Source organism: Rattus norvegicus, chromosome 2 (genome assembly GCF_021556685.1).
Source record: "Rattus norvegicus strain SHRSP/BbbUtx chromosome 2, alternate assembly SHRSP_T2T, whole genome shotgun sequence".
NCBI classification, from domain to species: domain Eukaryota; kingdom Metazoa; phylum Chordata; class Mammalia; order Rodentia; family Muridae; genus Rattus; species Rattus norvegicus.
In genome coordinates, this window is record NC_141535.1 from 113,107,891 (window position 1) to 113,160,000 (window position 52,110).

At 43.7% G+C, this 52,110-nt stretch overlaps 1 long non-coding RNA gene across 3 annotated transcripts; it reads right to left on the reverse strand.

Annotated features, from left to right (window-relative positions):
- Nucleotides 1-7,751: 7,751 nt before the first annotated feature.
- Nucleotides 7,752-26,492, reverse strand: LOC147996201 (uncharacterized). 3 transcript variants are annotated; one of them, XR_015671506.1, is made up of 4 exons: nt 26,342-26,492; nt 9,154-9,571; nt 8,855-9,010; nt 7,752-7,974 (listed from the first exon to the last, which is right to left on the reverse strand). It is a non-coding gene; the product is annotated as an uncharacterized LOC147996201 (long non-coding RNA). The 3 variants fall into 3 exon arrangements; XR_015671507.1 differs by having other exon boundaries at nt 7,752-8,112; XR_015671505.1 differs by having other exon boundaries at nt 7,752-8,139.
- Nucleotides 26,493-52,110: the final 25,618 nt, after the last annotated feature.

The following is a 52,110-nucleotide window of genomic DNA, read 5'->3' on the forward strand; positions in this document are numbered from 1 at the left end:
ACAGATAGGCCCAGTTGTGAGCCCCAGTGAGTGTGGCTGTCCCCAGAGGCCAGAGCTGCTAGGGACGTGCACTCTCCCTTCAGTGTGATGCTTCCCACACTGAGCAGTAACTAAAACCAATTTCTTTAAAGATCCCAATTTAAAGGTAGTTGTTTTACTTATTTGAGATTTTTAATTGCCAGTGACAAAGGACATTATCTGAAAAATGGCTGAATCTATTTTGCAATGAATTCTATGCAGTTAAATTCTTTTTCTCCCTTTTATTGAAAATAGATTTTTTTCCCATCACATAATGGATGTATCCTGATTACAGCTTCCCCTCCCTCTACTCCTCCAAGTTTCTCCCCACCTCCTTTGCCATCTGGATCCACCCACTTTCAGTCTCTCATTAGAAAAGAGCAGGATTCTAATGGTTAGTAATAAAATAAAGCAGGATAACATAAAAACCTGTGCATTTGTGCATTTGAATTGGACAAAACAAGCAGAAGGAAAGGACCCCAAGAGAAGGCATAAGGAACAGAGACCTGCTCATTAGCACACTCAGGAATCACAGTAACCTGGAAGCCATAATACATAAGCAGAGGACCTGGTGCAGACCTGTGCAGGCCCTGTGCATCTTGCTTCTCTCTCTGTGGGTTCATATGTGCGTAGATCATGTTGCCTTAGAGGGTCTTGTTTTCTAGTGCCCTCCATCTTCTCAGCTCTTACACTCTTTCTACCTTCTCTTCCGCAAGGTTCCCTGATCCCTGGGAAGAGGGCTTTCATGGAGATATCCCATTTGGATTGAGGGTTCTAATGGCCTCTAGTTCTCTGCATGGTGTCTAGCTCTGGGTTTCTCTCTTTGTTCTCATCTGCTGGAGGAGGAGGCTTCTCTGATGATGGCTGAGCAAGGCACTGATCTATGAGTGTAGTAGAATGTCATTAGGGATTGTTTTGTTGCTACATGTTGTTGTTGTTGTTGTTGTTCTTCTTCTTCTCCTTCTTCTTCTTCTTTGTCTTCTTCTTCATCTTCTTCTTCTTCATCTTCTTCTTTGTCTTCTCCTCCTTCTTCATCTTCATCTTCTTCATCTTCATCTTCTTCTTCTTCATCATCTTCTTCTTCTTCATCTTCTTCTTCATCATCTTCTTCTTCTTCATCTTCTTCTTCTTCATCTTCTTCTTTGTCTTCTCCTCCTTCTTCATCTTCTTCTTCTTCTTCTTCATCTTCTTCTTCATCTTCTTCTTCATCTTCTTCTTCTCCTCCTCCTCCTCCTCCTCCTCCTCCTCCTCCTCCTCCTCCTCCTCCTCCTCCTCCTCCTCCTCCTCCTTCTTCTTCTTCTTCTTCTTCTTCTTCTTCTTCTTCTTCTTCTTCTTCTTCTTCTTCTTCTTCCTTTAAACAGTAATATTTGGTTTTCCTCTAGGTCCCTGAGCTGTCTAGTCTCACATTCTTGGTTACCCAAGCAGTGTTGGGAATGGGATCCATTTCATGGAGTGGGTCTTAAGTCAAATCAGATATTAGTTGGTTATTCCTACAAGTCGTGTGGCACTATTGCCTCAGCATATCTTGCAGACTGGATGCTATTGTAGACCAAAGGGTTTGGCTTTGTCTTGATGTCTGCATGTCTCCTTTGGTGCTGTACAGGGTATCTTCCTATACCACAAGTATTAGTGTGAGGGAATGAAGGCTCTATGTAGGCACCAGCTCAATCTCTCCATGTTAAATGAATTGTGTACATGTTGTCTCGAGCCATGGGGGCTTGCCATCAGTTTCTGGAGAGAAACCTATTGTCTTGGTAGCAGCCTAGGTAGTTTGGGGATTCCCATGGGACCCTGTAGGCTTTGATTCTTTAAACCCTACTTTTAATAAGGGTTTCAAAATGTTTCAACCCCTACTAGCCCACCATCCAAATGCAGGGAAGAAAACTTGGTAACTAGGACAAGGGGCTATGGACCTGTTTAGAAGTAGTTCTTTAAGGCAATTCCAATCTCAGTTTATGAAGATATCAGCAGTCCAGTTCAGTAGCCATCAGGACACCAAACTTGAGTCAGCAGGGGCAGCATGATCCAGCCAAGCCTCCACTAAATCAGCACAAGTCAGTGGGAGTGACAGAGCCAGCCAGGATGCTAGGAAAATTTCTCTGCCATCTCTGTCAAGGAAGATCAGCAAAGACTCAAGACCAACGAAGCGTTGCAAAGCTAACTATGCAACTACCCTGTCACTGTCCATTGAGTCCTATTTATATGCAACTCCTCGAGAGTCTGCATCACATGACATATCCAGAAACTTCCACTTCAGGACCCATTTGGTCAATTGTTACTTAATTCCTCAATGATGATCCCATGATCTATTCATGTAGAGTCAGAAGTGAAGAGTTTCTAATATTTATGCATGCATGATATTATGCATGGTGAAACTAACTCAAAATGGCCAATTCAATGAGTTCAGGCACTAGACAGCCTTGGTAACATCTGAAAGCACAGAAATTAAGGATGAAGAGTGTGCATGATCCCCCACTAAGTTAGCATTGCGGTTCCTTATGGTACCCATAGAGCTCCTTCTTCAATATTCTATTTCTCTTTGTGAACATATAATGAAATTACTCCTTTTTCCTATTTCCCTTTGTGGTTAGCAGTATCTCAGTGATTTGCTCTTGATCCATGAGAGGGAAGAGATAATGAAGCTGTCTGAGTGGAAATTCTAAAAGTTAGTCTATATTTTGTCACTTCCTGTATGGTCGTGGTAGCCTGTGTTGATGTGGACGCTCTACCAGTCATGTTCCTGACCGATTATAGGATACAGAATGTGCTTCTCAAACTCTGGTAGATATATAAATGCTAGCGGAAAATAAACACTTATTATTTTAAACCCTGGGATCTTTTAAATGTTCTTTGTCTCCATGGCAACTTCTAGTGCTGGACTCCTCAGGTGAGCTGCCCTTGGGAGAATGAGCAGTCCTCCTGTAAGGTGAGCATGTGAGTAGTCTCACTACTGTGACTAGGTCTCTAGGAGTTCCCATGTCAGCTCCACTGTAGCTGTGTTTTCCTGCAAAAGTATAGACTGTCTTTTCTTGTATCACACCATAGCTAGATTTCCTCTGTCAACTGTGTTTCCTCTGTTTAAATGCAGGAAAAAGGAAGAGGTTACACGTGTGTAAGAATATAGATAAAAACCGGGTGTGTGGCAAAAGAAAAGACACTGGCAGTTTCATTTGGGGCTCATTTTTTGTCTAGTAAGCCCATCACTGGGATATGCCCCCACTTTCCTTTCACTTGGGAGGTCACTCATACTTTTATAACTATGCTCACTCATAACTCAGAGAGGTAAACAACAACTAATAAAAATTTAGATTTCTTTTCAATTCCTCAGCTATAGATTTTGAAGTGCAGTTTTATTTCTGTTAATTTGATAAGCTACCCTGACAAATAACAACTTAGGGGAGACGGAGTTTATTTAAGCTCACAGCCCCTGGATATAACCCATCACAATGAGGAAGCCAATGTAAGAACTTGAGGCGGCTAGTCTTGTGAGATCTACAATCAAGAGCTGAGGGGAATACATGCATGCTCAGCTTTATTTCTCCATGCTTGCGTAGTTCCGGACCTCCTGCCTAGGGAATAGTGCTACCCATAGTGGGCTGGGTCTTCCCACATTTGTTGACTTAATTAGGCATTTTCCTGCACAAACATGCCCATAGACCAATCAAGTGTAGAAAATCCCTCATTGAGACTCTCTTTCCTGGAGTTTCTAAGTTGTGTTAAGCTGACAACTAAGCACAAGACTCCTTAGGACCTGCACTTTGCACCGCTACTCCGGTGGCCCTCCCCACTCGAAGCATGTGCTACAGCATATATCTTTATAGTGCTATAGGTTAAAAAATATGGTTCCCAGCACCCATGTCTGATGATAAAATTGCTCCACTTTGTGTGTGAGTCTGAAGGTAGTATAGACTGATAGCTTAACTGTGCGTGTAAAAGAGAGAGTGTGCTTCAAAAGTTAAATTTGACTTTAAGATGCTTTTCTTCATTATTAAAAAGCAAACAAAAGAACAATACTGTGCCTCTTTTCTGTCTCGCGTTAAAGAAAACTCCAACCCTGGAGAGATGGCTTATAAGTTAAGGGTACTGGCTGCTCTTTCAGAGGACCCATGTTCGACTTCCACTGTCCACATGGTGGCTCACAGCTGTCTGCAATTCCAGTTCTAGAAGCTCTGCTACTCCCTTATGGCCTCCATGAGTACCATGCACACATGTTGTGCACATACATACATGCAGGCAAAGCACCCAAATTTTAAAAATAAGAATTTTTTAAAAATTAGATCGTGTATATAAAGCTATCCACATTCTTGGGCGTTTTACACCCATTTGCGCGAAGTGTAAAATACTTGTGACTGCATGAGGAAACGTGTTATATAGTGTTGAAGCACTGGATGGAGCGTGTATGTGTGGCCTTTCTCAATGTAAAATAAGAATGATGAAACCTGTCTAAAGTTCTGCTTTGTGCAATAGTATGGAGGGAACTGCAGAAAATGAATACATTGGTAATCTTCCCTCCCTTTCTAAAGAGAACTTTTAAATTGACAGTAACTGGGCCAAAGTGATATACCTGGATATTGTAAAGATGATAAAGTACATATTAAAATTATTTTTGATCTATTCACTTTATTATTTTATGTATATGAGTGATTTGCCTACATGTATGTCTACCTATGCCTGGTACCCATGGAGGTCAGAAGAGGGTATAGGACCCTCTCAAACTGGAGTTACCAATGGTTGTGAGCCACTGTGGGGATGCTGGGAATTAAACCCCAGACCTCTATAAGAGCAAGTGCTCTGAATCCCTGAAGTGCTGATGTCTTGAGAAGCCCACATCTCTGCTTTCTGGTGTGCCTTACTTTCTTCTCAAGTACTTCTTAGCCCTTGTGCTTAAAATCTATATTTAAAATGTCTTTTACTAAACCCCAATTCAGATACATATTGTCTCACCCTGAAATTCTTTTCTGCATCGAAGCTAGATCTGGATTTTTTGTTTGTTTACTTGTTTTTGTTTAGTTTTGATCTTGGTTATTTTGAGACAGGGTCTCACTATGTTAGCTTCAGCTGTCCTGGAACTCACTATGTACACCAGACCAGTCTGGCCTCAAATTCACAAAGATCCACCTGCCTCCGCCTCCCATGTGCTGGGGTTGAAGATGTGTGCCACCACGCCCAGCTTAAGGATCCTGCTTTACCCGAGTAGAGTTCTTAAACATTAAAGGAGTTCATGTTGGTCAAGGTGGTCCTGTGCTGTATAAGAGAGCAGGCTGGTGAGGAGTACTCTGCCCCTACCACTCCAATAGTTTAAATGCACATTGGTTTTATAATAAATCATCCCTTAGTGTTACTGAATGGTCGCCAGATGATAGGGAGGAAATCAGGATCACCTCTTGGAGTTTGTACTAGGATGGACTGTTGTTGTTGCTGCTGCTGCTGCTGCTGCTGTTGTTTTCAGCTTGACACAGGCCAGAGGCAGCTGAGAATGCTTCCATCACATTGGTCTGTAGGCAGGTGTGTGGGACATTTTCTTGATAAATGATGATGTGCTGTGGGTTACAGTCCATTGTGAGCAGCACCACCGTTGGTCAGGTGGTCCTCTGTTGTATAAGAAAGCAAGCTGAGCAAGCCCAGAGGAGAAAGCTGGTAAGCCACGCTCCTCCATGGTCTGTTTCTCCAGGTTCCTGTCCTGCTGCCTTGCATTGACTTTCCCAGATATTAACCAATAAACCCTTTCCTACCCTACCTGATTTTGATCATGGTACTTGGAGCAGCGTCAGCAAAGAAGCTGAGACAGGGTCCTCAGTCTCAATTTTTAAAAAGATGTACTCGTGTAAGGATGCTCAAGGGCAATTGTCTCCGAATTTAAAGGAAAACCCGTGAGGTAGGCAATGTGTAAGTCTGTACATCCCAACAGCTACCCGGAGAGTGAAGGAGAGAAGGAAGGTGCCCATGCTGTGTAAGCTGACGTGGAGCTCAGACACATGCTTGACCTCGGGTCTTCCGCAGGAACTCTTGACGGCTGAGCCAATCTCTTCATCTTTCTAACGTTCCTGAAATTCATACAATTTTTCGTTCTTTGTAGTTATTCCACAAGAACCACAGAACCTAAGACCTGGGAAGTAACATTGACATACTTTAATTACCTTTTATTTTCTGTGTATGAGTGTTTTGCCTGCATGGATGTATGTGTCCCATGCACGCCTATGCTGGGAGAAAACCAAACCCAGGTCCTCTGGAAGAATAGCCGGTGCTCTTAACTGCTGTCTCTTCAGCGTCCCACATGGACCCCTTAAAATGTTCTGCACTTAGGTCCTTCAGATCATCTGTTTCGCTATACAGAAAGAAATTAACTGCTTCAGACAATCAGGGCTGACACGTGTGTGTGGCCAAGGAGAGAAAACCATCAGTTTTGTTACCTACTGTCATGAAACAATAGGATGTTAGTCCCTTCACTATTATGAATTTGTATTTTGACTGTGTATTATGTGAATTATGTATTTGAACTTCTGCTGTCCTGTTTGTTTTAGTGTGTAGTGTCCCTCCACCTTTTCTCGGGCTGTATTCACCCTGGGTTGCTCTTCTGCCAGAGGCATAAGATAGAAATGAATGAAAATATAACTTAAAATAATTGGGACTTGATATATTGACACATATCGCTAAATTCCAGTAGGAGAGTAGCTCCGTGATATTTGCCTAGGAGTTCTGAAGCTCTGGATTCCACCCCAGCACCTCCAAGAATAGAATAAAAAATTATTAAGTCATATTTGCATTGTCACAAAGCATCGCTGTTACTAAGGAATCTGTACATATGTCTACTTTAGGGTGCCTGACATGTTTTGATGAGTTTAATCACAGAAAGATGAACACAAACTCTAGATACAACTCAGTGAAGTAGTGTTTGCTTCGTGTTGGAGGCAGGGTCTCACTGTACCGCCTTGTCTGGCCTGGAACTTACTATGTGGATCAGGGTGGCCTTGAACTCACAGAGATCTGCCTGCTTCTGTCACTGCTAGGATTAAAGATGCGGGCAATCATGCCCACTCATTTCTTGTTGCTGTTAAATTAATATTTTTGTTAATTGGGGGCGATGTTTTACATGGCATTGTTTAGCCCCCTCTAGTGGAGAAGTCCAGCAGAAAGTCCCTGACTATTTTGATTAGCCTATAAAATCCATCTAATTAGATGAATTTTCTCAAGCACACTTAACTGGTCAATTAGTTTTCACTCAGCTAAACAAAAGAAAACTAACTGGTCACCATGGTTACCTCCAAAAAGCCTTCTTTCCTGTCTCAGTTAGGGTTTGCATTACTGTGAAGAGACACCATGACCATGGCAACTCTTATAAAGGACAACATTTAATTGGGTCTGACTTATAGATTCATAGGTTCAGTCCATTATCATCGTGGCAGGGAGCATGGCAGTGTCCAGGCAGGAATGGTATTGGAGGAGCTGAGAGTTCTACTATCTCCAGGCAGCTAGGAGGAGGGCCTCAAAGCCCCACCCCCACAGTGACACACTTCCTCCGACAAGGCCACACCTACTCCACCAAGGCAGGTCACATCTATTCCAACATGGCGATTAAAAACTAACCGAGCTGGGCACAGTAACTCCTGCCTGTAGTCTCAGCTACTTGGGAGGCTGAGCAGAAAAGTCCTTTTGAGCCCAGGAGTTTGTGACCAGGTACGGCGACATGATGAGTCAGCAGTTCAAAAATAATAAAATAAAATAATACAATAAAGTAAAATAAGCACAATATCAGTAGCCTATTTTATTTCTTAGTCAATCAAATATGGCAGTGCTGAAGACATCCCAATCATCCTCAGTTACTGGGGGCCGAGGGGTTGATCTTTGGGCATTTCTTCTCTAGGGTTGTTTAAGCACCAAGTCCTATCGTCTCACAAGGGGCAGCAGCGAAGTGAGGGGATGCACATGATCTCTGAATGCAGCTGCGCTTTGCTGCATCTAGGAAGAAAAATCCATCATCATAAGGAGGCTGCTGCTGGCGGCGTTCAGGCATTGACGGACATCTGCTCCGCCTGGATATCATGAAGCTTCAACACATTTGTTCTCTCAGACTCCTTAAGGGGCTCTGGGCGCTCTCTGTGCCAAAGATAACATCTAGACCAGCTATTTCTCATAAATCATTGGAACATGGAACATGAAACAACAAGAAGAAAAAACAGGAATTCAATAATAAATATGGCAAGGTGCACAAACAAGGGAATTGAAACCAGATGAAAAGGAACCCTTCAGCACAGAAGGTCAGGGTGCGCCTTCCCACTCCCTCCAGCCGCAGAACAATCCCCAATTGTGCCTTCACTCAGCCATCAGCTTATGTGCCAAGTCGGTTTGGAAATCCTTTTGTGGTGAACTTAAGGTCTTAGCACACAACTGAAAAATTAGTGCAGTTTATTTTAGTTTGTACAAGGCCTCAGGTCATTATGCAGCGAGTGGAAAATTGTGTTTATTGTCCTTTGGAAAGCATGGTGCTTGTAGGCCTTGAAATATGTTTTAGATATGTTTATACACAGATATCCAAGTTTATGCTGTATTTGTGTACTTAAACATGAAGTCACGTGCTTGGTAAAATAATGTGACAGTTTGCCTAAAAACAGATATCATAGAAAACAAACTTATAAAATGGGGTTATCTATTCTACATAATTCATCCAATATGTAAAGTTGAATGTTGGGATTTGGGGGAGGGGGTTGAGGGAAGACTCTGTTCTGTCTTATAAAAAAGGAGCCTCATTTTGTTCTGTATTTGAATGTTTCTTTGTAATTTGAAATGCATAAGGAGAGACACCTTTAAAGACATCCTACAGGATGAAGATACAGCTTACCTGATGCTGTGCTCACAAGCACAAAGCCCTGCCCAGTGTCCTCAGCATGGTGGCTTACCCCTGGAACCCTGGCACTTGGCAGGAGGTGGAGGCAGAAGGTAACAAGTTCAAGGTCACCCTCAGTTTATATGAAGCCAGTCTGGGCCATGTGATACTCTGTCTCGAAAACAAAACACAAACTACTGATTAAATAAAAGGCATCCTAAGCAGTCATTGAAGCTAAAACCTCCTTAACTACTTCAGGTTCAGATATGCAAGCACTATATAGACTTGTCTTGAAAAATCTGAGTGGTACACACCTTTGATTGAAGCACTCAGGAGGCAGAGGCAGGAGGATGTCTATAAATTTGGGGATTTGTTTTGACCCCTCAGGCAATTTGTTCTGACTTCTCCAGGACCACTTTAAATTTTTCCTCACCGGTGGCTTCAATTCTCTTCATTAGGTTGTTGGAACTAAATCCTTGCAATGCTGACAGCGCCCCCACGTATCCACTTTCTTGATTCTCCCCTGAAGGTTATTTCTTCCCATGCTGCATACATCGTCCTATTCGACACTGAACTCCATTTTGTTTCTGGGGTTCATGCACGTGGGTAGGTACTCTCTCATCTGGCTAAGTCTTTGGTTCTGGATCTGGTGAACGACTTGGCTCTTCTCTTTCCTCACAATGCGTCAGATACAAGCTGCTTAGCTGCTTTAGTTGTGCTGGGCTTGAGGTTCTGGGGACAAATCGAAAGTTATTGTACTTTTGGTTTATGGGATGTAAGTGTTAATGAGATACACTTGTGGCAAAGGGCTTCTGCACATGGCGAGCCTGAGTGGGCATTCGCCATTTCTAGTCCACTAAAACAAGTACAGATTGAGTCTTTCTGCTGCCCAGTTGGCTCTCTACATCTACCATGGGTAGAAAATAGCTTTTAAAACAGTAACTTATTGGCTGTGTAATCTGTGCAGAATTCATTCTTGTCATCAGTCCCTAAGCAGTACAGAAAGCAGCTATTGCTCACGACTTAGATTGTACTGGGTATTGTTAGTGATTTAGAGAGGACGTAATTTATTGGGAAGGTGTGTGTGGAAAGAAAGGAAAAACTATGGTGAGCAGAAACCTGAAACAGTTTTCCAGAAGGAGCCTCACTGAGCACGGCTAGGCACAGAGCCTGCTGCTGCGCAGGAGTGCGAATTTTGGTTACCAGAGAATCAAGCCCTATATACACCAAGAGGTTGTCAGACTATGGGCTCATGAACATTTTTATAACACATGTACATTTTTAAAAATTTCCTCTTGATCACATGAACCCTGCCACTCAGCTCCAATCTCCCGCACTTGCAGAAGGTATTTCTTACAGGGGGATTATTATTTTTTTTTATTGCTTTGTCCTGACAGGCCATGAGGTTGCATGTGCTGTCCTGTGAAAACTTACTGCACTACTGACCGTAATCCCAAGGACCCCTCCCCCCACGAGCCTTTTCAGTTCCTGACTTTGAATTGATCAGCGTTTGCAAGGGACTTGAGTGTTTGTGTATTTTGGTAACCGCGAAGTTCTGGAGCCCATGGGTGTTGAGAAATGAAGCTATATGTATTTTTCTTTTTAAAGTAAGTTTATTTTTAACTGATATATAGAATATATTATACATATTTATGAGGTATCATGTGCTATTTCAATATGTTTACATAATGTTTAAACATGGATAAATGTATCAGCCACTGCAAACATTTATCATTGCTTTACTCTGAAAATATTCAAAATTCATTCTTCTAGCTTTTTAAAATAGATGGGCACCTTTTCAAGGATTATGGATGTATGGAGAATAGACTTTTATGTCTGTAAGTATATTTTATAGCTGATGATATCCATTTATTAACGTGCTGTAGTTTACCACATTAATTCCTTACATTAAACATTTATATCGTTTCTAAAGTTTTGATGCTATAAGTAACAATCATATTCATTCCAGTTTCTTTAAAATAATTGGCGTTTAAGGGCTGGAGAGGTGGCTCAACAGATAAGAGCACTGCCTGCTCTTCCAGAGGAACCAGGTTGGATTCCCAGCAACCACATCTCAGCTCTTGTCTTGTAACTTCAGTTCCAGATCTGACAGCCTCTTCCTGCCCCTGAAGGGGTCATGGCTTCTAGAACGGTGACACAGGAGATTTATTGGATGATGCTACAGTGGGAAGAGGAACCGATAAAGGGCTCCAGTGACCTCCAACTTCATTTCAGGTTGCTGACATGAGGCTTAGGTTTAAACAGGGCAAGAGTGTGTGACATCGCTCATTGGGTGAAAGCATGTGTAGCCAAGCTTTGGAATTCCATTGTTGGTACCCACATGGTGACAGCTGACTTCTTTGGGTTGACCTCTGGCCTCCATACATGTGCCATGCTACACCTACCGTGGTATGTACACACACACGCACACACACACACATGCACACACACACACACCATAAAATATAATTTTTTGTTTCTATTTTATTGAAAATAAAATTTTTCATACAATATATTGTGATCATGGTTTTCCCTCCCCAACTCTGCTCAGAGCCTGCCCACCCTCTCCCCACTCAGAGCCTGCCCAGCCTCTCCCCACTCAGAGCCTGCCCACCCTCTCCCCACTCAGAACCTGCCCAGCCACACCCCACTCAGAGCCTGCCCACCCTTTCCCCAACCACCCAACTCCACATCTTTCTCTTTCTTTTTAGAAAGCAAACAGGAAGATAAAGTAAATAAACCAGATTTTTTTTAAATGAAGAAAAATAACAAAGAAATCACAAAGAGGCATGCACAATGCACAAAACCAAGATCCATAAAAATACAAAATTGAGGGGCTGGGGATTTAGCTCAGTGGTAGAGCGCTTACCTAGGAAGCGCAAGGCCCGGGGTTCGGTCCCCAGCTCCGAAAAAAAGAACCAAAAAAAAAAAACAAAAAACAAAATTGAAAATCATAATATACATGCACAAGGCCAGTAAGACAAAAAAAAATGCCCGAACAAAGCACTATGAGGCAAAACATTGACAAAAATGTCACTGGGTTCATTTTGTGTGGGCCATGTTGCATAGCTGGCACAGGACCTGTCCTTAGATGTGCTTAATACACCCAGTGAGACTCCTTTGGTGGCAACTAAGTTTTCCTTTTTGAGTGGTTATCAATTTGGGACATCCTCTTGGTTGGAGACGGAAGCTAGTGTCCACTTCTCATCTCAGTGCTGGGACCCCGTCTGGTTTGGACCTGTGCAGGACCCGTACATGCTGCGTCCATCTCCGCGAGTTCACATGAACATCGATCCTGCTGGGTTTGGAAGACCCCATTTCCTTGAAGATGACCACCCATCTGACTCTTACAATTTTTCCACCTCCTCTTCTGCACAGCTCCCTGAACCCTGAGATAAATGGGTTTTATGAAGACGTCCCATTGAGGACTGAGCATTTCAAAGCCTCGGGCTCTGCACACTGTCCAGTCACAGGTCTCTGTGTTTGTTCTCAAAGTAATATTTAAATCCAGGGCCTGAGGCATCAAGGTGAAGCAATTCTGACCAAGGTCCTACCTGTCCCTGGCCTCCGTTGCCTCCGTTCTAGTCTCTCAGATTCAACATTTAAGAGGGACACCGAAACAGACTGTTTGGGTAAGACATTTATCAGAACAAGGACAGTATCGCAGTGGGTCTGAGGGGAATTGGGCCCATGTGGCAGAGCCCCTCTGTAGGTTTCTGAGAAAGGTTTCAGCAGGGGCCTGCAGCTAGGTCTCCCCAAAAGTCAGTGGGGAAAGGGGTCAGAGAGCAAAATATGTGACCAGTAGCAGCAGCCCCTTGATGTGTCTGAGCCTGTAAACTTACTTTCCCGAGTTGGAAATCAGAGTATCTGGAAGATGGTTAGATTCTTGAACACAGCTCTCAGTCGGGGGCCTGGCAGTGTATGTGAAAGAGATGAGGGGGTCTGGTCTGTGGGTGCTGCTACCTGGGTATAGTCTGGCCTAACAAAGCACTTGCAGTAATAATCTGATGATCTGAGTTTGGTCTCTGGAATCCATGTCAAAAGCCCATTGGAATGCCATGGAAAATGTCTGTAATTCTAGCTCTCCTGCCTGGACATAGGAGGCAGAGAGAGGGTCAAGTATCCTGCAGTCTACAACCCAGGAACAAATGCAACAAGAGAGACTGCGTCAAAAATGTGGGATGGGCTGGGGATTTAGCTCAGTGGTAGAGCGCTTACCTAGGAAGCGCAAGGCCCTGGGTTCGGTCCCCAGCTCCGAAAAAAAAAAAAAAAAAAAAAAGAACCAAAAAATGTGGGAGACCTGGATCCTGAGATGTCCCCTGATTTCTCTCCCTCTCCCTCTGCTTCTCCCTCCCCCTCCCCCTGCTCCACTCCCTCCCCTTCCTCTCCCCCACCCCCTAACACACACACACACACACACACACGCACACACTTAAAATATATATGTTGCTTATCACATATAATATACATCTAACAAAACAGAAAAACCTCTGATTAACCCCAGGAGAAGTAGCTGGGGGAGGGCACATATGAGAACAAACTGTTTTCTTTCCCTTCTTTTGTACTGTTGGAATTCTGAACTACATGAATGTAATATGCATTCGAAAATAGAAAAGGAAATACATGAAGACTTCTCTCTGCCAAGAGAATAACTTGCATTATTCCTTAACCTACACTGTACAGCGCTGACATTTGGAGGGACTTTCTCCCCTCTCCTGCACTGTCCTATTAGCATTCGTGATTAAAGACACTAGGATCAAAAGGAATTCTTTTGATAAAATAGTTTATTGTAAATATCTGTTATCTACAACGTGAGCATAACCATCCTATCATTTAAAACCCTTTCAGGTTATCTGCATTTTTATTTTCTGTTGAATAAAATCAAAGGGCTTTGGAGGGAAGGACAACAGTCGCTTTGTGGGGTCAGTGTTAGGGCTGGGAAAGATGCCCTGAACTTAACTTTCTTTCCTTTCTATCACAAAGAGGAAGCTCATTATGTTTGGCCACCCACAGCTATAGATTGTCAAAACATTTTGTCTTTGCGTTTTAAAAGTCCTTTAATAAGATTGCAACCCAAATGGTTCACTTGGACAAGTGGTCTTAGCAGTAAGTAAAACAAACACTTTATGAAAACAGCATCTGTAAAGCTTAAGCCCTTTACTATTTTCTCAGAGTCTGGCATGAACCAGATACACACTCATCTCCACAGGGAGGGAAAAGAGACTGCAAACATTACAGAGCAGAGTCCTGAGTGTTGATGACTTCTGCTCTGTCTGCCGCACAAGGCCTGGTGGTATGGACAGCAATGTTTGGCACAGTGCAGACACTTGCAATGTGTAACAGCTTCCTCCCTCAGTTCCCAGCCCAATTTCTCACATCTCAGGAAGAGCTTCCGGTGCATTTCCCAGAGAACCGAGCATAAACAGCCCATCGGGCTCTAAGCTTACTTCTGTTACAACTTAGAATTGACTCTTGTTTTAAACCACATCTCAATTGCTCGATTTTACCAATAAAGACTTGGGAGCCAGAAGCTAGAATGAAAACCTCTCTTTCTTTAGCTCAGAGAGTCAGAGAAAGCACCTAGCAAACCTTCCTCCACAGCCAACAGCCCAAAGGCAAAGGGTATGTCCCTCCCTTCTACTTCCTGTTGGTCTCTCTATCCGTCTTCCTGACCTCCTCTTGCTCTCTCTGTTTTCCCAAGTGATCCAAAAATGCTTTCTAAGCAAAATCTTCCACACAGATGTATGTAGCAGTGTTATTCATCCTTGCCAATGTAGAAGAAATCATGTGTCTTTAATAGATAAATAAATCATAGAGCTAACGTGTTAGACTGTGAACTATTAACTTATAACTGTGAACTTATAACTTAGCTGAGAAAAGGCTTAGCATAAACTCAAATCCATTTACTAACAGGAAGAAGTCAGTCAGTGTGTAGACTGTGTTTTTTATGACTCTGACATTCTGGAAAAGGAAATCTGTGTAGAAAAGACAGACTTGTGCTTGCCCCGTGTCTCTAAGGAGAGAAAAGACAACGAGGTGGAACACATAGGTGTTTAGGACCTTGAAAGCATTCTTTGGACACTAGGATGGTAGATTCACATCGTGGTACATTTGTCAGAGTCCGTATGTCTAGTTTGCTTCTCTGCTGCTATGATAAAAAACACTGAGAAAAGGCAAGTTGGGGCAGGAAAAGGTTACTTTAATCTTACAGTCCATCCCTGATGGAAAGGTAATCAGGACAGGAGCTTCAAACAGGAACCTGAAGGCAGGAACTGAAGCAAAGACATCATAGGAAGATTGCTTTGTGGTTTCCTTCTCAGGCTCATATTCAGCCCAGGAGCACTTGCGTAGGATGGTACCACCCACAGTAGTCCGTAGACCTCCTATATGAGTTAACAGTCAAAAGTGCCCCCAGGCCAATCTGATGGCGGCAACTTTGGAACTGAAGTTTCATCTCAGGTATGTCAAGCTGACAACCAAGATTAGCCATAGTACCAAGGGATAAGAACACAAGTTAGCCCTGATGCGAAGCAAGAACTTTGGGCAACACTCATGTCATGGAAAGTCCATCAATTCTAATGAATAGTTTGGTGTGGGGTAGTGCTGATTGGAAGGCCGTGGACAGGTGTGGTAGGCACTCTTTGGGAAATTGCTGTACTTTCTGCTCAATTTGGTTGTGAAAGTAAAACTGCTCTAAAAATTAAAACACCCCACCAAAAATTTCATTCATGAAAAAACAAAGGCCTTGTTTATTTTTGAACTATTTTTGAAATTTATATTTTACATTTTATTCGTGTATGTGATTTACATGTGTGTATGTCTCATTACCACATGCGTTCAATGCCTCAGCAGACCAAAAAGGGCATTAGATCTCCCGGAACTGGAATGATGGCTGTTTGCTAGCTGTCATGTGCATGTTACAAATGTGAACCTGGGTCCTCTGGAAGAGCAGCCACTGCTTTAAATTGCAGAGCCTTCTCTCCAGCCCAATTGTTGTTGTTGTTGTTGTTTTAAATGGAATCTCACTACACAGCCCCTGATGGTCTGGAAGTCACCATGGAGACAAGGATGCACTCCTATTGTAGTGATCCTTCTGTCTCTGCCTTCTAGGATTACAGGCATTTGGCACCACACTGGCTAGACACCACACTGGCTAGACACCACACTGGCTAGGCTGTTCCATCTCAACTCAGATTTAGTCAGCCGGGAGAGCCTGAGAGGTTTTCCTTTCTTTTCCTCTGAGATGTTAGTGTTCAAACTCAGGCCTTCTGTGTAATACCAGGGCATGTGCTCCGTCAGTGTGCTACATATATAGCTTCCTTCCTCCCTCCCTCTCTTCCTTTCCACAAGGTCTTTCTGTGGAATCCAGGCTGACATGGAAATCTCAGTCCTCTTATGTCCTCCTCCCACATGGACCTTACTATAGCCAGTAAGAGTGCATGAGTCTAGAAGGTATCAATCATTCCAAATGGCAACATCTGATCTCTTTCTCACCTGTCTATCTTTCCTAACTCCCACTTTTTTCTGGTTATGTAAATGACCAAACTCCTCTTTCTTACCTTCAAGAAACCACGAGGAAGCTATACTATGTTTTGCGCGCTCTCTCTCTCTCTCTTCCTTCCTCCCTCCTTCCCTCCCTCCCCCTCCCCCTCTTCCTCTCCCTCTCCCTCCCCCTCTCCATCCTCCTCCCCTCTCTCTGGTTTTTTGAGACAGAGTTTCAGAGTTTCTCTGTGTAGCACTGGATGTCCTGGAACTCACTCTGTAGACCAGGCTGGCCTCGAACTCAGAGACCTGCTTGTTTCTGCTTCCCTAGGACTAAAGGTATGAGGCAGTACAGCCTGACTTACATATCTCATTTTTGTCCAGTCACCAGAGAAATAGAAGAATTCTCTGAGTTACTAATCTGAACTTAAACTGTTTTTTATTTATTATGTTAGTCTACTTATTTATGTGGGTGTGCGTGGGCATATATAAATACATGTATATCCCATGTGTGGAGGTCAGATGACAACTTTCAGGAGTCAGTCAGTTCTTTCCTTCCACCATGTGGGTTCCCAGGATTGAACTCAGGTTGTCAGTCTTGGCAGCAAGCACCTTTACCCTCCAAACCATTTCACTGGCCCCAATTATTTATTAATAATAGAAAGATGGTCTCTTTGATGATGGATGTTAAAAAGATTGGAAGTACTATAGGCTCCCTGATGTCAAGGAATATTTTTTATACTTAAGGTTCATTTAATCTTTTCATCAATATAAATGTTTGAAAAATAAAATGTTCAGGAAATCAGCTAAGGGAAACATCTCAGGTCAGTGCAGGAGAGAGGAGGTCAAGTTTAGCTGAAGCCAAGAAAAGCCTGGGGCATGGATGTTCTCTTCTTAGGGGTCCACAACCCCTTGAAGTTGGATGATAAATGTTGTGTTTGCTTTTGTGCATTCTTCTACTCAAGGGTCTGTAGCTGTCATTGGATCCTCAAAAGGTCATGACACAGAAAATCGCTGTTGATGTATAAAATACTATTAGTCTTTTAATATAAGTATTAATATATATTAATTCACATATGTATATGATTAATTTTTTTTGGAAACTTTAGCTATGTTGTCAACTTTGGCAAAAAGTGTCTCAGTTTACCATATTAAGTATCATTGTACAGAAATCAACAGGCACAATGGTCTATGTCAGTGGTTCTCAACCTGTAGGTCATGACCCTTTTGAGGGTCAAATGACCCCTTCACAAAGGTTTCCTAAGACCATTAGAAAACACACATTTTTACATTACAATTCATAACTGTAGCAAAATTACAGCTATGAAATGGCAACAAAAATAATTTTATGGTTGGCAGTCACCACAGTACAAGGAACTATATTAAAGTGACATGGCAATAGAAAGGTTTAAAGCCAGTGGTTTATGTGATGGCTAATCTTGTTATCAGCTTGACATACCTAGGCAAAGGGATACTCAACTGCAGAACAGCTTCTAACAGATTCCCCTTGGGTATGTCTATGGGGGAATTTTCTTGATTGCTGATTGATATAGGAGGGCCCAGTCCACTGTGGGCAGTACCATCCATAGGCAGGCGGGCTTGGGCTGTCTAAGAAAGGTAGATGGCCAGCCTGAAGCAAGCCAGTAAAGAGTATGCCTCCAAGGCTTCCGCCTTAAGCTTCTGCCTCAAGTTCCTACCTTGGCTTCCCTTGAAATAAACTTGTTTCTCCCCCAACTTGCTTTTAGTCATGGTGTTTGTCACAGTAACAGAAAGAAAACTAGAATGGCCTAGAAACAGAAGTTATTAATTTTTTTCCATTTACATGGGAGTTACTCAGTGCTATAAATATGTAAAAGCATATCTATATAATAAAGTATTGTCTAAATTATAAGAAAAAGTTGCTGGTAGGGCCATGTGATCAAAAGTCACAAGCCCACTTCTTGGCAAAGAAAGCTAACTTGTAGCAAGGAAGAGTGGGCCGGTGAGTGATCCACTGAAAGAGGAGTGAAGAATGGGTTCTTCCAAGGTGCTCCACCAGGGAACCACTAAGCATTCCTCGTCCTTAGCACAGAAGTCCTAACACCTGTCCAGCCGAATTGTCGTGTTCAATGGGGTGCTTGCAAAGCCTTAAAATGGTACCTGGTGCAGAACAGGTACTAAGTAAATGGGGTCAGTAGCAGCAGATCCATGGTTACCACCCTGGAGACTTTAGAGATGGGTGCACAGACCAAAAGAAAAAGGCTTCGGCAGTGGTCTCCTGGGAAGGGGAGAGATTTCTCATTCTCTTTACCAACAATGAAACTGGAGCTCATTTCCAAAAGGTCTTGGGGAGTTTTTAATGCTGCATTTGCTTATTAGAGGCCAATTTCTGCAAGGGAAATTGCATTTCTGAACATTACATAAACATATCAACTTTTCTCCTGCTGCGACTTGCAAAGAAACACCATGATTTCCAAGTACCCAGGCTCTCCAAACAGTCTGAAAAACATTAAGCAAGGTGGTATTTTGGGAACTATCCAGACAGAGGCCGGCTCTTCAGTCATCTGGCTCTGAATTGTGGTCTCCCCTCTCCGCCAATGCCCACATTAGAAGAGACCGTTTCCCTCTACTGTGTTCCCCATGAATAAGTTTGGTACCTAACCAAACACTTGGCTAAGAATGTAAAACCATAATATCTATTCATGAAAAAAATAATAACATAGAGATATTTTCAAATATTTTGTTTTCTAAGAAAAAAAGGTTGAAAATAGACTGAAATTTAAGATAATATTTTGATGTAACTCACACTGCTGGGGCTGATGATAGCGCTCAGCAGAAATGCTCACTGTTGGCCCCAGCTAATGAGCCCGTGTTTTTAGTTTCCCCTCTGAGCCAAGGTCTCTGTGGGGTAGCCAGGCTCTTACTGCTCAGAAGTCAGTTGTGTTGTTACAAATGCGGGATCTCAGATCCCATCCCATACTTGCTGCATAAAAAATGTACATTTTGTGGCACTTGTGTATACATGCATGCGTGCAAGCATGTGTGAACATGGGTGTGTCCCTGTGTGTGTTCACGTGGAGAGCCAGTTATAAACGCCTCAAAATGAAAGACTGACCTGGCTCTCTAACCCATGATTCAAAAGAGCATGCTGGGGGAAAAGTGGCCAGGGAGTGACTAGAGAAAAAAAAATTGTGTGTGTGTGTGTGTATGTGTGTGTATGTATGTGTGTATGTGTGTGTGTATGTGTGGTATGTATGTGTGTATGTGTGTGTATGTGTGTGTATGTGTGTGTATGTGTGTGTATGTGTGTGTGTATGTGTGTGTATGTGTGTGTATGTGTGTGTGTATGTGTGTGTATGTGTGTGTATGTGTGTGTGTGTATGTGTGTGTATGTGTGTGTATGTGTGTGTATGTGTGTGTGTGTGTGTGTGTGTGTGCGCGCGCGTGTGTGTGTGTACTACTTGGGATTTGGTTCTTTCCTCCCACCATGTGGGTTCTGGAGGCCAAACTCAGATTGTTGGGCTCTTTGGCAAACACATTTATCTGTTGAGACATTTTGCAGGCCTGAGAAAGATGTATTTAAAAAGGAAACTGTGGATGTTGCTAGGTTGGTAAAATGCTTGCCTGTCACACAGGAGACCCTGGGTTCAATGCCCAGCCCTATGTAAACTGGGCACAGTGGCACATAATTGTCATACTAAGCACTAAGAGTGTAGAAGCAGAAACTGGAGAAGTTCACAGTCATCTCTGGATGCATAGAATTTGAAGTCAGCTTGGGAGCTATAGAAGAACACACACACACACACACACACCAGTAGCAGCAGTAACATTAACAGTATTATGTCCCTTGCTACAGTCCTATTTTATTTACGAGCCACTTAACAGAGTGTCTGGGCTAGAGATGTGCTTTACTCCAGTTTCACAGTGATTTCCAGGCTTGCAAGAAACAGGTTCCCTCTTACAGGGCTGAGAACAAGGTGTGGATCCTTGCATAGTTATCTCTGTGTAGCTCAGGTTTAGGGGGCTGGGATTTGTTTCTAGTAGGTAATGGTAAGGCATATTGTTGGTAAATGGTTTTAATTCTTTGTCTTAATTTGGCTCCCAAAAGCTGCCCTTCCAAATGCTGAGGGTCCCTGCTCCCAGAAGGCTCTGATTGGTAATAAAAATTTAGCATACACACAATGGCTGGGCAGGGAGACAGAGACGGGAATTTTGGATTGATTGAGCAAGGGACTGAGGGAGAGAGCTGAGAGGAGAACACCTGCGACAGGGAAGCAGAAGGATGAAATTTAAAGGCCTGAAGGCATGTGAGAATCAAGGGGCCGCTTCCCCATTGGACCTGGGGTAGCAGAGATAAAATATGGATTTGTCAAATATTAATACAAGAATTCCAGAGGGAATTGTGTGCTAGCCGAGGAGATGTTCGGAAGTGCCCAGCCATTGAGTTAGTCAAGGCATATTAAAATTAGCTGACATGTGTGTGTGTGTGTGTGTGTGTGCAGGCATGTGTGTGTGTGTGCAGGCATGTGTGTGTGTGTGTGCAGGCATGTGTGTGTGCAGGCATGTGTGTGTGTGCAGGCATATGTGTGTGTGTGTGCAGGCATGTGTGTGTGTGCAGGCATGTGTGTGTGTGCAGGCATGTGTGTGTGTGTGCAGGCATGTGTGTGTGCAGGCATGTGTGTGTGCAGGCATATGTGTGTGTGCAGGCATATATGTGTGTGTGTGCAGGCATATGTGTGAGTGTGCAGGCATATGTGTGTGTGTGTGCAGGCATGTGTGTGTGTGTGTGCAGGCATGTGTGTGAGTGTGTGCAGGCATGTGTGTGTGTGTGTGCAGGCATGTGTGTGTGAGTGTGTGCAGGCATGTGTGTGTATGTGTGTGTATGTATGTGTATGTGTGTACATGTGTGTGTATGTGTGTTTACGTGTGTGTGTGTGTGTGTGTGTGCTTTCATTCGGGACTCCAGAGCTCCTCGGCAGATGCTGAGGTTCCAGCATATTCACTGAGGGCTCAGAGTGGATTAACCTATTCATCACTACAGCACTTAGGCATGAACATAACTAATATGAAGGAGAGTTTTTGCAGTCGTTTTCACAGCCACAGATCCTGAAAACAGGAGGCGCAACAGAACACAAAGGGCCAGTTGATTCTTGATTACATGGAAGGAAGAGCAGGCAAGGGCCACAGCTGTGGCTTTTTCACAGGAGGGCTGGGTGAGGCAGGGTAAGCAGGTTCAAAATAAACTTGGAATAATGTTAGAGGACTGTAGGGTGAGGGTGCAGTCCTGGGTGCCTGGGAGCTGACCCTAGGGTGCCTAGGGATGTTTTGCATATGAAAGGAACAACTGCTGCTCTGTCTGAGACAGGCAGGGTTCTAACCTTGAACCAGGATAGGCAAAGAGCCCTCCCTCTCCACGTTAAAGCACCAGATGTTAAAGACCAGAACACTTGAGTAATTCAGGCCTAGCAAGTAGAAGCCAATTTTAGAGAAGTTCAGCTTCACTGTTTTTAAGCCACATCTACACACACACACACACACACACACACACACACACACACACACACACACACACACACACACCAGTCTGAGTATGCAGAGAAAAGAAACCTTAGCAATCTCTTCCTATAACGAACACTTAAAAGTGAACAACAATAATACCCTTGGGAAATGTGAGGGTAGACCTCGTTGACAGAAGACAAACCTCTGGGAGTGTCTGTAATTGACTTTCCAGGGAGATTCAAATGGATGGAAAGACCCATGTATCCTGTGGGCCTCATCTTCCCACAAACTGGGGTCCTAGACTGATTAAAAAGGAGAAATTAAGCCAAGTACCAACAGCATCCACCTTCCTGTTTCCTCACTGCTGACCTTTTGCAGCAGCCACCCAACACTACTGGTGCCATGCTGCCTTACCTCAGAGAACTGCATCTTCAAACTGAGGCAGAATAAGTCTTGTCTTCTGTAAGCTGCTCTTGTCGGGTGTTTTGCCACACCAATACCAAAAGCTAACTCGGGGAAGGGAGCATAAGCGAGCCCTTGACATGGGGAAGAAACACTGTGGGACTCAGAAGGAAGGTTCTTTATTTTGGTTCATAGCTTCATAGGCTTCACTAGTCCATGATGACTTGGCCCTGCAGCTTTGTTCTGTGAGGAGACAGTACATTATGGAAGGAGTGTGTGGCAGAGGAGACCTGTTTATGTCATGGGAAACACCGCTTAACACTTGGGCATTCGAGGAACACTGCACATCAAAGGTGTAGTAGAAGTGTGTCCTTAAGAGAGTCTACCACAGAGAGAGTTAGGAACTGTTGTCATGAAAAGGGCACACAAAGATGGAGGAGGTGCCCTCCAAGGGACAGACCAAGGACAGCAGCTCCCCTCAAGGTGCGCTGACTGACAGACAGGGTGAGCCTCAAAAGGCCGAAACTGAGAATCCCCCTCATTGGCAAGCCCTGGGACTCCAGCTATGTGGTCTCCTCACGTGACCGAGGCCATGCACATAGGAAACTCAGAGATGAAACCCAAACCTACGTAATCAGTGTCTTAGCCTGTGAATGCCCAGGTGGTCATTTCCAGATCTGCGTGGCTTCAGAGTCAACCAACTGGAGTTTTCAGAAGAAGCAGGGCATGGTGGTACAGCTCTGTTGTCTCGGGTGCTTAAGAGACTGATGAAAGGAGATCCCAATCCAAAGCCATCCTAGGCTACGATGTGATTCATAGCTAGCCTGGGCAACTAAGTGGAACTCTGCCTCAAAACAAACAGAACAGTAGAAGATAGGGGGTCTAATTCAGTGCTAGAGCATCTGCCTGGCTACATCCATGAGATCCTGAGTTCACGACACACAAACACAAAAAACACAAAACACAAAAAAATTTAGAACAAAAAAAAATACACACCTATTTTTCTTGACATTGTAAGTACAATAGTACCGAAACATCATTTGCATGGTGTTAGTATTTTAAGTATCACACATGATGTGTACAAATACGAGAGAATTGTGTGTAAGGGACTTGAGCATTTGCAGGTTGTGATAGCATCAGGGTTCTAAGAACCATGGTCCCTACTGACTCCCAGGGACAATAGCATTCACATGCACTTGTATTTCTAAATATCCCCTCTCTCTCACCAAACTTTCGCCTTTTTCTGCTCTGGAGTTCCCACAAGGGAAGATGCTTGATGGTCAGCTTCTGGTTTCTTCTCCAGTGAAGGCAAAACGGGAAGAAAGGAAAAGGCTGAGAGGTTGAACTGACGCAAATCACTGTTAAGGTGAAGAAAGGGCCTGGGGAGATGGCTCAGGCAGTAAAGTGCTCACCAAGCAAGGGCAAGGACCTGGGTTTGATCCCCAGCACCCAAGTAAAAAGCAAGGCGCAGAGGTGTGCAGCTGTAATCCCAGTGCTGGGGGCTTGTGAGGTGAGGTGGAGCAGGAGGATCTCTGGCACTTACTGGGGAGCCAGCCCAGCCAAACCAGTGAGGCCTGGGTCCACTGAGAGACCACCTCAGAGAAGTAAACTGAGAATAATTGCAGGAGATGGCACCAACTTTTGGCTTCCATAGGCTGGCACACATATATGCATATGCACCAACATGGACCCAAACACTTACACACACATCCAAGTAAAAAGTAGAGGTAAATACATTTTAGTAAAAGGAAGTAAAGGAAATAGGTGAGATTTTCACTTTAGCTAGACATTAGAGAGAGTCATGGAGGGGATCTAAAAGTGAGACGTATAGACAGTGTGCAGCGCCAGGAAACCTACCTAGGATGCCACTGGGCAGGAGAGGTGGTAAGACACCTTTTTTGCCCTTTACAGACTCAATTAGAAATTTTAGGAATGTTTTGCATGGAGCCATTTTTCCCCCTGACAATTATAACACGTAATGTGGACCACATGGAGTTGAACTAGGACGCACAAGTGACCTTGGATACTGTTACACTGGAGCAGTAATGCCTTTCTTCAGTCATCCCCACTTATGCCCTTCCGGTTCTCATAGTGAATGGGAGGAAGGCATGAGGAATCCCAAGGACATGTATGAGGAGAGAACGTATCTCCTTTGAGTTGTTTCTTCATCATTTTTTGGTCTATAAACCTGTAGTGGAAGATCCTTACAAAAGCAACCAAACAAGAAATGAGGCTGCAGAGGAGGCCCTGGGGACAGAAGGGACAGTGGAGGCCAGAGTTCTCACAGAACTTTCCTTTGGAAAATGCTGATGTCTCTCCCAGTGGAGAAAGAGGCGTGGTTTCTCCTCACAATGTTTACAGATTTTGGAACCAGTATAAACGTGTATGTGGACTTTCTTAAACAGAGAAGTAATCACACTAAGTGACAAGTCACCGGAGGGCCTCTGCCCTAATAGAAGCCAGGATGTGACACAGAATGTAAACCTTCCAGGAGGGCTGGATTTTGTTTCCAGGTGATCAGAGAGACTTGAATTTAAACATCTGGATAACAAGAATGCTTTCAAAGTGCGCTTGAATTCTTCAAAGGGCTAAAATCCTTCTTTAAAATAACAGGTTGATTTATTTTGGCTAAAATGTACCTGGACCTGGCTGTGTGTGGACAGATGCTGCAGTGGGAGCAGGGAGGGTCCTGATTCCCCCTCCTGCCTTTTGCATCCCCTATGTTTTCTCCTCTGTAACTCTTCCTTCTCAGTTTCTCTGTGGGTGTGAAGACAGTCAGATTCCAGCAGCCAGGAAAACTTGTGAAGCAAATATTTTGGTTATATTGCAAATCTGTTGTTTTCCTTCTTCTCTGACTAGTGACACCTCCCTCCCTTCCTGGCTTCAGTGCGGGTGAGGGGTGGGGACCGTGGAACCAAGGCCGGGGACACAAATTAAAACACAGATGACTCCACAGCCCGACCGCATGAACAATTAAAAGTGCCGTTACAATTTTTATCCAGGTGACATGCTTTCAAAGCATCTCACAGAGACAGGTAGATATAAATGGCGTTCCTGCCAACTCTAGCCAACTTTGGAATGGGACAGCTTTACAGTCAGTCACTTACCATTCTGGAGACTTTGAGTCACATTGTAGATACTAATCTACGTCTTGCTTTAGTGTGTGTGTGTGTGTGTGTGTGTGTGTGTGTGTGTGTGTGTGTCCGTCCATGTCCATGTGTGTGTGTGTCTATCAGTGTCTCTGAGAGTCATCAGGTGTCTTCTTCAAGGGCTCCTCTGCCTCATTTTTGAGACAGGGTCTCTCACTGAACCCAGAACTTGCAGACTTGGCTAGACCAGTTAGCTAATGAGCCCCTAAGATCAATGTGTCTGTGTCCCTAGTGCTGGGATTACAGACATGCTCTGTGGCACCCGGCTGTTTTAGGTGGGTGCTGGGATCTGAATTCTGGTTCTCGTGGTTGAGCGGCATGCACTTCACTGTTAAACCACCTTCCCAGCCCTTAACTGAATATTTTATTATGTAAAAACTTTTCTCGTGGCAAGGTATATTTGTAAAGGAAGCTTTCTCTAATGGACATGTTATATTCCTGTGTATAACATAGCAACATCTATGTAACTCTTGTCCGCTTTCGGAGTATTCAGGGAACTCCCAGTTTCTCACTAATGTAAACCATCAGTGATGAACATCTTTCTGAAGAAAAGCACCGTCTGCGCATTTGACCCTCCGGAGGGGAGAGTTACCTCAACATGGGCCGCATGATATGAGCTTCTGTTTAGGGGGCTCTTATCATACAGCTCCAGAAAACTTACATACCACTCTCCCTTGATCTTCTCTCTCTTCACTTGAGATTTGAGAGGTCAAACGATGGCGTACTCCTTGTTCAGGGCTGCGACCACTGTTTCTTCTTCTCTCCTCCTAGACTCATCTAAAGGGTCAGCTCTCCAGGCTGCTCTCCCTTGTGTCTCAGATGCCCAACATTTCCCAGGTATATCCCTTCAGTGGATTGCCAAAGGACTACTTCATACACTGACAAATTCCTCGAAATCAGGGCCATTAGAAGGTGAGTGACTCACAGGAATTTCTGCAATGGATTTTCATTCATAACATACCTCTGATCTCGACATGCAGGGTAAACTCACCTGGGAGCACAGTCTTCAGTGGTAGAGGGCGGGGTCTGAGCAGTTACAGTTTGATAGAAGCAAGGCATGAGGACCATTCAAAGCAGAAGAAAGTGATCTGGGGTGTACCTTCAGCTGTACCTACTTGGGCTGGTTTGAATATGTTTGGCCCATGGGAAGTGGCACTATTAGGAGGTGTGGCCTTTTTGGAGGAAGTGTGTCACTGTGGGCATGGGCTTTGAGACCCTCCTTTTAGTTGCCTGGAGACAGTCCCTTCCTGTTTGCTTTCAGAACAAGATGTTGAACTCTCAGTTCCTCTTGTACCATACCTGCCTGGTTGCTGTCATGCTTCCCGCCATGATGATAATGGACTAAACCTCTGAATCTATAAGCCAGCCCCAGTTCAATGATGTCCTTTTAAAGTGTTACCTTGGTCATGGTGTCTGTTCTCGGCAATGGAAACCTGACTAAGACAGTGGGACTAAGACAGTCCAGCTTCTTTCTAGGTCTGTTACAGCTTCCGTGGTGCCCTCCTGAGGAAGAAATCGAAGGTCTAATAGCCACTAGCAGACTCTCTGGTGTCAAGAGGTCAGCTTAGGAGTCAATGTAGGACGGAGGATTTCACACCCTTTGCCATAAGGTGGCCCTGTAGAAACTGCAGTCAGGGCCAGGCACGATAGTATACATGAGTGATTGTAGCCTTCGGGAGCCCGAGGCATGAATATTTGTGTCTGAGGCCGGCTAGGCTACAGAGCATCCTGTCCCTTAACAAGTAAGTAAATAAATAACTGTCACCACATGCTTAGAACTTTATTTTGCTGCTTTTGTGCTCTGTGGAGCTGACTTCTCACCTTATTTCAAAGAAACTGGCCTAGAAGCTGAGGGTAAGGCTTAGGTGTAGAGTGCTTGCCTAGCGTGCATGAAGCCCTGGGCTCGATCTTCAGCACCACAGAAACAGGACACAGTGGCACAGCTGCAATCAGCACCGGGGAGGCGGAAACAGCACGTTAAGGCAGCCATTCTCTGTTACGTGCAGAGTTGAGGCTGGCCTGGGAACTGGGAGACCTTGTCTCAACAACAAACAGCTCCCCATCACTGCACCCACAATAAGCCGCATGTGTGGCGTGATCAGGTACTGTGGCCAGGGCGTGCTCTCAGCACAGCCCCGGAGGAATGTGGCTGTATCTAGTAATCATTTTATAAATATTGATGGAAATGGTAAAAATGTTTGAAAGGAAACTTTATCTGAGGGAGTGTCTCGGAATTCAGCTTTTAATTTTTTTTTTTTTTTTTTGCCTCCCAAAGTCTTTTAGATCTCTTATTTCAGTTCTGAAATCTAAAACAGCCAAGGAAGGTGGCCAGCACCCAGGACTTATTCATTACTGAGGTGCTCCAGAGTCTCTTTAGACCAGGTCTGGGGAAAGGGGCGCTCAGGTAGTATAGGGTACAACCAACCCTTGTGCCCTAGAGATGACAAATACTTAAAATCACAGTGTCTTCCCAGAAGGCAGTGGTGGGTTGCTTGGCATTTCGTGAATGCTCTTCAGTGCAGGGATGTGAGAGGAAAACCGGCTCACTCTGTAGAGGAAGCTGAAGTGAAGAAATACTGCCCAGTTTTTCATGGGTACACGCATAGAGGCACAGGCCAGGAAGAAAGGGAGATTGTGTCTGATATGATTGTGTGGATCCTGCTTCGTGTCCTTGTTCACCTTCCGTAGTTAATCACTTAAAGGTTAGAGACAGGGCTAAGAATGTAGCCCTGTTGGTAGAATGCATGCTCAGTGTACACAAAACTCTTAGTCCCATTCCCAGAACTGCACAAATCCAGTAACGGTAGTAGATGTCTGTTATCCCAGCACTTGAGAGATGGAGACAGGAGAAGCAAAGTTCAAATTAACCCTAAGACTCAACTTCACTGGTCCAAGGCTTCTCTGGTCTAGGTTCTGGGATTTCTAAGTCATCCTGGATTAGAAATATCTGTCTTCTCTATGAGTCTTGTAGATAGCCGAGAACTGCTTACTGCCCTGTCAGCCCACCTGCCTGGCTAACCCTTGAAGCATTGCCTCATGTAGCCCTGACAGCCATCAGAGCTTGCTGTCTTCCTTCCTGAGCTCCACCCAGATGGCTAAGCTACCCAGAGACTTTTGCAGTGGCTCCCTTCCCCAAGACTAGCTTGCCTGGGGCAGGAATGGCTAGACACCTCCCAATGCCATTCTTCTTGTATCTACTCAGGAAACTTTCCGTGTCCATGGGGCAAGCACACTGTTTCTTTAATTGTTTTGCAGTCTTCTAAATCCATTCCTCATTCACCATCTTCAGGTCCTGGTCTAGGGATCTACGAGCCCAAACTCCAACTTTACTTACTGTTGTATCAACCTTTCCCGGGGACATAGAAACAAGGATCTGTTTGCCCCAGACGAAAGGAATGACAGTAGAGCTTGGTAAGCCAATGTGTCTGTTGAGCTTCCTTACAGGAACAGGGCCTACTTACGGGTGTGTGGGTGACTTCAAAACAACCACACCACCAAAAAGTACCAATCCAGTGTGGGTGGTGACCTCCCCAAAGCTGCCTAAGTGGGGTTTCCTCTTCAGTAAACCTTCTACTTCCTGCATGTTCTACCCTCTCCTGGGCCCACATGCAGTTGGTCAGGATTTCCTGCAGCTGTGGTTAGGTACAGGAGGAAGCAAGTGACTGGAATTCTAGGTGAGGGACTAATGACCCTCTCCATCCCTCCATGAAAGAATACCAAGAGCCCAGGCTCACCAAGGCAATGGAAGCTCTTCTTGTTAAGATGGTGGTGGCTAAGCAATGCCTCCATCTTTTGGTCTTATGGGCAGAGTTCCTAGCTGACAGTGCTGACATATTCCTCACCACGTGCCCCTCTGTCATCATCCTTGTCATGATGTCATCAACAATTGCCAGTGTTTCACCATAGCTACTAAACAGTATTTCCTCTTCTTTTTCCCTAGTTTCAACATTCCCAGGTACAGGGAAAGTCTCTAAAGGAATTGAGAAGGAAGGAGAGGGCAATTTTAAGAAAACATAGCGGCAGTGTGTGTGTGTGCAGGGGGGTACTATATGATACTTTTTATAGGAAAATTTACACTTTAAACATGATTTATCATTTTTATCTTATATGGATGTTTGTGGGCCTGAGTATTTGTTTATGTGCATGTAGTTGCTAATGGAGATCAGAAGACACCATTCCTGCCCCAGGCAAACTATCTTCGGGAAGGGAGTTACTGTGAAAGTCTCTGGATAGCATTGATATCTGGGTGGAGCTCAGGAAGGAAGGCAGAAAGCTCTGATGGTTGTCAGGGCTACATGGGGGATACTATATGGGTTGGCCAGGCAGATGGGCTAAAATAGCTGCAAGCAGTTCTCTGTCACCTACAAGACTCATAGAACAGCCAGATATTCGCCAGAAAGATTTGGAAACCCAAAAAGAAAATGTGAACCAGAGAAGCCTTGGACCATTGAGATTGAACTCGTGAGGATGAACATGAACTTTGATTCTCCTGCCTCTACCTCTGGAGCTGGGTCCTCTGGAACTGGAATTAGAACCAAATAATGCTCTTAATGGTTGAGCCACCACTCCAGCCCTAGGAAAGTGTGTGTGCCTCTGTCTTTCTTTCAGTCTTATGGACAGTGCTCCTAGCTGACAGTGCTGACATATTCCTCACCAGGTGCTCCTGAAAGCATCCTGTTACCTCTGTCATCATCCTTGTCATGATGTCATCAACAATTTCCAGGTGAGGAAATCGAGACATACGGGAGCTAATCACCTTGTTTAAGGCATCCTGTCTAGTGTCAGTGGCCCTAACTGGGATATCGCCTGATGAGCACCTGTGGAGCAGAGTGTAGAGCCTTCCTTGCTCTCTGGCTCATTCTATTCTCCAAGGCTATAACTGAATGCCACAAGCATTGCATTGCTGGGTGACACCGATCTCTGAATCCCAAGAAAAGTATAAGGGTAGAAAACCAATTTCCAAGGAAGGAATTGGCCAAGTGACAGGGTAGCATCAAACAATCTGTTTTAAAAATGCATCTTTGGGGGCTGGAGAGGTGACTCGGCACTTCTGTGCAAGCTTGAGGACCTGGTTTCCACTGTTCAACACATACATGAAAAGCTGGGTACGATGGCAGGCACCTGCTGTTTCTGCACTGGTGGAGATCAATCCCTATGGCTCACTGGCTACTTTATTGGCTAGCCAGTCTACCTGAATGGTGAGCGCCAGATCATTGAGAGACCCCGTCTCAAAAACTAAGGTGGAAAGCGACTGAAGAAGACCTGAGGGAGGAGCACAAACACACACATATGTGCAAACACACACCCACACTCCAGAAAAACACAAACTCACGTGCCTCAGAAAGAGGAAGACATAATGGAGGGGGCATCAGGAAGGAAGAAGGGAGAAAGAGAGAAATAAGGTGCTTCATTTATCTGCATGGGCATTTTTTCCAGATGATGAAAGTCCAGGAGCATTAGTGAATGCAAGCTGTTTTCCCCCGAAGACGCCAAAGAAGCTACTGAATCAAAAAGAATCATGTACACAGTAAGATAAGAAGACACACCTTGCCCTGAGTACCTTGTTCACTAAAGCTGTAGTCTGCGTATGAGAGCATTCAGATAGCTGGGTCCCCCCAGACAGCACAGACATGAGGCACGCAAGATGGGAACCTTAATAGAAACTTTACAGTGGCGTATCCCACCGACCTATCAGATTGTAAGAAGATTTAAAAATACAAGTGTCACATTGGAAATGAATGGGGATATATTCTCTAGGTAGGGCCATGCCATATAAGTATAAAAAGAGCAGATATTCATCATGAAGAAAGACTTTAAAATACAACTAATAGCCAAGGAAGTTGTCCAACTCTCAGGGCTTCTAGTCGATCATCAAGCATGTTCAGACCCCATCCCTGTAATATGTCTTTCCACACATTGAAGCTTCTTTACAAGTTTTTTTGGTTAGGGTTTCCCCTGCTATTTTAAATCTCCAGCATTGTTTTCCCCAGTGACTGATATACATTTTATCCTCATATAATTTCCAGTATCGTAGGCACTTATTACATGGCATTTTAAGAAGTTCTAATTCATTGGTTTCATCCTTGTGAATCTGACTGCACAAAGTACATCTTTAAGGCAGGGACTTTGTAAGCATTATACATGTTTACACTATGATAAAACTTTTTCCAGAAAGAAAGTTACTCCCCCGCCCCCTGCATTAGGAGGACAGTTTCTCCACATCTCTGCTTTCAGGGTGACTGCATATGGATTGCTGATCTCTTACAGCTTTTGATCCATCCCATCAAAAGGCTTAGGTGGTCCATCCCTATATTCCAGATGACACAGTTATAAAGCGGGGTGCATGAAATTACATAGTTACCACATAGCACTGTAGTGTAGGGTGGGCATCTGACCTTTGACCTACTTAAGAATAACTGTTACACATTGCCTTTATTAGTACAACCGAATGCTTATGCTTACAAAGTACCTGTTATGGTTGCATTCAGGTGGCAGAGGCAGAGGCAGGTGGATCTCTGTGACTTGCAGGTCGGACAGAGCCACAAGGTGTTACACTGTCAAAAACAAAAACAAAATAACAACAAATATAAGTAGGGTTGCAGATGCAGCTCAGTTGACAGAGTGCTTGTCTAGCATGTATAAAGCCTCAGCAACCCATGAATTAAGAATAGCAGAACATACCTGTAACCATGGGACTTAGGAAGTAGGGGCAGGAAGATCAGAAGTCCATGGTCATTTGGTTTTGTAGTCAATCAAGGCTAGCCTGTGCTACATGAGACTCTGTCTAAAAAAAAAATAGCCAAAAACCTAAACAAAATAAACACCCAAAAGTAAGCAAATAAATGCCGGGAATGTAGCCCAGTGATATGTGGCTGCTTTACACGAAATAGGCCCTAGTTTCAATTACCAGCAATGCAAAAATAAGTTAATTAATAATTTATAAGTAAGCTTTAAAACTGCCCCCCAATTTAATTTTTGAGATTTTCAGAATTTCACTATCTGGAATTGTGATATTCAGTATTATGCCTTTAGCTTTATAACACATATGGGCTATTCTGTTCTCTTACCGGTGTGTTTAGTTTCCATGATCAAAGATGTAAAGAGTCTCCACAGCCCACATGAAGCCCTGAGCCTTCTCACATATGTGTGGTGAATATTTATTTTTTAAAAAAGGTATTGGCCATGTTTTTACAGGTGGCAAGATGTGTGTTATTTAAAGGAAAAGGCAAGATTCATGGCTCATGATGAGAACCTGACACTCAATTGGCTCATTCTTCAAAGGTAGCCTGGTGTCCACATTCAGTTTTACTGATCAAAATACAACGAGTCTGTAAAATCCAGTTCAGTATGAGATATTCAATATCTAGGTACTTACAGAACTTGACAGAGTTTCAGGAGCAACACTTGGGGGAGGGAGCGGGTAGAGAGATTTATGCTGGTTAACTTCCTCTTCCCACAAGTGGGGAGATACATTTCAGCTCTTGTCCCCACAAGCTAAAAGAAACCAGTGTCAGAAAAAGTGATAGAGGGGAGAGCAACACTGTAGCAAGCGCTTCTTCACCTAGGGGCTCTGCAAGACTGAGCACATCATGGCCTCTCTTCCCTTCTCTGGAATTTAGAACCCTGTTATGGTATAGTCAAAAGTAGTGGTTTGCCTGCCTCCCCTAAGCCTCAGGCATTTGAATACTTGCTGTCCAGCTGGTAGTACTGTTTGGGAAGGCTTTGGGGGTGTGGTCTTGCTGGAGGAAGTGTGTCACAGAGGGTAGGCTTTGGGTTTTAAAACCCACAAACCACTCCCAGTTCACACTTTCTGTTTCCTGTCATTTGATAAGGGTTGCCATGCCTGCTTGGGGTCACATTTCCTTGCCATGATGATGACGGAGTATTAACCCTATAGAATCATAAGCCACAGATACACCCTTCCTACTCTGAGTTGCTTTGGTCATGGTGTTTTAACACAACAATAGACAGATAATAAAGATACCAAGGCAGTCTGTTATACACGCCCGTTATGTAGTCAAAGATGGCCAGCGCTTCTGATCTCCTGCCTCCAGTCCCAAGAGCTGGGTGAGACTATTGTGCTATCATGCCTCATTTACATGATGCTAGTGATTGAACCAATAGCTCCCAAACTTGCAAATACCCTACCAAATGTGCTTCATCTCTGGACCTATTATTATACTGCTTTACTTCATTTCTAGTTGCTCTAACTAAATACAGCAGACTAATTTATTAAAAAATGGAGATTTATTCAGCTCACTGTTTAGAAGACCAGCAAGTTCAAGAATGGAGTGCTGACATCTGTTTCACATCTGGAGAGAGCCTTCTGTGTCTCAGTTGAGCAGAGGGTGTTACATAGTACAACCGAGCAAATGTACTACCTTGGATATTTCTTTTCCTCCCCTTAGAAACCTTCCAATGTCCCATGTTCTTCTCCAATCTCAATCAGCTCTCAAAGGGAAACTTCCAAATATCACTCCCACATGAATTTTGGGATTAAGTTTCCAACACACGAGCCTGAAGACATTATTCAGGTACAGCACACGGTTTGGCTAAGAGCTTCCCTTTTTGTTATTTTTTTTTAGACCTTCCAAAGCAAAACCAGATCTAAGATATCAAGCCCCCACAGAAATAAATAATATCTATTTTAAAGCAATTATTTATTGTACATATAATCTCGCCACTTTTTAAAGACTAAAACAGACTTGCACTCTAATGAGATAGATACCTCTGTTTTTACATAAAGAATTAAAGCTTGGCTGAATATTTGATATTGTAGGACATATATCGGCATCCACACTTTTTAGAATTGATTGATACTTTGATTTTGCAATTGTCAATGCTGAGAACACTGTTTCACATATATACAAAAAGTATAAAGTAGCAGATGAAATTTAGGGTTATTTTCAAAGTTTTTGTTGTCCTAAACCCAATCCAATTCATTTAAACATTTGTATATGTAAAAGTCTTTGTCTACATATGGATATAAGGTGCCCACAAAGGCTGGAAAAGGGTGTCAGATCCTCTGGAACTGGAGTGACAAATGATTGTGAGCTGCCACATGGATTCTAGGAACCAAGCTGGATCCTCTAGGAGAGCAGTGAGTGCTCTTCACCAGAGCCATCTCTCCAGCCCCTCATTCAACTTTTTTAAAATGAAACTTGAGTCAGGTTTTCAAACAGCCTGATTTTCTAAGGAACCACCAGGCTGACTTCCAGAGTGGTTGTACCAGCTTGCAGTCCCACCAGCAATGGAGGAGTGTTCCTTTCTCCACATCCTCGCCAGCATCTGCTGTCACCTGAGGTTTTGATCTTAGCCATTCTGACTGGTGTGAGGTGGAATCTCAGGGTTGTTTTGATTTGCATTTCCCTGATGACTAAGGATATAGAACATTTCTTTAGGTGCTTCTCAGCCATTTGAGATTCCTCAGTTGAGAATTCTTTGTTTAGCTCTGTACTCCATTTTTATATAGGGTCATTTGGTTCTCAGATGTCTAACTTCTTGAGTTATTCATGTATATTGGATATTAGCCCTCTATTAGATGTAGGATTGGTAAAAAAAAATCTTTTTCCAATCTGTTGACTGCTGTTTTGTCCTACTGACAGTGTCCTTTGCCTCATAGAAGCTTTGCTATTTTGTGAGGTCCCATTTGTCTATTGTTGATCTTAGAGCATACATGAGGACCCAGCTATACCACTCCTGGGCATATATTGAAACATGCTCCACTATGTTCATTGCAGTCTTATTTATAATAGCCAGAAGGTGGAAAGAACCCAGCTGTCCTTCAACAGAGGAATGGATACAGAAAATGTGGTACATCTACACAATGCAGTACTACTCAGCTATTAAAAACGAGGCTTACATGAAATTATTAGGCAAATGGATGGAACTAGAAAATATCATCCTGAGTGAGGTTAACCCAACTGCAAAAGAACACACATGGAACCACTCACTGGTGAGTGGACACTAGCCCAAAAACTCTAAATACCCAAGATAAAATTCACAGACCACATGAAGCTCAAGCAGAAGGAAGACCAAAGTGTGGATGCTTCAGTCCTTCTTAGGAGGGGGAACAAAATACTCACAGGAGGAAATATGGAGACAAAGTGTAGAGCAGGGACTGAAGGAAAGGCCATCCAATGACTGCCCCACCTGGGGATCCAGCCCATATACAGTCACCAAACCCAGATACTATTGTGGATGCCAAGAAGTGCATGCTTACAGGAGCCTGATATAGCTGTCTCCTGAGAGCCTCTGCCAGAACTTGACAAATACAGAGGCAGATGCTTGCAGCCAACCATTGGATTGAGAACAGGGAGATAGAGAAAGGACTGAAGGAGCTCCCCATAGGAAGAACAACAATATCAATCAACCAGGCACCCCAGAGCTCCCAGAGACTAAGCCACCAATCAAAGAGTACACATAGAGGGACCTATGGCTCCAGCTGCATATGTAGCAGAGGATGGCCTTGTTGGACATCAATAGGAGGAGACCTCATCAAAACAAACCCAAGTTTGTTTCTGATGAGGATCAAACTTCATTGCAGGCAGCCATATCCTGCCTCTGTGCTCACATGGCCTCTTCTGTGAGCCCACAGGGGACCAATGAACTCTAGTGTGTCTTCCTCTCTGCATAAGGATTGGGTCCTCAGATTAGACCCTGCCTGGGATGTACTCACCTAACCTTCACTACCCCATGTCCTAGTTAGGGTTTATATTGCTGGGATGAAACACCATGAGCAAAAAGCAAGTTGGGAAGGAAAAGGTTTATTCAGCTTAAACTTCCACATTGCTATTCATCACTGAAGCAAGTCAGGACAGGAACTCAAGCATGACAGGATCCTAGAAGCAGGAGCTGATGCAGAGACCATGGAGGGTGCTGCTTATTGGCTTGCTTCCCATGGTTTGCTCAGCCTGATTTCTTATGTAACCCAGGACCACCACCCAGGGATGGCACCACCCACAACGGACTTGGCCCTTCCCCATTGATCGCTAAACCTTATAGCTCGATCTCATGTTGGCATTTCCTTACCCGAGGCTCCTTCCTCTCTGATGACTCTAGAAACCAGGAAGTAGACACATACATGCACACGTACACACACAGACACACAGACACACACACACACACACACACACACACACACACACACACACACACACACACAGAGTTCCATCTCAAAATACAGTCACACTGGGAACTGGACAGTTGAGTGAGGGTACATTTCAATATTTGGGACTTTTCCTGTCCCAAATACTTTAGATCAATTATTTAGGTGGACTTTATGTTGGCTAGTTTTTAAATTTATTATTTTTAAATGTAAGAGTGCTCTGTCTGCATGTACACCTTCATGCCAGAAAAGGGCATCAGATCCCTTTAGAGATGGTTATGAGCCATCATGTGGTTGATAGAAATTGAACTCAAGAAGAGCAACCAATGTTCTTAAATACTGAGCCATTTTATTAGCCCCACGATAGCTAGTTTTATGCTAACTTGACACAAGCTAGAGACTTTTTAAGCTTTTTATTAGCTGCAACTAATTTAATTGCTGCCTAGAATGTCCTTCCATTTAACATATGAAATTGTCTAGGATATCAAACAAAGAACCAAAGACCTGGGAATGCAAATATGGGTGGGTAACCACTAGGGGGTGCACGGGTTTCCCTGTCCTCAGAAGAGAAAGCTGGAAGAGGAATGGTTGGGGGCCATCTGTTGTTGTAAAAATATAAAAAAATATTCACTGATTTTTATCTTGCTCAAGGTCTAGCACTGCAGTGTCCCAAGATATCTGCTAAATATCTTAATTCTCAGTCAGCAAAGCTTCTCACCCACTTTGCTCCATCCCATATCACACTGCCAAAGGCCTCTCTCTGAGCCTGGCAGCAATGTCTCTATCTATCTAGTTCCCAAAGCAGGTTTCCATGCCAGAAACACACATCCCAATTCCACAGCGGCCCAGTGTCTCCAGCCGCCTCACATTTTCCTACACTCAAACCATCATATAAAAGAATACACAACACAATAACCTTTGACCCAATTGATAAGATATAATTGCCCACCTAAACATACAAAGCCCAGTACACATCCATCCCTTAAGAACATTAATAACAACCTGTAAATACACAGAATGGAATCTTAACATCAGCTTCCATTTTCTCTCCGCTGCCTGGACAGGAAGGATTTTAGAAGCTACTGTGCTTGTTTGAACAAAAGGGCACTTAAGACCCAGGTATTAACATATAGTGTATATTACTAAGCTCGCATCTCTGTAAACCTATAGCGCACAGAGTTCTGGGGTGTAATATTCCAAATAAATACATTAACTTTCTTGTGTGTGTGTTTTGCAGCACAAGGGAGTGCATATTACATATAAGTATGTGTGCACACACAAGGAGATGAATTTTTTCTGCCTTAAATATTAACACGACATTTAAATATTGCTTCTGGTTGAAAAGGATGTTGAGTCCAAGTCATATCACTTTCTTTTTCTAGAAAATTCAGCAGGAGAGAAAAGGTTGCCTAATTTCAGAAAGCTTTTAAATTTTCAATGACATGACAGTTGAGGCTGCCAGAAGCCAGGAGAATGAGTCACCATCCTGCAGACCTCTATTAGAGTTGACACCAGGTCCCAAATTGAAGTCTTCCTCTATCCTCTTTGTAGCCATACACAAATTTGTAGCTTGTGGCCTGTGTCATCTGTTGCTGATCTCCAGTGGATCCTGGAGTCTGCCTTTCTCTAAGGTCTGTCAGTCTCGGTAACCACCTTTCCTTTTCTCTCTTTTGTGTTAAAAACTATTTATTTTGTTATTTTTAATTTGTGTGAAGTGGAAGTTTAAGGGTTCTCTGGAAATTCAGTTGTGTTGGATGGTGATTTGCTGGGGCAAACACGTGAAGGAGTGTTGTTCTGAAATGGACACAGATGAAAGACCAAGGCAGACTCGTGAAGGAACGTTTCGCTGAAGCAGACACGGGTAAAAGAAGGTTCTGCTAAAGCAAGCATGTGAAAGGACACGTGATGAAGGAGTCTTTGCTAAAGACACGCATGTATTGGTCTGCCTTACATTGCATAGTTGAGCTGCATTTGTCAGGACTCCATAGAGAGAAGCGTACCATAAAACTTCTGGTGGTGTGCTACAGTTTCTTGCTGCTTCTGAGGACTCAGGCTGATTGGCAGTGTGATGTCAGCTGAGGCAGACGCCCATGCTGAGACAAGACCCGTGGAGGACACCTGTTGATCTTGAATCTTCACTAATCTTCGCTTCACTGAGAGAGGTACAACTGAGAACTTTTCCCAGCATTCCTCTTGGTCCTGGTCCCTCTAACTGACTTGTGCAGACTGCTGATATCTCTGTGAGGTGTTTGAGAGTGGATCAAGCTGTCACTGCTGACCTATAAACTGGACTGCTGATTCCTTGACAATGCAGATGGGATCTGCTCCAAAGAACCATTTCTAAACAGGTCCACATCTCCCATATTCTTTCTTTCCCACTACCTCTGGTGGGTGGTAGACTAAAAGGGAGGTTAAAGGGAGGTTAATGGTGGTTTAAGAACCACCATTAAAAATAGGATCTATGTGTCTCTGTGTTGATATGTGCATGTGAACGCAAGGTTCTAGACCAGCAGAGGGCATCAGATCCCTGGAGCTGGAGTTATAGGTGGCTGGGAGCTGCTTGATTTGGGTGCTGAAAACTAAGGCCAAGTCCTCTGCCAAAGCACATGGGCTTTTAACTGCTAAGCCGTGTCTCAAGTCCACATAACCAGTGCCTCTATATTTAGTCGGCAATTCCAAGGACCTCCATTTTTTTTAAATATCTGGGATTATGAGATAGGAAGGTGAGACTACAATGCAAAATTTTCTTGACTAAATTTCCCACTCTCACCTCAGATCCTGGACATGTGGTAGTCATAAAAAACAGTTAGATCATGGCCAAGGGCATTAAGACATTCCTCTGGCTAGACCAAAGCTAAGAGGAAGGTTTGCTTTGCTGAAGCTTCCCATGTGTTAAAGATAAGGAAACCATGACCAGAGAGGTTAACAGCTCTCAAACAGCCCTGGGATTTGAACTCAAATGTCCCAAGTTAAAGTCTAGCTCATTTTCCAGTTTTGGCACAAACCTATGAACTGGCTTATCCAAACCACTTGACATGAAGGATCATACAGTGACAATGACTGTGTGGAGGAAGAGGAGGAAGAGGAGGAGGAAGAAAGAGGAGGGGGGAGGAGGGGGATGGCAGCAGCAGCTATTCTCATCAGTTGACTAACCTGCTTTATTATCTTCCATCCCTTGAGCACGTGCCCAAGTAGCATCACCATCACCATTTCATGGATGAGGCACCTGAGCTTCAGGAATGTCGAAAACCAAACCACACCAAAACACACAAACATATAGAGGGTGATACAAACCAAGAATTAAACCTAGGTTTGCTATTTAAACCACTCTGCTCTACTGTATGTTATGAAAACAATACTTCAGTATATGGACTGCCTTCAGGTTCCTTGAGAACCCAAAACAATAGCAATGGGGGTGAAGTCATAGCTTTATGTAGCATGGTACAAAGATGTAAATGGAAACACTACTTCTGAGCTAAGACAGGAAGCTCTCCAAACACCCTGCTAAGGGGAATAGTCAGCTCTCTTTATTTCCAGTTACTCTCTTCCTTAGCTGGAACTCCAGATCTGCTGTGATTCCATGGGGAGGTCAGCCTGGCTTGGCTCTGTCTGTCAGGAGCCCATTTCATCATTTCTATGAGCAGTCCACAGACTTCAGCTAAGAATCAAGTTCACGGGTGTTTCTGGTTCAGTGAATCCCTTCTGGTGATTAAAGTTGAGAGAATGAATGGTTATTTTATTGCTAGCTGCTGACATCTGGCTGTAAAGCCATAAAAAAGGGGAGTGATCAGGAGAAAGCATGGTTGCCACTGAACTGAGTTTATAGGTCTTGGCAAATTGAATTTGAGTCAACAGCTCTGCAGCGTTAGGGCTGAGGTGGTTGGTCTCCTCATCAAGTACCAAGGCAGACCAGCTACTACTCAACACTCCCTAGAGAAATATTTCACTCCCTCCCCCAAGTTTGAGAATTTTCTAATAACATTGCTAAGAACAAACGTTGGGATGCGGTTGTAAGCAAGAACCAGATGGGTTTCATGAGGCTCTGGAGGTTGGGGGTGGGGCTGGGGCTGAATATTCTGCCAGTTGGTGAACTGAGCATGTGATATCTTGTATAATTTCATTATGGAGATGAGCATAGGAGAAGAGGCCAAGGCACTAGCCCAGGGAAAACTTACTCTACCTCCCTAGATGGCAGTAGTGAACAAGGATTTAGGGTGTCTTGGGGCAGGGGTGGAGACAAAGGACACTAGATTTTCCATTTGGTTGAAGATGGTGCAGTGTGAGTCACTGGAGTCCATGGTAGTGAGGAGTCAGAACCAGGAAGCCTTGTTTGTACAGCTCTGTCCTGACTGTGCCACCTGGGGGCTAACACTTCTGTTCACCACCACCTTCACTGAGCTTGTCAGATAGATAAGAGGTCACCTCTGAGAATCCTTAGACCTCAAGTGACTCAGATCCCAGTGATGCTTCTGACACACCCAGTGTCCTCCTTCAATAAAAGATTACATTGGTTAGGGCTGTGGCGGGGAAGGTTGTATGTGTGTCCCAGAGACAGCCTGACACTCTCTTCCTAAGAGTGTCGCCTTCACAGATAAGTTCAATTACTCCTAAGAGTAGCAATTGCATCTTTTCATGGCTGTTCGCATAACCAGCCCATCTACCACTCCCTCTCAGGTGGACCCCCTACAATTCAGCAGCTCTGCCCACAGAGGCCGCAGTTCTTTTTAGCATTGGCTTCCAGCCAAGCGAGCTTTTGGCTACATGACGGTTAGAATATCTTTGTTCTTTTACTGTGTTCAGGCAAGGTACTCAAACACAGCTCACATATACACATCTCTTGTTCTATATTTAATCACCCTTGCTCAAAGAAACAAGTCTCTCAGGCCAATCCTTAAAATAACAAGTATGGCGCCCGTTATGTACCAGATACTGCTGTTCTTCACATATGCAACCCTCTTCAACCTTCAAGGACTACTTAGCCCTTATTCTTTATTTGTCATCTTTTATTATTTACAGTATTGCTTATAGGCAAAAGTTGAGGCCTCCAGGGGATTGTGGCCAAGGACATGTGGCAAATAGTAGTGAAAACAGGGTTTGAACCCTGGCACCTGCTTCTGGGATCTTACAGGTTATCATGCTTAAAAGAGGACTAGTGGTCTATGCTCGATGCTTCTATTCTTCCCACAAGATTAAAAGTAGGTCTTGAGGTTTTTATTTTCCATCAGATTTATGTTATAATTCGACTTTATTCTTTCGATAGGATTTATGGTGTACTAATATCATCACAGTGATAGATCAAATTGCACCAAAGCACCGTGACATGTACACTTTTGCGGGGTATGAGAGTAGGAGGAGAGGGAAGAGGAGAAAAGAGGAGAGGAGACACAAACATCACTACATCAAAAGAGGCATTGAGCTGTAGGGTTATCTGACAGGAAAAGTATAAAGATTCAAGAAAAACTGTGCGTGACCTGGATGAGTCCTTCACAGTGGATTCCAGAGATGAGGAAAGATGAGGATGCTGGTGGGATGCTAACCACGGTACAAAAGCAGCTCTTCTTGAAAGACTAGGACCATGGGCTGGGATGTGGCTCTACTGGAAGCATTGCTTGTCTAGTTGTGCAGGGGGCTCTGGGTTTGGTCCCCAGCACTGCATAAACCTACCATGATGGTGTGTGCCTATGATCCTGGCACTCAGGGGGCATAGGCAGGGAGATGAGAAGTTCAAAGTTATCCTTGGCTACATAGCAAGTTTGAGGCCAGGCTGAACTACATGACAGCTAGTCTCAAGTCTGTGTGTGTGTGTGTGTGTGTGTGTGTGTGTGTGTGTGTGTGTATCTGTCTCTGTGTATGTATTTTTATCTACCTATCTATCTTTGTGTATGTTTATCTACCTATCTGTCCCTTATTTTTTTGTCTTTCTGTTTCCCTCTCTCTCTCTGTCTCTGTCTCTCTCTCTCTCATTCTCTCTGTCTCTGTCTCTGTCTCTCTGTCTGTCTCTGTCTCTGTCTCTCTTTCATTCTCTCTGTCTCTGTCTCTCTGTCTGTCTCTGTCTCTGTCTCTCTCTCTGTATTTATTGACCTATCTATCTCTCTGTGTGTATGTGTCTGTATCTACCAATCTATCTGTCTGTGCAGATCCATGTATAACTGGAATCCCAGGTTCCAGGGGAACTTTCCCATGAGTTTCCCATGACAAACTGAAGCATGCTCAGACTATGCATCTAAAGTAGAGCTTCTACCTAATGCTGTGTCACTTAATGTAGTGCCTCATGTGCGGTGACCTCCAATTATAACATTATATTTTTGCTACTTCATCACTGTAATTTTGCTTTTGTTATGAATCGTAATGTAAATATTTGTGTTTTCTGATGGTCTTAGATGGTCTGTGAAAGGGTCATTTAATCCCCAATCAGGTTTTGGCCCACAGTTTTGAGAACTGCTGTTCTAAGCATTTTGACATTGACTGTGGAGACTTGGCCCACTTGACATTTAATATCTTTAAAAGATTTCTCCATCCACTTGTATCACAAGCTGGCATCCATTTTGAGAACACAGAGAAAACAAAGCTTGGAATGGTTAAGCCAATGGCCCATCTATCAGGGCTGACAGCTGACTGACCTGGGAGGCCGCTCAAAGGTCCTCTGAGATCCTCCTCTCTCTCTCTCTCTCTCTCTCTCTCTCTCTCTCTCTCTCTCTCTCTCTCTATCCTGCCTCTTTACTTGAGCCTCAGGGTAGACTCAAGTGTTTATGGAATGCCTGCTGGAGCTGAGGTGAGCAAGAGATATGGCTTTGTCATATTTTGTTCCGAATTTAATATATTTCAGAGGTTTTCAAATTTAAACATGGAGCCAAATTGGCCATTGGCCATAAACTTCTGTCTCTTCAGAGAAAAAGAAGACTTTCCTGAGTAGCTGAGGCTTTCTTTAATGAGGAATTTAAATCACAATAGCTCTGTGGACTAGCAGAAGTTAATCTCCTGGCTGGCAGGAGTTGGTTACTTACCTGATAACATTTGGATCACACTGTCTTGGGACCAGGGACCCTTGGCAAGTACTTAGACTGATTATTTGGGGCACAGCTGTACTGACTGAAAGCTCATGCTGTGTGCTTCCCACACACAGCCTCCCCCAGAACTGCTCCTTGAAGGTTGTTGGTACAAAAGACATATTAGTCATAAGAGCACCTGCAGCTCCAGAGAGGACTGAGCTGGCACTGAATGCTGCTTGAGATCTCTTCTTGATGTCCCGAGTCTTGACAATACCCTGAAGCCTTTAGCTTTGGAGGAAGCCATTCAACAATTTCTGTTGATTTATCTCCTTTAACAGTCTGAGGACAACTGATCAAGCAAAGAGACATCAGCTGTCACTGCTCATAAGACATCTTAACTTACTGCTTTGGAAAACTTGGCAATAGATCCCAATCATTTGTCATTCATTATTCTGAAGTCTAGACTATTCCCTTTGAGAAATTCATGTTCTACAGGCATTAGTTTAATGGGGAATAATGAGAGACACTAGTTGTATTATTCCAGGATTTTACAGTCCCATCAGGCTCTCCTGAATATGTATTTTCTTAGTTTCCATCCCAAGTATATGAAGTCGGTTATTAATATTTCTCATTTCTTTTCTAAACAAGAAAGATCAGAGAATTCAAATGGTTTGTCCAAAGCACACAGGCAGTAAACATCAGGCCTAGCACTTGACTTGCAGGTGTCCTGCTCCAAGACTTAAATGTGTTGACTCTGGAGACTGCAGCCAGTCACTAGCCTAGAGTAAATGCACAGATGTGATCTGTCTTTGCAATCCTTCCCTTGGTAGAATCTTCTCAGGAAACAATGACTTCCAGTTCTTGACTTTCTCTAGAAGCTAACCTTCACAATCACCTTCAGTTACATCTTGGTCTCTATCCTAAATATCTAGTTGAAAGCCAAGTAGTCAGGAAAGAGCATCTGCCTACAGGACACCCCAACAAGAGACCTCCTGCCAAGACCAAGACTGATTAACCCTGTGCAATGTGACAAACACACTGAGGGTCTGGGTTGCACAGCAGGTACCCTCCATCTTCATGAACATCCATCACCTGATCCTAGTTTTTCTTTCTGTGTATCTACTGTTTCTTCATTCCTGGATCACCCCAGTCAGGTTTCCAGGACCAAGCCTCATAGGATGTGGCACCCTGGAGGGGTTTGTGTCATATACATGTTTTTTTTTTATTATGAGTTGCTCAAATGATTTTGTTTTTATTTACATGACTGTCTGGCCCAGTCCAGCACATCAGTCTGAGCTAATAACTATGTATATAAATAAATGTTATGTGTAATCACTGCTTTGGGATGATAAAAGGTCACTATGAAATCCGGAAGAGGGAATTTGTGGCTTTGTAGGGTTGAGAGCCACAGCTCCTCTCCCTACTGCTCCCCATAAGGTGACAACCACATGCTCCCTTCTGACACTTTTCAGGCTATACAATAAGTCTGTCATCATGGACTATGCCCCTCTGATGAGCACTGTGTACCAGCATTCTAGTGAGTTTTTACCTCCCTGAAGATTTTCTAGACTGACTGGAGGATCTTTGATGACTGTCTAACCCAGTACAGATCACAGCAGTGGGTTTTTTGTTTTTTGTGTTTTTTTTGCCCTTCTGTTTGTTTTATTGTGGAAGAAAATTTAGAACTCTCCCACCACAGTGTTAAGGATTACATGAGAAAACAAAGCAAAGGGACCACTCATAAGCATTCACAGTCAGCCTTAGGAACTTCCTGTTGATCTTACTAGAATTTCAGATTTGGATGTAAGTTAATCATGTATAATGCATAAATTTAATAATTAAAATATATGCAGGTTTATTTAAGAGGTGACCATGATTGAAATTGATAGATAGATAGATAGATAGATAGATGATAGATAGATGATAGATAGATGATAGATAGATAGATAGATAGATGATAGATAGATAGATAGATAGATAGATAGATAGATATTGATAAGCATTGCATGTTTATTATAGAAAGTCTGTCTCTAATTAGTTGTGGTTCTTACAGATACACTTAATGCTAGTATCATGTAGCAAAAACTATGTTCATCTATGATTTTTGGCCCTTGTCTATCTTTTGATTAGTCCCTTCCATCTTCGAGTGAAATACTCATCCTGCAATGAGAACTTTTCCTCTATTTTTAATTGGTGCTATGGCTTGGATATGAGATGTTCCCCTGAACTCACTCATTCCGTCCTCAGTGAGCATCTGATGTGGAGGGAGAGGACTGGGTCACAATAGCTCTGACACAGTCAATGCACGAGCCCAGTGCCGGAGGGAGAACTTGGCAGCATTACTGAGAGGTGATGGAAAGAGGAGGTGGGCTGAAGGAGGATGTAGGCCATGGGGTGTGGGGGGCACAAAGTTCTTTTTGCCCACAGGAGTCTTAAACATGTAAGGGCATCTCCTCAAAGGAAGAATAAAATACCTGCACTCCACCCAGAAAGCTGAGTGGATATTGTTCACAATGCGGTGACTTTTGCTATCTGTGGCGGCAGACCTATCCAAATCCTCTAGAATGTCCCAGACTCTTTCCTTCCTAGACCATTATCTTTAGCTCCCAGTCAATAGATCCATCCTTAAGCAAGATGCTACAGTCACACGTACTTTGCAATGGAGCGCTGATTTCTATGTAGTTGTGCCATAGGTTTGATAGTGCGCCTGGAACTGGACTAATCATTACCTGAAAACCTTTTTCTGAATTGGACTGTGTTTCAATATGCTTACAATAAACTACGCGGTATGAGACTCTAGAACAGTAATTCTCAACATGTCAAGGCTCCCATGCATGTTCCAAAGGCCCTTTCACAGGGATTGCATATCAAACATTTACATTATGGCTCATAACAGTAGCAAAGTTCCAGTTATGAAGTAGCTGTTAGCTTACAGACGATCTAGCCAGGTTCCTCCCAGGGACCTAGCAATGCAATCATCTGCCACCATCACCTGTCACTGCCAGGTGCAGATACCCTATGAAAGGACAGCTCAGTTCTCCCTCTCTTCCTCTCCCCCTCCCCCTCCCCCTCCCCCTCGCCCTTCCTCTCCCTCTCCCTCCCTCCCTTTCGTTGTTCGACATGTTCTCAGCCAGTCTCTCCCCATTTCTGTCCTTCTTTGTCCCCACTTCTCTGCCCTCACCGCTGTCTGTCCCTACTCTTTCTCCAGGTTCTCACTCCAGTTCCTTCCCCAAATAAACTCCCTTTAGACTAGATTTGTTGCATGGCATGATTTTCAGGGGACACCTTGACACGGTGCCAGGTCCGCCCCACCCACCCCACCATGTTATATTCTATAATATTAGCAATGAAATAGTTCTATGTTTGGGCTCACCACAACCTGAGGAACTGTGGTCAAGAGTTGCAGCATTAGGAAGGTGGAGAGCCACTGCTCTAGAAATGTGATCCAGACCAGCTAAGTCAGATTGAACCTAGTTTTCTTTCTCACATCTTTAAGAATTGTTTCTCTGCCTACCATGGCGCCTGCAGGATCCCCTCAGTGAGGCATCTCTTACCCTTTGCTTTTTCCCATCTCTGCTTCTTGGCCAGCACAAGCTGGGTGCCTTTGCTTTATCACTTCCTCTTGTCATGGTGTCCTGCCTCCCATAAATCACACACAGTGGAGCCCTCTGACGACCAACAGAGGCTCCTAATACGTGAGCCAAGATAGATTCCTTTTTCCGTAAGTTGCTCTTCTCAGGCCTTTTGTCACAGTGACTCTTATTACACAGGGTTGGAGTGAACGATAAACATGTGAACACATAAAACTCGGACAATGATTTCTGTCCTTAGGAAACATTAAGATTTGATGTTAATAGCCCCTCACACATATTCTCTGAGAAAAGGCTTCATATAGCTCAGGCTGGCCTCAAACTCATGACATAGAGAAGGATGACCTTGAACTTCTGATCCTCTTGCCCTTACCTTCTGATGGTTGAGATTCCAGGTCTGAGCCACCATGTCTGGTTGCTGGGACTCAAACCCAGAGCCCTGTGAATACTTGGTAAACACTTCCAGCTAAGCTCCATCCTCAGCCCCAGAACTCTCTTCTTCTGAGAAGTCTTGTAGCTAAACACCTTGTTCTATGGGCCTCTCATCTTGCCTTCACTTCTCTCTGAAGGCAGACAAATAGAGGAATGCTGGCCCCATCCCCTCTGTTGGATAGGAATTAACATAATAACGGATGGAACGGTAGACTTGCTAGGTTGGAAGGGACCTACAGCGATCTGTAGATTCCCGATATGCGTGCCAAGACAAAGCAGTCTTCTCATTCTTTTTTCCCCTTTAATTTTGTGTGTATGTATAAGCATATGTATGTGCACTAGCTATGTGCTGGAGCCTTGCGGAGGTTGGAAGAGGAGCTGGGTCCCCTGGAATTGGAGTTACAGGTAGGTGGTTATGACTTACCATGTGAATGCTGGGAATCGAACCCAGGTCCTGTACAAGAGTAGTAAGTTCCCTTAACCACTGAGCCATCTCTCCCACCCAAGCCTTTTGTCTCTTAAGAAACAGTTCCTTGCACTCTACAAAGCCTATCTGAAGCCAAATGGATAATTGTTATAACATCTCATGGTTACAAAGATCATGTGGAAAGAAATTATTATTGTCTGTGTGGAGGCTACCATCAGATTTTAAAAATAAAGGCATTCTAAATACTTTTTAAAGAAATAGGAAAAACGTGCTCTGATAAAGTCTTTGAAGCAAACAGAGAAAATCAAAATAGATGTTTCTGGGCATCAAACAAGTGCTTCCGGAAGGAAGAAAATTGCTGCCTTCCCCAGTAAAAATACTAACAAGCTTTATTGGTCCAGACATGCATCTCAGTACTAGAATGCCCTCTTAGCGGTATGGAGCCCTGGGTTCAAATCCTAGCACTGCAAAAGATATATACACACACATGCGCATGCTTGGATTATTCTTTGAGTGTTTTTTTTAACTCCACTGAATGTCAGATCAGCAATGGAGTTACTATTCACAAACTGCAATGAATGCGGGATGAAACATGTTGTTCTGCAGAAATTAACAGCACAAGTCATTCATTTGTGAACAAACCCATCCAGTTTTCTCAGTTGGGATAAAAGAGACTTAAAGAGCAGAGGCTTATCTGACTCCCAAGGACCACAAAGCATAACTCTTCAAAACTGACAGGCCATCACATATGAAGGTAGCTATGTGTGTGTGATAGGGATGAAGCTTGAAAATTTGAGGCAGGAAGATAGAGGATTTTATCCAGCCTCAGTTACATACCAAGACCCAAATCATAAAAGAATCTCAGAAGTGACAGTCAGCAGGGGTGATGCACACTGGGCTAATAGATCTTTCATAACCTGGATGAGATCATACAGGAGGGCATGGCTTTTCATCCAACTACTTGTAACAGCTGCATTTGGAAACCTATGAGTTGTTTCTAGCATTTTCCACGTGCTATTTGTTAGGTCACTGAAACCACGCAAATCAAAATCGTGAGAAAGCAGTAGACTACTGAAAAATTAAGCCCACAGATGGCTCAACAAAGCATGCTGTACCTTCATACTTTGACAAATGAAACTTCTTGTTTACTACGATGGGATAAGGTGCTCCTAGAAGGGAATTCATTGCCTTTCATAAGAGAAGCCAGAACAGGGCTGGAGAGATGGCTCAATGGTTAAGAGCACTGACAGCTCTTCTAGAGGTCCTGAGTTCAATTCCCAGTAATCACATGGTGGCTCACAACCATCTGTAATGGAATCGGATGCTCTCTTCTGGTGTGTCTGAAGACAGCAACAGTGTACTTATACATAATAAATAAATAAATCTTTTTAAAAAGAGAGAGAGGGGCCAGAATGTGAGCACTGGTCCTGATCTATAGTTAAACCCAACCTGTTAAAAGTTTTCTAGGATGATCATTTTGCTGTATGCAGACTACAGGTTGTAGTTTTTCCTTGACCGATACTATGTCTATGTGACCATCTACTGTTTCACACAGTGGCAGCTTTTTTTTTTTTTTTGTGGTGTTAATGTTTCATTCCACGGGGCTGTTCTGTGCACTATAGAAACTTCAATATCTCTCACCTATCCAAATCAAACACCAAATGATTCAGTTATTGACAAATTCGAATGCCCTGAGTTGTTTTCAGATGTTCCCTGGAGGAGGTAGTATGTCCCTTGCTACATATTATTACTTCTGGATTTTGTATCACCCACAATGATTAACAGCCACAGATCATTCTGTGGAGTTGTGGCTTGAAGAAAGAGTTGACCTGTGATATTGTATAAAGGTGTATTAGTGTCTTCCGCACCACTGGAGACCTAAGAAGACGTCAAGATTACTTCTTCGATGTGCAATTATCAGAGTGACATGGTTAAGCAAGAATTTTTTGGTGTGCTTTTTTTTGTTTATTTTGTTTTTTGTTTTTGCTTTGTTTTGTTTTGTTTTGAGACAGAGTACTAGGAACTCTGTCTAACCATTTTGTCTAACTTAAAAAGCCATTTATGTGACTTGAAATAGTGTGTTGCCTAAGCACCAGCCACATCTGATAAGAGCTATGGCTCAGAAGCAAGCCCCAGGCAAGTCAGCATGCAGCTTAGCTGGGAGCCCAGCTCAGGACAGGCCTTGATATGCTAGTGAACTACCCCCAAGGTTTGTTTGGTGTGGTGTGCTAGTGAAACAGCTCCAGCCTGTGAGCCCTGATAGCACAAAGCTACCACCCAATGGGATTATTAAAAAAATGGAAGTTTGGAAACGATCTCTAAGATTACACTGCTGGGCTCCCGAGACACACCTCTCGTGTTGATACCCATTTGCTAGAAGGTTTGACACTGGCCTCTTTGCATGGCCTTGGCTCCAGTGCATTTGGACTCTCTCTGGCACTTTTGCTGGGCTCATACAAGCTGGCCTGTTAGCGCTAAGCTGCTGACCAGCACTCCCCAAGACTTACTGAACCTTTGTGAGGGCCATCTTCATAGTCTGCCTCAGCTGACAGATTTCACAGCACATGTGGGTCAAGCCACAAGCTCCGAAGCAGCCTCACCAGGGAAGGTTTCCCCCGTGCAGCCCTGCAGCATTTCCTGTCTAGGTTCCCCACTTGTTTAACTTTTATATTAACATAGTATTACAAAGAATGTCTGTATGTGAATAAACTGAGCATATTTGAAAAACAAACACCATGTGGACATTCAAATTGCTGAGCACGGTTGATCCCCCCACCAGGTGAGAACAGGACCACTCCCACAATTTTGAGCCAAATTTGAATTTAGCTGTAATTAAGTACGACCAGGTCTACCTTGGGTTCCCTGAAAATGGCCATGAGTCATATTTTGTAGAAGTTTAGATAGGCAACTCCATAAGGCCACCATATTTCCCATCAGTTCCAATCCAGGCAAACATACATCCTGACGTACTTCTTGCCCACATACCTCCCACCTACATGTGATCAAACGCATCCGGTATAGTTGAGTTGAAGTTATTTAGGGGATCAGAAACACATGGCTTGTTATCTCCCATAAACAATAGCCATGCCATCTCAGGAAGTGTCTGTCTTGGGCAAGACAGCGTCTCAGCCCATAGCTTGTACTCTCTGCACAGGGTCTCTCTACATGGTCCTGGAACTCACTACGTAGTCAGGTTGGCCTTGAACTTAGGAATCCATCTGCCTCTGCCTTCAAGCCTTGAAGGGGTTAAGGCATGCACCAACATAGCCTGCTTTAAGCCAATGTTTAAGAACATTGGCATTTTCATCATCCTGTATTTGGGCTATACTTAGCTACTTCAAATGACAGAGACTGTGACTTACTCTTGGGCATAAACAGGACAAGATTTGCAGCCTCAAGCTCAGGCATCATGAGAATAGATGCTCATCAGTAGGGAGAGGAGAAGAAATATTGTGAACTCAAGGTCATTCATGCACCATTGTAGTCCAGAGGCTGCACCGTAGGAATGTTCCCTTTGTGGTCGAACTGTCTATCCAAACCGAGGCGCAGCTCAGTTACAGACTCACAAGTGAGGCTGTTATTTACCCTGCTAGCCACTGTCTTCCTGCTGTCTTCTAACTTCGATCCCCTCTGCTCCTGTTTGCTCTGTGGTTTTCCTTTCCATCTGGCCCTTCTCCACCTATTCTCCCTCCTCTATCTCCACTTCCCATTTTTCTCTCTGTATGTGGATGGGATTGTATAAATACATGTGCGGGGGTGGGGGGTATGTATGCATATGTCTGTGTGCATGGATGCAAGCTCTATGTCTGGAGGCCAGAGTTTGACAACAGGTGTTTTCTTTTGTTGCTCGCCATCTTCGGTTTTGAGACAGAGTCTGTCTCTGAATGTGAAGCTCACTCTTTCAGCAAGACTGGCTGTCCATCAGGGCCCCAGGATCTGCCTCTCTCTACCCACCAGCACTGATGTTGCAAATACATACCACCACACCCTGGTTTGTCCTTTTTAGTAGCTTCTATTCTAATAGCTTCTCATTCCTATAGCCTTGATCTCACTCATCCTTTCTATCTGCTCATGACCTCTGTAGCTGTACAGCCTTTGCTACTTGCTTACTTCCCTTGTTTGATGGTTAGCAATTACTGTCGATCCAAAAGATAGAATGACTTGAGAGATGGGCCACTGAAGTAGGAAGACTTAACGGATTTTGGTGGCTCCCTT